Raw genomic sequence first — 67,567 nt, 5'->3', positions numbered from 1 at the left:
CATGTGAAATGATGTTTCTTGGACATTTTATATTTGCAGGGTACATGGTAATTATTAGAAAGATGTCAGCTCCTGAATACTAGAAATATCAACTAGCAAACACAATTAAGGGCGTAGATAAATGTAACATTTTTACTTAACCCTTCCTGATCAAGGATGATCAATTCTACAAATAACACGAACACAAGGAGTCAGGTTGGAATGAAGAACTGCTACTTTAAGTCAGTCAGAGCAAAAATCATCTATGTGATGTGGCACATAAATGATAGTTTCACAAGTCAATTAACCACGACCTATTACCCATGCAATTTGATATACAGATATTTCCTGGGAGCAGGCAACAACCATCTTGCCAAATAACACACATGCTCAATCATTCTGTAGTAAATCAGGATATCTGTAGACAAAAAACTCAAATGCACATGCAGTTATGCACTTAAGACAGCAAGGGTTTATCGCCAAAGGAAGGAACAAAAAAAAAAGTAGGAGAGATTTACTACCAATATAGGGTTCAAACCTGACAAACTAAAGAAGCAGAAAAGATTTAAAATAGTAGAATTGTTTGAAAGAACCCCGTAATTCTGCCCATAGTAAGCAGGCCACAGGCGCAATTAAGAATCAAGAGGGGTTGTGCTGGTACCAAAACACCAATTTGATAGACCTTATACTCAATCTCTCAGGCTCCCAGTTGCGGTAAACTTTTCCAGCTTGGTCCCTGGTACCTAAAAAAAATGTTTGGTAAGCATCTACATGCATTGATATGTTAATCTGTTAATGACAAAATGGTGCAACACCTTCATAGTCTAAAAAATGTTTTTTACAAAATAAAATCATTTTACTTGGCTAACTAAAAACTATGACCATCATAGTTCTAAATATAATTGCACATGTCACTGTAACTATCAGTTTTCTCCAATTAAAAACTGTGCTATACAGTGGACATGCAATACAGCATGCTTACAACTTGCATGAAAAGAAAACTATTTATATGAGATCCACTCAGAAATGTAAGATATCAGGGATCAAACAAGACAACATTCTCCTAACCACATAATTAACTATGGAAAACAAGTAATATCTAGTATTTTATCTTCTTACTCAATATAATTTACTAACAGCTGATCTATCTTTGTTCCCTCTGTCAATCTAGATTGGATCAACCCAGTATTTCTATAAACTGATAAACGCAATAATTAGAATGATTCAACTTACATAATCTTTGATGTGAATCTTTATTTAGTTGGTAAGCGTATATCCTAATGAAGGTTAGGCTTGAAATTCTTCACACCATGACTGCTCAGTATATGTCATATATGACTTCCCCTTTCATTTATTTTTGTTGGTAATTATACCTCCTAGTTATGTTCCAGGGTTACGATTTCTGCAAACACTAACTAACCAAGGAAGTAAAACAAAAAAAAGGACATGCAATTCTATTTTATCAACAGCCATGAACATAAGATAGGAACAAGCTCATAAGTTAAACCAATACGCTCTTGCCATTCAGGTCTTATGAGAACTATGGATCATACTTTACCCTTTTACACAGGTAGATAATATCAATGTTATAATGACTTCAACAATGCACTTATAACAAAAATAATATATCACAAAGCAGCTACTGACAAATTGAGATAGCTTTCTATTTAAAGAAACAAGCTGACCTAGTGAACAGCAGATCCATAGAAGACAGCCTCTGCAGGACCAGTCATGTAAATATGATTGTCATCCTCCCTCCATTCGATTTCCAATGGTCCACCAGGCAAATCAACTACACATTTCTGTATCCCAACAAAATGTGGCCAACTACAGATAAGGATATAAGGTACAATAGAGATGAAATTGACAGTGCAAAGTACAAACAGTTGAAAGGACAAACCCGTTCAGCTCGACCCTCGAGGACAGCTGCAACAACTACTGCACAAGCACCGGTTCCACAAGCAAGCGTCGCACCTACAGTCAAAATCAAATATTGTATACCTCAGAATATAAAAGGAGATACCACTGAATCACATACATACACTACAGTTATTTACAGAATGCACTAATGTTGTGGTGCTAATGACACAGCAACACCTATGATGCTATGACTATATGACATGCAACATTCCTAACAGACAAAGATATATGCATGAAAAAAAAAGGAACATGCTGAAATTAAACCACAGTGCATATATCCTATAAAAATCAAGATTAAGGGAACATCAGTTACCAGCACCACGCTCCCAGACTCTCATTTTGAGGTGTGAGCGAGACAGGACCTCTACAAATTCTGCAGAAGAAAATTAATTTAAGTAAACTCAAATGCAAGAATATGTATGAATAGAAGGCATACGGTTCTATAATAATTAAGAGTAACCTGTGTTGGTGCGGGCAGGAAACATTTCATGATGCTCAAATTTAGGCCCAATATCACTAAGCTTTAAATCATCAACATGCAAAACCTGTTTTTCCAGCCAAGACAACAATAAATTATTATATGGACAGCCTGGACCTGGATAGGCTAGGATATATACAGTTCAAACAACACAGGAACCTAATCACTAGCAGAAAAAAATATTTATGGTTGCTAGGGGGATCTTGTTGGCTATATCAGAACATATGGGCCAATAAACAGAGGCAATCACGTATTGAAGCATCTAGAGACATTTCTCAAGCTTGCATGAAGTATATAACATAGAAAGTGCAAACATTTATTGGAAGTGAAAGCAACAATATTAGCAAATCTTGTGGTAATGAACAAGTGGATCACAGAGCCAACTGGTAGGATCAGCAGTTAATTTAACTAAAAACTAAACAAAAGATAATAGGATTAAAACACGTTAAATTGATCTGGAGTTCTAGACTGTAGACCTTGGGCCTAAGCAAGCACTCCTGTATGGAAACATAAAAAATATTGAAATGTTTTAATAAGCCATGATATCCCCATAAATGAATAATTGCAAGATCCACATGAATCAATAGGCAACAATTTAACATATTTGTATAGGAAATATTTAGGCATATTAACGGTTTTGACAGAATGTAATTTAAAACTACGAGAATATGAACTTGCAAGTCAATTACCTTGAGCTCCTTTGTGCCAAATGTGACACAATGTGGATTGCCCATGCTAACACAGGTTACTTGCCATGTTGAGCCATCAACTGCCAAATCAGCTTGGACAACGGCTTCATTCTTGGTGGATGGCAGTTTTGTTGGAATATCTGGTCCAGAGAGAATGGGCTGGCCCATATCAACCTTTACCTGTGAACAAGATAAATGCAAGTGGATCTATCAATAAAATAATTTCATACTTTTTTGGGAATCACATTCAACAAGAATGAATCAGTCAATTAATGGCTTACGCTTGACAGGATAGGTGTATTATCAAGACTACTGGAGCTAAGAAAGCTCAGGCCAACATATTTCCTTTTAACACATCCAATAAAATTGCAAGAGCTAGAACAGTATGCTAGACTGAAACCATCAGTACGACATGCTTGCCATATGACTTAAGAAAGTTGTTATGGCATACTTACTGAAATATAAGTTGAAGTCATAAGAACAAAATGGCAACTAGAAGTACAGAAATGTAAACTGTATGACTTCATGAGGTTTTTCTGTATTTAAATGAATCTATGAACAATTGTGCGAGTCCTTCATAATGGTATAAAGTATCATGTTGCTAGTAAATTGCAAGAAGCATACAAGCCCAGGCAGGTTATACAGACCAAGAAACAAAAACCATATAATGGCAGATATATAAATAAAATCGATTGAGGGAGGTGAATGGCAAACTACAGTGGTTTATACCTTCAAATTCAAAAGGCATTATCATGCTTAAAAGTAAACAATAACTAAAAAACTAAAAGGCATTTACCTTGCCATCATTTTGTATTTCAGGAATGATTAGCCCAGCGCCAGTGTGAATTTTGAAGCTGAAATGCAAGAATGTAACTTCAGCTCCATTACAAAGAATGGTTCATCCATATCATAATTCTATTGGCGTTGGCAAAGAACAGGTTGCAATCCAATCATGAAGTACTTTAAGATTAATATCATGATAATAGAAGGTATTTTTTAAGCATTTTCAATGATAGTTTGAAGTTCACTATTCTTGTAATCCTACTAAAGGATATTGAGTAGTACATTACCTATGTGTTCCCTGTAGGTTTTCAAGCTCAGCTATAAACCGGGCAAAGCAACGGACTCCATTGCCACACATCTGAAATAAATAGAAATAATACATAAGGCATGTGAGAATAATTCAGCACTAACAAGCTGAATAGAGAAACATAGAGTATAATCAACCACTTTGACAAACAAATGGATGGTTTCTTATGCATAGTTCACAAAAACAAGCTCAAAGAAATTTTAGTCCATTTTTAATTTCCACTGGAGTATATATCTAATTGAAAATACATAGACTAAAGTTCTGCTTTAGATGTAGGGGTTGGTAACATGATAACAATTAGAATGTCACAAGATAACAAGGTTAAGACATGCAGAATAAAGATAATGAATAACATGTAGGGGTTGGTTAAAATGTAATAGAGTAAAAATACACACTTAAGACATACACATACAGATTAAAGATAATGAATAATCAACGAATTAGATCCCCAGCATTGTATAGAGTACCAGCAGATTTCACTTAAGTTCCCTATGACCTATTCTGAGTGTGGATTAAACTAGTACAAGGCCTAATCTACATGGAGAGCTATAAGCAGCTAGTACACACTTGCACAGTTAATTTTCAGGCTAAGTATCCCCGCCTAACAATTCAGGGACACAAGAAACTTTATGAGAAGTTGAGAACGTGCAAAGCTTTTGCGCTTTCTTTCCACTATCCTACCTAATGAGGATCATGCTAACATTAGATTAGTCCATATCATCCACATTGCATTTATGATTGACGAATCACTACGGATATCACAAAACACCAACACCCGAATACATTTCCTATCACGCACTGCAGAAATGCAATGGATTGCTCACCTCCGGCTCACTGCCGTCCGAGTTGAAGATCCTCATGGTGTAGTCCGCGCCATTGACCCCCGGCATGACGAAGATCACACCGTCGGCACCGACGCCGAAGTTCCTGTCGCACAGCTTCGCCGCCTCCTCCGGCGTCACCTTCGGCACGGCCGAATCCCTATTGTCCACCTGAAGAAAAAAAATCCAAGACTAAATCAAAAAAATACAGAAATCACCGCGTCTAAAGCAGCAGAGACTGCTCTAATTCGTGCAGACGAAGCGACTGATTACAAAGGGGATTAAAAAAATTGAAGGGAAGCAACAAATCGGTTCTAAGAAAAGTGAAATGGAAGCGCTAGTAAGGCGTCGCACCATGATGAAGTCGTTCCCGAGGCCCTGGTACTTGACGAAGTGGAGGGCGCGCTCCGACTCGCGGCGCTCGAGGAACGCGGCGGCGGCGGCCGACCTGGGGGTGGACACGGCCATCGCGGCGACGCCGCGGCGCGCGGTGGGGTTCCCGCGGAGCGTGAGGCGGCGCCGGGAGGGGGCGGGGGCGGGGGTGGCGGCGAGCTTCGCGGCGGCGGCGGCGGCGGTGGCGGCGGCGATGGTGGCGGTGGCGGCGGCGGTGGCGGACGACATGGCGGCGAGGGCGTGCGGGTGGGAGGTGGGATCAGGAGGCTCCTCTACCTTCAAAGTTACGTGCCTTTGTCACTGACATCTGGGGCCGATGAACCACGGGCCCACCTGTCAGTGGCATTGGCGGTGCCTTTGAAGGGGGTTCCGGTCGCTGTCCGGGCTAATGACGGGGAGGCTTTTCGGTCACTGCGGGGTGGGCCCCACCGCGTGCTGGGCCCTACTGTCATAGAGGGTGGGTTGACTGGTGCGGGGGATCCTCTGCGCGTTGGGCCTGGATGTTAATATGCTGACGTGGAGGGTTTTGGTGGAACGCGTTTGCCGATTTACCCTTTTCTGACGGTGTTTACGGCATTTCTTCACTTTCTCGTATTCTAATGCCGTGTTTTTACGGTGATCTAGGTGATTGTAGTGAGTTTTGTTTCGCTTTCCGCGCGCACGCTTCCCGAACTACTAAATAGTGTGTTTTTTAAAAAAAATTCTATAGGAAAGTTGCTTTAAAAAAATCATATTAATCTATTTTTGAAGTTTAAAATACTTAATAGTCAATTAATCATGTGCTAATAGCTCATCTCGTTTTGTGTATCTTCTCTATCTCCTCTCCTCAAACACAGCCTTGTTCTTTCTCTCAGTCCCATTGACCATTGTTTAGCTTATTTGCAAACGGAAAATAATTTATGAATAAACTGTTATATACGTGTTCTTAACGATCTAAAAGCACAATCTGAAAAATAATTTACGATAAAAAAAACCCAAAAATCAACTCTAAATTTAAGGTTGAAAATTTAAATTTTAGCTGATAAATATATGCATAAGAAAAAGATGAGGTTGTCTCTTATTGGACTGTGTAAGAGATCAGAATTCAAGATCAACGGAAATTATTTGCCTTCATCTTCACAATGTCAACGATCAAATACTTTCTAATCCTCGATGAGCGAGTATGGTTTTGTACGTATTGTCCTTTGATTGCATTCTTCCTAAGTCTTCATAGAAATGAATCTACAGTTTTTTTTTCTGATTGTATGAATGAATTTTAGTTGATTGCATTTGTGCGTTCACGAAAATAAATGTTGTTTGCCATTGTATTTTCGTATTGGCCATGAAACTCGCACCGAATCATATGAACGCCATAAAACTACCTCTCGACCACATGCGCACTATCGAGCTCAATTTTGGTGACAACCATCTTTTGTACGTCTACGATGACTTGGAAATCAGGAATTTTCGTGTCACTAGCTACGTAGTCCTACAAGACATCGACATAAACATATGCAGAATCGTATACGACCACCTTAGCGAAATGACGCTCACTCTCCAAAAGAGCGTCCACTTGCTCACTTCCCTCCGCTTCCATGACACCTTCTACATGTGGACGGTTGTCCATTTCATGTAAGCTGATGTAGTTGACGAACTATGGAGAAAAGAGATACATTATCGCAATATAATTGGAACCAAAAATTGTTGTCAATTTTTATTGATCCAATATGTAGAGCCGCAACACAACGAGTAGTGGAGGATCACTCCCGATGCACAATGCGTGATGATGGAGTAATTTTGCACGAGAGCCAAAAAGGGCTAAGGCATTGGACCCGAGACGTAATGGGTGGCCAATGCAAATGTAACAATCAATTTGTGGAGATCCGTATTTTTATATAAAAGATGGACTTGGTTTTACTATAAAATCAAATTTAATCTTTGTACGATTTAAAAACTAAGAGACAAATAAGCACAATTAGAGTATAACAGAACCGAATAGGTTATCCAATGGTTTCCTCTGTGCAACTATGCTAGTGAAGTCTAAATTAGTTCAATATAGTTTAGTTGCACATGTCTACTTGTCCATAAGTATCAACAAAAACAACCAAGACAATCTTAAAGGGCTAAGCTATAAAAATGCATATTTCAATTTCACCCCTACTCAAAACACATCAAGCTTATGGAAAATTTTACTTGCACAAAGATAAAAGAGTAAGTTATTTCTCTAGATATGTATGTTTGTTTAACAACAAAACACCATTTTATATAATGAAGCGAGCGTAGCTTAATTGGTTAGTTTTATTACGGTGAAACCTACTCATTAAAATATATGTTTGTATTTATAACTATATACCCGTCCGTCCAGGTACATAAGATTAATTGCCACCTATAAAATGGGCTTAGGTTAGATGTCGTGTTTGCCGTATTTAAGTGACTAAGATGGCCCAAATATCATTTCACGAAGTTTTTTTTTCTCTCTATGGCCGTGTTTAATTCACCCCAACTACCCCATACTTCTAACTTTCCATCACATCACATCACATCTAAAAACTTTCCTACACACATAAATTTCTAACTTTTTTTCTAAACTCTTAATTTTCTTCAAACTTTCAACTTTTTTCAGAAACTAAGCACACCCTATAAAAGCTACTATCTCTTAAAACAAACAAACGCCTGTCATCGGGCGGTTCGGACTTCTTCGGACTTCGGACACGAAACAGCTAAAATTCTCACAAAGACCCCCTAAACTATCTGCTATTCTCCTGAAACCACTTAATTTATCACAAACACCCCTCGTAGACCTTAAATTTAGAAAAACAAGCCCCTCCCCCCTTCCCCCAAATCACAAGCAGAGCAGAGTGCTCACGCAGTTTGGCACCGAAGCCACGCCACCACCAACTCCTCCCCCCAAATCCGCCATGGAAGACGGCCACGCTCCCGCCGGAGCCGAGCTCGCGGTGGCCCTCGACGAGGAGGAGGAGGAGGCCGCCCCGCTGGTATCCGGCGGACGCGGCGCCGCGGCGGCGGCGAGGGCGGCGACGTCCCAGACCCGCGACCTGCACCTGCTGAGCTCGGCCTTCCTCTTCGTCTTCCTCGCCTACCACGCCGCCCAGAACCTGCAGAGCACCGTCAACACGGTAGCCGAATCGATTCAATTCGACCGATCGATCGATCACGCAGACGCGGCCTCCATGGATTCAGATTAATCCGATCGGATTTGGTGTTTTGCATTGCTGGTGGGTGGGTGGCGTTGCAGGACGAGAACCTGGGGTCGGTGTCGCTGGGGCTCCTGTACACGTCGTTCACGGCGTTCTCGGTGGTGGGCTCGCCGGTGGTGCGGCGGATGGGGTCCAGGCGCGCGCTCGTGCTCGGCACCTCCGGCTACCTCCTCTTCATCGCCGCCAACCTCGTCCCCTCCTGGTAAAACCTAACCAACCTGCTCGATCCCTTCCTCCTCCTCCTCCCTATCACAGCGTAGATTAGCACTAGCGAATAGTGGAATGGATGAAACTTTGAATAATTCAGAAATTCAGACGAGTCTGACTGATTTCTTTTTCTGAATTCTGACGGTTCATCTGACTTGTTTAGCTAGAAGAAAATGGGGATTTGGGAGTGAGTTGAATAATGAAGGAATCCCGGGGGTGGTATTTGCAAAAATGATTTCGTCATTTTATTTTTGGGGTTAGATTAGCATTTGCTTGACAGCCGGCCAGGGCCTTACTATCGGAAGCGTTTAAATTAAAGATTTGTCTTGATTATCTACACTCGCAGTTGAGCCGTAGCCAATTTTGAATTTTAGAAACAATTTAGGTTATTTTATCGCTTTTGTCACTCAGTTTTGACTTGTGACCGGTAAGAGTAAAAGCATAAAATTCTCGTGTTAAAAATGTATTTTTCATAACATTGATCACGTGTCTTCATTTGTTTGAAAGATCCGATTGCCTGTCTATACTATAAGAATGTTGATAATGGCCATGTTTAGGTGTTTATTTGTTTTGGCAAAAAAAAATTGACGTATACGAACACACAATTGAAGTATTAAATGTAGACTAATAAGCCTAATTAATCTATCATTAGTTGTAGCATCACATTATCAAATTATGATGTAATTAGGCTCAAAAGATTCATCTCTCAATTTACATGCAAACTGTGTAATTGTTTTTTTCATCTATATTTAATGCTTCATGTGTCCAAACATTTGATCTGACGAAAAAGTTGGAAGTTTGAAAGGAACTAAACATAGCCAATGTCTCTTCAACTTATAAATCGTAGCCTCGAAACACCAAAAATACCTTTCCTAAAGTTTAGATGAATCAGTTCGGCGGATATTTCTCAACAACGCTAGATGGCCTATCTCCAAATTCATTGCAGTCCTTCCATATACCGATAACTTGTGAATTGTGATATCTTCTCTTTTTGAATCGATGAAATATAAGCGAATCACATATAGCGGCTTGTTTCTATGCATTAGGCAACGAAAAGAAGTAGAGTGACCGAGCTGAGCCTGAAACGCAACGATCTGATTCATCTGAAGTTCTGAACATGCATTGCCCACTGCCAACTGCCGACTGCCAAGTTGCCGACCAGAAGCTGCAGCATTTTGCACCAAGAAAGTAAGGATGAATCCGAGCTGAAACTTTTGGCTCAAACGGGCGACGAATCCGGAGCAAATTATCATCAGAGTAGGATAATCTCGTCGGCAGCTGATGGTTTAGTTTTTTTGTTGGAGAGGCAGATGGTTTAATTAGTAGTTCCATGATTTGATCAGATGCGTCACCTGACAAAGAAGATCCCCCAAATTGTATGATACTGCTTGAGCTGCAAATGGATGCGATTAACTATTTAGCTCCAACGGCAGCATTGGATTAGGATATGAACCAACGGCCAGCCACTGTCACTGCCATCCTTGAAAAAAAATCCAAGAGCATAACAACACAGGGGTTGCAGGCAGCTTCGCATGTGTTTGATTTGAGGATGAGGTAAGATGGGTTGGACTCATCCTTGTTTTTAGGATGGGATCATTTTAGAGTCTCAGGATCATTCTCGTTATTCTAAAAAGTTCTCTCTCTAATTGGATTGAAAATGTGTTCTAGCAAATTGCTAGTTTTAAAGTGTTTTTCAGCTGTAGCACGTTTTTACGATATCCCCTAGCAAATTACACAAACTTTGAGTGCCATGTAGCAAAATTTGTCTAAATTTTTAGTCTTTGAATCTTAGTCTACACTATACCTAAGCCAATAATCCAAAATCATGCATACTCATAATATTGTTTGAATCTCTTGAAAATAAAGATGAAGATAAAGATTAAGTGTTTCACATAAAACAAGATGGTAATAACGTGTGATTAATTAAGTTTTAATTATTTCAAACTTGAAAAAGGATTAATCTGATATTTTAGAACAACTTTCATATAGAAAGTTTTCGCACGAAACACACCGTTTAGCAGTTTGAAAAACGTGCAACCTTAATCTAAAATTTAATCCACCCTTTTCATGACTAACGAACGGAACCGCTTCATTTTACTTGTTTGGGAGAGTTCCCTAACTCCCATTACCAAACACAGCATAAGAGAATACAATCGGCAAGATAGGAAAAACGATTTACTCTCATTTAAATTACTTGTCTTTCTAACTTTACCTTGAATCAAACATCTCTACTTTCTACCATCGTTTTTTAAAAATTTGTGTAAACGAAGCTGAACTTCATCCACCATTTATGCCAAGCGATTGGGATCCTCTTCAGTCACTGTCCACTACACCGTGCCTTTGTCACTGATATGTGAACCTGATGTGTCGTCGGGCTTATTTATTAGTGACAAAGGCATGATGCAGTCGACTGATCTCTATCCTGATGCCAAGTGGTCCTTGTTAGTTGAAAAATTGGAAGTAACTAGAAAAAAAAAATCTTCCAAGGCCAGTAGGCCACTGACAAAATGACAAGAGGCGGGGACAGGAAGGAAACGCCAAAGCAGTTACCTGCAGGTGGGGACAAACCCCGCGGCTTCGAGCCACTGCCATGTGGGCCCCACCTCCGCCTCCGCGCCTCGTCGCCTCCGCTCCCCTCCCATCCCCTCGCTACCTCACTCTACCCGCTCTATAAAAGGCCTTCTAGAAGGAGCTTCCCGCCTCAAGCCGCGCGGATCGATCGCTTCTAGAAGCTTCCGCCTCCGCCGCGGGCCATGGACGCGCGAGGAGGCCACCACCGCGACGAGGAGGAGGAGGCGGCCGCGGCGCCGCTCCTCGCCGGCGCCGCGCCGTTGGGTTACTCGGGCCACCGCCGTAGCCACGCCGGCGACCTGCACGTCCTCTCCGCCGCGTTCCTCTTCGTCTTCTCCGCCTACTGCGCCGCGCAGAACCTCGAGAGCTCGGTCAACACCGTGAGTGTGCCATCTCGTCCCTCCTCGGTCCTCGTCCTCGTCCTCCTCGTCGTCGATCGGTCGAGCTGATCTCGATCGCCGCCTTTCCTGATCCGTGGATGATGCTGGCCGCAGGAGGGCGACCTGGGCACGGTGTCCATGGGGATTCTGTACACCTCCTTCACGCTCTTCTCGGTGGCCGCGTCGCCCGTGGTCACGTGGCTCGGCTCCAAGCGCGCGCTCGTCGTCGGCACCAGCGGCTACGTCATCTTCATCCTCGCCAACCTCGTCCCGACATGGTGCGTGCGGCCGTACGCTCGCCTTCGCCTACGGATCCCATGGTTTTGGGTTTTGACGCCTTCGTCTACGGATCCCATGGTTTTGATTTTTGACATGGTCCGCATGGTATCGCTGGTGCCTAATTGGGCGTGCTGGTTTGGATGCCTCACGCCTGTTTGATGAAATGCCTAGCTAGACCGTGTTGATATGATGCTCCTTTTGCTCAGACACGGGTACTACTGTTGTTAATCGATCATATGGTTTTAATTTGGCGGTGTAGTGTAGCTCGTCTCACCAGTCTACTGTAAGTGTTTGGTTGTGCACGGAATGCATTTTCATTTTCTGATAATTAAATGCTCTGTTACCCTTTTTGGTGTAGCTGAGAGCCCATACAGCAAATTAGTTAAAACAATCGACAAGTTTTTTTTACTATGCTACTACCTCAGTTTTTTAATTGATGACGTAGTTGACTTTTTGTCACACGTTTGATCATTTGTTTTATTCAAAAAATGTTATCTAATTATTTTTTTGTGAATTGTTTTATCACTCAAAGTATTTTAAGCATTATTTATATCTTATACATTTGCATAAAATTTTTGAATAAGATGAATGAATAAACATGTGTTCAAAAGTCAACGGCGTCATCTATTAAAAAACGTAGGGAGTATTTACCAGCAACAATGTTTCATTTTCTTCTTTAATATATAGCACTCTCATACAAATATGGATGGCCGATGGATTCTGGCCCTAGTTGATGTGCTTTCTATTATACTATGAAATATTTCAGCTGTGCAAAATACTATTAGAAATGAATCCTTTATGTTTAACATATGCTGAGATTCTATATATGGATGTTAATTTGTGCAACAAATTGTCAGGTACACAAAATACTATTAGAAATGAATCCTTTATGTTTAACATATTCTGAGATTCTATATACGGATTTTAATTTGTGCAACAAATTATCAGGTACACAATGGTGCCAGCCTCCCTGTATCTGGGTTTTACTGCATCGATCATCTGGGTTGGGCAGGTATTTACTTGACAGTGTGCTTGATAAGTCTTCTCTGGTATCCAGTAATCCAGCTCACATAATATATCTCACACTGCAGGGTACATATCTCACGTCTGCTGCCCTCAGTCATGCAAGAGACAATAATTTGCCTGAAGGCCAAACTTTGGGGAACTTCAATGGAGAGTTCTGGGGAATGTTTGCTAGCACACAGGTATGGTTGTACAAAGCTATTCTCCACCAAAACTTGCCAAGACATATTTTAGTATCTGTTCTTCATAACTCAAGTGTAGCATCTATTTCTTTCTGCACATGTGGGCTCTACAGATACAAGGTGTCTTTGACTATTTACATTTGAATTATGCAGGTCATTGGAAATTTGATCTCTCTTGCACTACTGAGAGATGGAAAGGTTAGCATCTTAATTTTGATCTTCTCATGTCTTATCAGAATATCCTGGACTGTCATTTGTTATATATTGTGTACCGCTAACTAGTAACTAAAGTGAACTTCATGATACGTACTTTTAGCATCATGATTTGTTGCAGTAAGAGAAAATATAGTTCTGATGTTAACTGGAGAGTCCCATTGTTTCTTTTATTCTATCCTGGAAACTTCTGTTGTACCTCTATACCCAATTCAAAATATGTGTTCTGCTAGGTTTACAAAATTGTATCAAAATGCATCGATATATTAGTTGTAACAAAATAATGATTGCAAACAAAAATATTGCAGCACACTACAAGAGAACTATAGAATAATTGCAATGAGCACTACTGAAAATAAATCTTAATCTTTATCTTTTAGATGTACATTTTAAAATAAATATCTAAAATATTAGCTGTCCTACTCTAATTTTCCATGGACTTAACTATTATAAGATGCCCTGACTCCTGAGGTTAGCAATACTCAAAAGTCTAAACCCCCAAAAGTATTTGTTCAAACTGTTCATCAATATACTAGTTAAAAGTCTGTATGACTTTTGTTAAATTTTGAAACCTTTTATGTTCTTAATAAAAATCATGCTTGATCATGTGATTCCTTGTTACTCCAGGATGGAGGAAGTGTCACGGGGAAAAGTCTGCTGTTTGTTGTGTTTCTTGGCTGCATGATTGTCGGCATTATATTAATGTGTTTACTTTCCAAAAGGGACGAGAAAGGAAATAATGCTCCAACACATTCCTCATTTGGGGCTATGATGAAGTATATTGTTGCCCCTCTCAAGGACCGAAGGATGATTCTTATCATCCCTCTTATTGCATATTCAGGATTACAACAGGCATTTGTATGGTAAGTACTTTGTAGCGCATATTGCCTTTCGACATTTGTTGCTGTTTGATTTCTTATTATGTGCTCTGTAAGATAATGCTGTGTAATTTTTAGGGCTGTATTCACGAAAAATATTGTAACACCTGTGCTTGGCATCTCTGGCGTTGGCGGAGCCATGGCAATATATGGTGCAGCCGATGTTGTTGTAAGTTTAAATCACTAAAGTTGTTAGCATAGCCTGATGCCATTTCACTATGAACTCTCTATTATCCTTTCCCTAGGGTCCTACTGTTGCTATTGCTTTGTGAAAGTATGGCATATCTTGTTTCCCAGTTATCTATAACTAATCTATATCATGCTAAACTATTGAAAATGCCATAATTTATGTTTTAGCTGACTTTTGATGGTTACCTGACACTGCAGTGTTCATTGGTTGCTGGACGTTTGACCTCTGGGCTTCATTCAGCTACATCTATCGTTTCGGTTGGAGCTATTCTTCAGGCTGTAGTCCTGTTCTGGTTACTTCTTTTTTACAGGTTTGGTTTCGTTAATCGTCACTGTGCTGTTACACCTTTCTTCTGCAGTTATGCTTGCCACTGGTATCACAGTGAGCTCATCTTTCTATTGCCTACAGTCCAATGGGTGGACTGCTTGGTGCAGCAGTTCCACTGTTTATAGGTGCCTTATGGGGTGTTGGTGATGGTGTCTTGAATACACAGTTAAGTGCATTACTTGGGCTGCTGTTCGAGGATGTCAAGGTAATATCGTTTTAGTTTTCTTTAGCTTTTCATCCGCACGGTAGCGTTCTTCCTATCGATGACGGAAAAATATAATATATGGCATTTCATTTGCTGATACTTAAATGGACACTGAAATGATTATTTTGGAAAAATGTCAAATGCAGGAGGCAGCTTTTGCACAGTTGAAGGTTTGGCAATCGGGTGCCATCGCAGTGATCTTCTTCCTGAGCCCAAATATTACGCTACAAGCCATGCTTATCTTGATGGCCACTGCGCTCATCATCTCTTTCGGCGCATTCTTGTTACTTACACTTGTTGTGGAGAAGCCATCGACCGTCAGATCGTGAGGAAATCCGAAATCCTTTTGTCCAACAGAAACCAATTCCAAAGTGGGGCCAATTTCACCACATATCTTGATCAGTGTTACCAACAACCAAAGCAGCACATACTGTATGCACGAGCGATACGAAACCAAAAGGAAATGAAGTATCTGTCAGTTGATGTGCAACACAACACCACCCTGGCTCCATTTGTTTCAGCGATTTTTGCTGAATTGAAGTGATTGCATTCAAAATTGGAGTGACGGCCTTGTAGCAAAATCTGTTTTCCTCCAGTTGTTTCTGTTCCGTGGTTGTTTCTACCAAATGTAACATCAGTCAAATATATATGTTTATAATAGCTGCTCTTTTGTTCTGAAAAAGGATGAGTGTTATTTCGACGTGGTTTGATGAAAAAAAGAAGAAGAAGGTTACTCCTTCGGTCATTAATATATGAAGGGCCTCATCTTTTTCTTATGCTTATGCTTATCAGTCAAAATTTGAATTTTCAACCTTAAATTTGGAGTTGATTTTGAGATATTTTTCATCGAAGTTTATTTTTCTGCCTTTGCTTTTAAATCGCTAAGAACACGTATATAAAAGTTTTATTCATAAATTACTTTTCATTTGCAAATATGTCGAAACGATGCTCCGGAAGTGCACATTTGATTAAATCTGTTTGAAAACAAGAAATTCCAAACCAAATATAAGCCAGAAAACAACATGACCAAATATCGTTGTCGATATAGTCGCTGTACACTTCCCAATCATTTAATAAAATCTATGCTGCTCAACTTTCAACGAAGTCAATCTAGTTGGTCGTATTTTCCCAAATTATCGGCGTCACTAAGGTGCTGTTTGAATCTTCTGAAAAAGATTAAGTGTTTCATGCAAAACGAGGTGGTAATAACGTGTGATTAATTGAGTTTTAATTATTATAAACTTAAAAAATGAATTAATCTGATATTTTAGAACAACTTTCATATAGAATGTTTTCGCAAGAAACGCACCGTTTAGCAGTTTGAAAAACGTGCTACGAGTATCCAAGTTTATCCAACTTTTGTTGGAGAAAAAAATAGCGCAGGTGGTGTTTGAATCTTCTAAAGATGAAGATGAAGATAAAGATTAAGTGTTTCACACAAAACCAAGGTGGTAATAATGTATGATTAATTGAGTTTTAATTATTACAAACTTGAAAAATAATCTGATATTTTAGAACAACTTTTATATAGAAAATTTTCACACGAAACGCACCGTTTAGTAGTTTAAAATGTCACGAATATTCAAAAATTTATCCACTCTTTGTAGTGGAAACGAACGGGACCCACACACTCCATCGGTCTACCCCACATCCTCCTGCACCACAAGAAAAACAACGCAAATCGCAAATCAATTCTTGATTTTGATTTGCTCTTGGCTCTCTTGCTCGTGTTTCACATCAAAATCTATACTCCTTTAAAAATATGGTGGTGGCACTACCACCTCAACATTCTTTTACACTTTTTTATAAATTAGCCCTTAAAATTTTATTACTACCTCCGTCACATTTTAAATGCAGTTGATGGTTTATGTGTTCAATGTTTGATCATCCGTCTTATTTGAAAAATTTATAAAAAAACTAAAAAATTAGTCACACATAAAATACTATTAATATTTTATCATTTAATAACAACAAAAATACTAATCATAAGAAAATTTCAAATAAGACGGACGGTTAAACGTTGGATATGAAAATATGTAAAACTGCAGTCTTTTTTTTTTTTGGAACGGATGTAGTAATATTATAGAATATTTTAATATTTCTTTTAAACAAGTGAATACCATATACTCCGTATTCAAATAACATATTTGAAAAATAGAAGAAGTGAAGAAGAAAAAAAAATCTTCGAAGGCCACTGACGAAGTGACAAGAAGAGGCGGGGACAGGAAGGAAACGCCATGTGGGCCCCACATGCAGGTAGGTACAAACCGCCATGTGGGCCCCACCTCGCCGCCTCCGCTCCACTCTCCTCGCCGTCGCCGGTCCTCGTCTCCTCCTCTATCTATATAAAAAAAAAAAACCTTCTAGAAGAAGCTTCCCGCCTCAACCCTCAAGCCGCGCGGATCGATCGCTTCTAGAAGCTTCCGCCTCCGCCGCCGCGGGCCATGGACGCGCGAGGAGGCCACCACCGCGACGACGAAGGCGATGAGGAGGCGGCCGCGGCCGGCGCCGGCGCCGACGGGGGTGCCACGGCGCCGCTCCTCGCCGGCGTCGCGCCGTTGGGTTACTCGGGCCACCGCCGGAGCCACGCGGGCGACCTGCACGTCCTCTCCGCCGCGTTCCTCTTCATCTTCTCCGCCTACTGCGCCGCGCAGAACCTCCAGAGCTCGGTCAACACCGTGAGTGTGCATCTCTCGTCGTCCTCGTCGTCGTCGGCGATCGGTCTCGAGCTGATCTCGATCGCCGCCTTTCCTGATCCGTGGGTGATGCTGGCTGCAGGAGGGCGACCTGGGCACGGTGTCCATGGGGATCCTGTACACCTCCTTCACGCTCTTCGCGGTGACCGCGTCGCCCGTGGTCACGTGGCTCGGCTCCAAGCGCGCGCTCGTCGTCGGCACCAGCGGCTACGTCATCTTCATCCTCGCCAACCTCGTCCCGACATGGTGCGTGCGCTCGCCTATGAATCGCATGGTTTTGAGTTTTCACATGGACCGTACCGCGCATGGTAGCGCTGGTGCCTAATTGGGCGTGCTGGTTTGGATGCCTCACGCCTGTTTGATGAAATGCCTAGCTAGCTAGACCGTGTTGATATGATGCTCCTTTCGCTCAGACACTGGTATTACTGATCTTAATCGATCATATATAGTCTTAATTTGGCGGTGTAGTGTGTAGCTCATGTTTGATTCGGGATGCGGTCTCACCAGTTTATTTTGAGTGTTTGGTTGTGGACGGAGGGCATTTCCATTTTCTGGTAATCAAATGCTGTGTTACCCTTTTTTGGTGTAGCTGAGAGTGAAATCTGAAGTAGCACATGTAGTGAATTACTCCTAGTTAAAACTATCGACAAGTTTTCTACTAGACTATTTACCAGCAACATGTTTCATTTTCTTTTATATATAGCACTCTCAAAAGATATGGATGGCCGATGGATTTTGGCCCTAGTTGATGTGCTTTCTAATATACTACTAAATGATTCAGCTGTGCAAAATATTATTAAAAATGAATACATTATATTTAAGGTATGCTGAGATTCTATATATGGATGTTAATTTGCACAACAAATTGTCAGGTACACAATGGTGCCAGCCTCCCTGTATCTGGGTTTTTCTGCATCGATCATCTGGGTTGGGCAGGTATTTACTTGCCAGTGAGCTTGTGAAGTCTTCTGTTGCATCCAGTAATCCAGCTCACATAATATATCTCACACTGCAGGGTACATATCTCACGTCTGCTGCCCTCAGTCATGCAAGAGACAATAATTTGCCTGAAGGCCAAACTTTGGGGAACTTCAATGGAGAGTTCTGGGGAATGTTTGCTAGCACACAGGTATGGTCGACTGGTCGTACTCGTACAAAGCTATTCTCCACCAAAACTTGCCAAGACATATTTTAGTATTCGTTCTTCATACCACAAGCGCAGCATCTGCTAGTATTTCTTTCTGCACATGTGGGCTCTACAGATACAAGGTGTCTATGACTTAATACAACATTCGAATTATTTAGGTCATCGGAAATCTGATCTCTCTTGCACTACTGAGAGATGGAAAGGTTAGCATCTTAATTTTGATCTTCTCATGTCTTATTAGAATATCCTAGACTGTCATTTGTTATGTATTGTGATTTGTGTACTGCTAACTAGTAACTAAAGTGAGCTTCATGAGATGTACTTTTAGCATCATGATTTGTTGTAGTAAGAGAAAATATAGTTTTCATATTAACCGGAGAGTCCCATTGTTTCTTTTATTCTATCCTGGAAACTTCTGTTATACCTCTATACCCAATTCAAAATTCTGCTAGGTTTACATTATGCCAAAATTGTCTCAAAATGCATCAGTATATTAGTTGTAACAAAATAATGATTGCAAACAAAAATATTGCAGCACACTACAAGACAACTATAGAAGAATCACAATGAGCACTACCGAAAATAAATCTTAATGTTTATCTTTTAGATGCACATTTTAAAATAAATATCTAAAATATTAGCAGTCCTACTCTAATTTCCCATGGACTTAACTATTATAAAATGTCCTGACTCCTGAGGTTAGCAATACTCAGAAGTCTAAACCCTCAAAAGTATTTGTTCAAGCTGTTGATCAATATACTAGTTAAGGTCTGTATGACTTTTGATAAATTTTGAAACCTTTTATGTTCTTAATAACAATCATGCTTGTCCATGTGATTCCTTGTTACTCCAGGATGGAGGAAGTGTCATGGGGAAAAATCTGCTGTTTGTTGTGTTTCTTGGCTGCATGATTGTCGGCATTGTATTAATGTGTTTACTTTCCAAAAGGGATGAGAAAGGAAATACTGCTCCAACACATTCCTCATTTGGGGCCATGATGAAGTATATTGTTGCCCCTCTCAAGGACCGAAGGATGATTCTTATCATCCCTCTTATAGCATATTCAGGATTACAAGCGGCATTTGTATGGTAAGCACTTAGTAGCACAAATTGCTTTTGGACATTTTTTTGCTGTTTGATTTCTTAATATTTTTTCTGTGAGATAATGCTTTGTAATTTTTAGGGCTGTATTCACTAAAAATATTGTAACACCTGTTCTTGGCGTCTCTGGAGTTGGCGGAGCCATGGCAATATATGGTGCAGCCGATGCTGTTGTAAGTTTAAATCACTAAAGTTGTTAGCACTATCCTGGTGGCATTTCAGTCTGAACTCTAGATTATCGTTTCCCTAGGGTCCTACTGTTGCTATTGCTTTGTGAAAGTATGGCATATCTTGTTTCCCAGCTATCTATAACTAATCTATATCATGCTAAACTATTGAAAATGCCATAATTTATGTTTTAGCTGACTTTTGATGGTTGTCTGACACTGCAGTGTGCATTGGTTGCTGGACGTTTGACCTCTGGGCTTCATTCAGCTACATCTATCGTTTCGGTTGGAGCTATTCTTCATGCTGTAGTCCTGTTCTGGTTACTTCTTTTTTACAGGTTTGGCTTCATGAATCATCATTGTGCTGTTGTACCATTCTTCTGCAGTTATGCTTGCCATTGGTATCACAATGAGCTCATCTTTCTACTGCCTACAGTCCAATGGGTGGATTGCTTGGTGCGGCAGTTCCACTGTTTATAGGTGCTTTATGGGGTGTTGGTGATGGTGTCTTACATACACAGTTAAGCGCATTACTTGGGCTGCTGTTCGAGGATGTCAAGGTAGTCTCATTTTAGTTTTCTTCAGCTTTTCATCTGCATAGTAGCATTCTTCCTATCGATGACGGAAAAATATAATGAATCACATTTCAATTGCTGATGCTTAAATGGATACTGAAATATTTATTTTGGAAAAATGTCAAATGCAGGAGGCAGCTTTTGCACAGTGGAGGGTTTGGCAATCGGGTGCCATCGCAGTCATCTTCTTCCTGAGCCCAAATATCACGCTACAAGCCATGCTTATCTTGATGGCCATTGCGCTCATCATCTCTTTCGGCTCATTCTTGTTACTTACACTTGTTGTGGAGAAGCCATCGACCACCAGATCGTGAGGAAATCCTTTTGTCCAACAGAAACCAATTCCAAAGTGGTGCCAATTTCACCGCACATCTTCTTCATCAGTGTTACCAACAACCTAAGCAGCACATACTGTATGCACGAGCGATACGAAACCAAAAGGAAATGAAGTATCTGTCAGTTGATGTACAACACAACACCCCTCTGTCTGCCATTTGTTTCAGCGATTTTTTTGCTGAATTGAAGTGATTGCATTCAAAATTGGGAAGTCGGCCTTGTAGCAAATCTTGTTTGGTACCGTTGTTTCTGTTCCGTGGTTGTTTGTACCAATCTAACAGCAATCAAATATATATGTTTGTAATAGCTGCTTTTTTTTTCTGAAAAAGGATGGGTGCTATTTTGACGTGGTTTCATGACAAAAAAAAAAGTTACTCCCTTCGGTACGTGCACATTTGATTAAATCTGTTTGAAAACAAAGAAATTCCAAACTAAATATAAGCCAGCAAACAACATGACCAATGATCGTTGTCAGTATAGCCGCTGTACACTTCCCAATCATTTAATAGAATCTCAGCTCAACCTTCAACGAAGTCAAACTAGTCGGTGGTATTTTCCCAATTTATCGGCATCAATAACACAAAATGCATAAAAGCGTATATAACACGTCTTTTTCTATACGTCTCATCAATGCATCAGTTTGACAACACACTACATGCCATGACTACACCGTTTATCATAATGTCACTCCACAAACGGTTTGTGGAAAAAAAATCCGGTTGGGAGAAATTAGAATGTGAACCACAATCTGCTTATCCACACGCAACGAACAATTCATACACGGAAATTTCACAGCAGAGCATCCCTTCGCTCTCAAATAAATGATGTCTAAAAAGGAACATATCATGTGCAATGCGCACACCAACTAGCAAATATCACAGAAAATTTTAAAAAAAATTGGACATATATTTTCAATAGTATTACACCTACGTGTGAAATCTTATCTTCAAATTCATTGTATTTTAGTTGTAACAAAAAAAAGACAAAATTCTGACTGATTTTTACCCTTAACACTGTTAGATTTTTCACCTTTTTGCTGCGGCTAAAATATAATAAATTTGAATATGAGACTTTGCATATATGTGTAGTACTATTAGGAGTAAATGTTCTTTTTTTTTAGAATTTTCTGTGACATTTGCTAGTTGGTGTGCACGGAAAGCCTGTGTGTAGGATATGTTCCCTTCCAAAAAAAATAGAATACATACTATTAAACCTTAAAATCGCAAAACCACTAATAATAATGACTAAAATATTACTATTTAACATGTTAAGAAAATACAAGTAAACGATGAAACAATTTCGTACGGCTATATTTTTCAATGAACATATATTTAAAATTCTACCAGAAGACGTGTGCTAGACAACTAGTTTGGTGACTAAGGGCATATTTGATAGAACTGCAACTTATAAATTTAACTCTTATAACTCCAAGAGTTATGTCTATAGTGGAGTAATGAACATCCTAAGCAAAGCTTCACCTCAATAGTTCGTATTGTGGGACTACTTTAGCTCGCTCCACTCCTATTATGGATGGAGTTGAAACTGTTTGGCTAGGCCCGATGGAGCTGGAGCTGGAGCTTTGCCAACGATCCTATGGGTTTGTTTGAAACTCCATATCGGACTAGCATATTAGCAGCACGGGAAACTCATTGACATATGATTAATTAAGTATAACTATTATAACTTTGAAAAATATATTTGTTTGATTTCTTTTTTAAAAAAACTTTATATAGAAAATTTTTACACAAAAATACATCGTTCAACAACAAGAAAGTTTAAATTTAAAGTTTAGAACTCAGTCTATAAAAGAAAAGAACAAGAATAATAGTGTATTGTATGATTGTATCTAGTCCGATCTTGATTGAAGAGTTTTTGTTAGTTATAGCTTCTCTTGTAATTTCTAGCTCCCTAAATAGTAGTACTAGTCTAGATTCTCACTCATATTTTAATATATAACACCGTTAACTTTTGTTACAATCTTTGACTATTTGTCTTATTAAAAAATTATGTAAATCTTAATAATACAAGTACTGATTAAACTTTCTTTATTGATAAATCAAGCCAAAATAAAAAAAATATTTATTTAAATTATTTTTGAATAAAACGAATGGTCAAACATAATGTAAAAAATATAATAACTAAAAAATGGAGGTATTAATTACAAAACTAAAAACATGTAGTCATATATTGAAATTGATATTCCAAATTCTTACCGAGTAGTAGTAGCTTACTCTGTCTAACTCAAAATCCTTACATATCCATCAAATTCCGACCTATTCCCTTCGTCTAAAAAACTCAACCTATGTTTAGCTAGGTTATTTTTTTTCTTTTTTACGGAGGGAGTACTATCGAATAGGAGTAGTATCTATCCAGGCCCAGGCAGGCAAGCACAATTGCACAAACGACACCGAGCAACAATAATTCACACTAAATGCCTGGCCCACACACTCCACCGGTCTACCCACATCCTCCTGCACCACAGGAGATTAACAACGCAAATCAATTCTTGATTTTGATTCGCTCTCGGCTCTCTCGCTCGTGTTTCACATCAAAATCTTTTGCACTACCACCTCACCATTCTTTTAGTAGTATACTTTGTACAAATTAGCCCTTGGCATTTTCTTAATGTTGTAAATATTCCTATATTTATTTTTAATAAACAAGCGAATACCATATAATACCATATATTTAAATAAGTAAACAAGTCGTACTAACATATTGATAAAAGTATGATATATTATAATATATTTAATTTTATTCATTACAAAGCATGTGTATTTTACCGATGGCATATCTCAAACTTTAAAAAATTATAATGGCATGGTTCCAATTTACCCATGTATATTTTATTAACCCTCAGGATTTATCTTAAAAATATAACAACTCCTTCACCAACATTCTTTTCACAACCAATCACAAACCGTCTACCATTTATTTTTCCCACTTACCTCTACTACTCATCCAATCACAACCCTTCAGCACTAACTTCTACCTATTGTTTTAATAACCGTGTTTAATTTTAAAACTTCTTACATTCCACGATAAAAGGAGTATAATTTAGAAGGACAGAAAGTATATTTTAAAACAGAGGGAGTATTATCTATCCAGCCCAGGCAGGCAACAACAAACGTCACAGAGCAACAATAATTCATAGGACTAAATGCCTGGCCCACACACTCCACCGGTCTACCCCACATCCTTCTGCACCACATGAGATTAACAAGGCAAATCAATTCTTGATTTTGATTCGCTCTCGGCTCTCTCGCTCGTGTTTCACATCAAAATCTTTCGCACTTCCACCTCACCATTCTTTTAGTAGTACGCTTTGTACAAATTAGCCCTTGGCATTTTCTCAATGTTGTGAAATATTCCTATATTTATTTTTAATAAACAAGTGAATACCATATATTTAAATAAATAAGTAAACAAGTCATACTAACATGTTAATTAAAATATGATATATTATAACATATTTAATTTCATTCATTACTACAAAGCATGGGTGTTTTTATTACTAGTTAACTAAATATAATTCGCCACTTCTCAATTCTCATTAAGCTCAGCTCAGCTACTAATCGATGAGCTCGGGACCATCACTTCGCTGGTAGCTCAGCTGATTCGATCGATCAGCCATGGCGGGGGAGAGGAGGTGGAGCACGGCGGCGGCGGCGGCTGGATGGCTGCGAGTGGCCGCCGTTGTGGTGGCCGCCGCCTCTGCCGCCTCGTCGGCGGCCGGCGAGGGGGGCGGCCGGCAGACGGTCCCGGCGATGTACGTGTTCGGCGACTCGCTGGTGGACGTCGGCAACAACGACTTCCTGCCGCCGCCGGCGCCGAGGCCGCCGGAGCCACCCTGCGGCATCGACCTCCCGCCCGAGGCCGCCGCCGCCGACGGCGGCGGCGGTGGCCGCTTCACCAACGGCTTCAACCTCGCCGACGTCATCGGTAAACATCAGCTGAGGAAGCTTTTTTTTTTTTTTTGCTTATATTCTATATTCGAGAAAGAAAAAGAAAATCATTTATTTTTCAAGAGCCCCAAAAAATATAAATCAAAGATCTATATATATTTTTAAAAAGAGGAATAATTTTTTTATGTGTATGGATCTCTTATTATTTGATTATTACCGACGAAAGAAAGAAAGAAAAATCAAATTATTACGCATGTGCATATATATTGATTTGCAGCGCAGCATGTGGGGTTCAAGAAGAGCCCGCCGGCGTACCTCTCCCTGACGACGCCGGGAAGAGACGGCGAACTCCGGCGAGGCCTCGTCGGCGCCAACTACGCCTCCAGCGGATCCGGCATCCTCGACTTCATTGTAAGTAATAGCGTTCACAGAATAAGAACGGCTGGAATTTCTGTTTTGCTTTTAGCAGAACAAATTAATTCAGCTAGATTTATGCAATTTTTGAAGATTTTGAATCATATAAAGGGTGTTGGCCATACCATACTGAAATTTGAAACCCAATCCAAAATTTGATGCTTAGTGATGCATGACCTACTCCCTTCTCTCTCTCTCTCTCTCTCTCTCTCTCTTATCTTGGGATGTAAACATGAAGTTGTATTTTATCTGAAGGATTACAATCATGAGCAATATATATTTAAAAAGTTTTCATAATTATTTTTAATGTCATATAAGAAACGAGGGGACATATCCCCTCGAGGAAGAAACACCCCTGAGCGATGGTCTTTCTTCGAATTCCATACCTGAACAATTCCATGATACTCTCTGTTTCAACCACAATCTTTTGGCATCCCCATTCGATTGCCAATTTCGCTCCATCACGGCAGGCCCAAACTTCAAAAAAAGTGCACCTGCAACGAACAGACACCATATCCTGTTCTTGCTGCAACGAATGAACCGGAGTCATCTCTCAGCACCATCCATCTGCCTTGAAATGCGTTGAGTTATGCACATGCTGATGAGTTGTGTACCATGCTTGCATCCGATTGCCCATTTGGAAGCAGAAATTGTATTGCACAGAACAAATCAGTGGATAAATCACAGATTGTTACAAAGTACAGCAACAAAATCTAAAGTCAGCTAGTCAGTCTAGCACAAATTGAACACTCTGTTCTACCTGCATTACATAATGAAGAACAGAGATATGGACTAGTGGCTATGGACTAATATTGATTAATTTCTTTTACTTTAGTAATGAAACAGAGGAAGGCATCGAAAAGTTCATTTTCTACGATGAAAAACAAACGGTCTAAAATTAAATTGTTTTCTTAATTTTTCTCTTGAGAAAAGACAATCAGTATTACTATCCCTATTCTATTCAGATACTTCGATTTTTTTTTTGAGTGAATTGTTCAGATAGTTTGATCAATTGCATGATATGACATGCAGGGGAACGGCACAATCAGCCTTGGAGAGCAGGTCAAGCTCTTCACCAAAACAAAGGACGCAATGGTCACCGCCGGCGAGGTCGACGGTGAGAGCATCGACAACTTGCTCTCCCAGTCCTTGTTCATTACCTGCACCGGCGGCAACGACTACAATGCCTTCACTGACGGCATCGTCCCCGTCAGCGACGCGCCGGCCTTCATTGCCCACATGGTTGTCACTTACATCAAGCATATCAAGGTGTATATGTACCTTCATAATTCCATTCCAAACAAAGGTTATATTTTTCTCATGACAAGGTTCTCTTAGACTTGTGAAAAGTACTATGTTCTTATCCGCGCCCCCCCCCCCCCCCCCCCCCGCCTCCCCCCCATTGAGGGCTCAATTGGAATAAATATTGTGGAAATTTTGGAGGAAACGAACCAATTCTTGTGAAAATCTTATAAAACTCTTTTATTCCAAAGAAGTCCTTATTGGCACATATTGGAAAATAAGAGCGGTTGCCTTCAATTACAAAGGATATAATCAAAACTTTAATTAGATAGTGTCTCAAAATTCTTTAGCAACTTCTGTTTAGAGTGACTATAGTCTCAAACAACTTACTGGATGTAGAGGTTGGATTAATTGATTTCCATTGTCGATAATTCAGTCTCAAACGACTTGCATTTAACATTGGAGGGGGAACATGTCAGTCTAACATATATGCATCTTATTTCTTTTTAAAAAGATGTTCATGTTGTGTTGCTCGTGATGCAGACACTGTACAATCTAGGGGCTCGGAGGCTGGGGATACTTGACGTGCTACCTCTAGGGTGTCTACCGATCTCCAGGGTCCCCATGGAAAATGGTTCATGCAGTGGCGCTGACAATTGGCAGGCACGGCTCTTCAACCGTCTCCTCCGGCGTGAGATGGCCGCTGCCGCCACAGCCTCCATGCCAGACTTGGTGTACTCCATCGGCAGCATTTACTACACCTTCTACGACATGATAAAGAATCCATCTTCGGCAGGTAAGTTACAAGTCGAAGATGTTTGTGAAATGGTAGTGAATGGAGAGTAAGATACTTCTGGTCTTCTTGTTTCTAAAAAATTATCCATCTCCTATACGCCATGGAGAATTGAGAATCTTCATGTCTTTCGATTCTCATACTCATAATTAGAAATTCATAGGAGACCCATCATTTTGCAATATAAACTACATAAAAGAAACTCTTAGATTATTTTTGAAACCAGGAGAGCATCTTAATATATATTCAGAAATATTTATCATTAGCCCGCCATTGAATTAACAAGTTTACATAGAAGTTTATTTTGGTTGATAGCGAAGGATAGACAAGTCACTTTATACTTCAATAAAAACACATTTCTTTCCTATAAAAAACTTCTACGAAGTTCCTGTGTTCCAGACAGAGCTTTCTCCTTCAGGATTCTTTCCTACAGTATTTCACTTCAAAAGAAAAAAAGAACACAGAGGTTTCACCTTATCTTTTTTTTTTTTGAACGAAAGGCAAAGCTTGCCTATTCATTGGATATAGAAGGGCAAATTTACAAGTAAGGAAAAAGAGTAATATTTACAGCACAATGGTCGAGGTCTACGATAACATCTCAGCTAGACGTTTGGCTCCTGCAATAGCCCAAGATTTTTGCCTCTTCCTTTATCTTCGCGATTAGGGCCACCGTGGTTAGCTCCTTTTCACCTTAATCTTTTTAATTATGTGTGGTTGGATGGATGGAACAGGGGTGAGGGAGGTGGCGAGGGCGTGCTGCGGAGACGGCAAGCTGAACGCGGAGGCCGACTGCTCGGCGACCACCCACCTGTGCCCGGACCGGGACAACTACATCTTCTGGGACAAGGTGCACGGCACCCAGGCCGCCTACCACAACTGCGTCCACGCCTTCTTCCACGGCTCGCCGCGCTACGCCGAGCCCATCAGCTTCACCCAGCTGGTCGCCTCGCCGGCCGTCGATCTGGGGCGGCCGTCCCCGGGCACAAACCGGACGGCCAGGATTTGATCACCCTATGGACTCATATTGGTATAAGCATTGTTCATTGGTAAACAATGAAAATCGCTGGGTTTCCTTTGGTTTTGGGAGTCAGGAGATGGAGATGTTGAATTGGGGTTGATGATGGTATATATGTGCATAATTGAAGTGTGGTGATACCTCACGGTACATCCTAAGGACCACAGATTCTCAGATGAGACATTGTACAAGTTTTTGTGTTTTTTTCCTGAATAATTCCTCCTATGCTATAGAACACTTGTTGTCATGCCTGGAAATTAAGCAGTGTCTAGTTGATCACTGCAGGAAGAAAGAAATGCTTGACTAGAGAAGAAGAAAAAAAACATATTGACCTATCTCAGCAGCACCTCTGAATTATGGACTACAAGATCTTGGATAAAGGCATTATACAAACAGCCTTTTTTTTTCTCTCCTGAATAATTGCTCCTATGCTATGGAGCACTTGTTGTTGTCATGCTTGGAAACTAAAGAAGTGTCTAGTGATCACTGCAGGAAAAGAAAAAAAGATAAAAAAAACTTGACAGGAGAAGAAATATGCTCCTGTTGTCCTGTCTCAGCAGCTTCTATGTTTCAGGTGACATTCAGTCATCTCTTCCTGAAAATGATGTGTGGAAACCTACACCTAATTGTTTATGTATCTAAAAGGTGATGGAGTTGGAAGTCTTACCTAGTACATGATAGTAGTGTTGTAGATCACCAAACATGCATGTAATCATCTTAGAGATAGCTGCTTAATTAGGTCTTTTACAGTGAGAAATTATCAATACAAGTTAATTTGACACATACAACACAGTGATGATTAATGGCAAATTCTGTGTAACCAACTAGGCAGCTATGAATCTGTATGCAAAAGACTGGACATTGTGTGCACATTTTCCATGGTCTTGTTTGATGATCTTATGATTACACCAAAGATTAACCAGCATTTGTAAGTACATCATTTCAGAAATTCAGATTAAAGAAATAGAATGTGAAGTAAAGTACTCCTTCCAAGGTGGAAGGCGTATTTGTAACCGAAGAAAAATGTGAAATCAAAATACGCCTTGAAAATGGTGATTTCTGTGTAACCCCTACGAATCATCACTCAGAAATTGCAGCTTGTGTGCACATTTTCCATGGTCTTGTTTGATAATCTTGTGATTACACCAAAGATTGCCGGCATTTGTAAGTAAATTATTCAGAATTTCAGATTACAGGAAAGGAATGTGAAGAAAAATACGCCTTCCAAGATAGAAGGCGTATTTGTGAGCGAAGAAAATGTGAATCGAAATACGCCTTGTAAAGTAGGAGGCGTATTTGTAAGCGCGGAGAGAGGAGAGCATATGCCGTTGATCTCGTCGACGAGAAGAGCGGCGCGGCGGCGGATTCGATCGCTAGTAGTCGTCGAGGCGGCGGCCGATGGCGAGGGCGCGGACGAAGCAGGCGGAGGCGCCGACGGCGAGGCCGGCGAACGCCGGGGGCACGATCATGTCGGCGCCGGACCGCACCGCCATCCTCGCCGGCACGCACACGAAGTCCCCCCCGCCGTCGAGCGGCACCCGCACCGCGCCCGCCGCGCACAACTCCCCACTTCCCCCGCCTCCTCCGCCGCCGGTAAGCGCCCACACGAACGCGGCCTCCGGCGCGAACGACGCCACGGACACGGCCAGCGCCAGCGCCCCCGCCCACGCCACCGCGTGCCGCACCGCCGCGCCGCCTTCCCCGCGGCACCACCACCGCTCCCGCGCCCCCGCCACCAGTGCCCCCACCAGCGGATGCATCGATCGGTGCGCCGCGCCGCTTCTTCTCCGGAGTGGCGGATCGAGGTGAAGTGGGTGCGATCTTGATCGCGCCGCGGCGTCGTTCGAGCGAGCGAGCGATGGATGGATCGATAAAAAATGGAGGGGAGAGGTTACGTGTGAGTAGAGTACGTGAGTGGGTGAGCTAAGCGGGGAATACGCAGTGCGGGCTGCTGCGTTTGTTATTCAAAGGCTTTTTTTTTCTCAGTTTTGTTCATCTTTTTTGGGTTTGGTCGATGGTGACATGGCGAAACATGGATGATTTAATACAAGGAGTCTAAAAATTGCAACTTCACGAATTTTGTAGTGTAAAAATTTATACACATATAATGTGGCTACCATCTGTCTGACTATATGTCTACTCTCTCCGTCCCTAAATATAAGAGATTTTGGTTGGATGTGACACATCCTAGTACAACGAATCTGGACAGTACAACGAATCTGGACTAGGATGTGTCACATCCAATCAAAATCCCTTATATTTAGGGACGGAGGGAGTACTAAATTACACAAAATTTGACTAAAAATTTGCGTAAACCTTCTACTCCCTTCGATTCCACTGTTTCCACATTATAAGCACATATGTGGATCTTTATAATGTGTTAAACAGAGGAAGTACTACTGATAATTTGATGGAGGAATCACAGTGCCAGTACTAACAAAAATGTACATTCTGTTCCTTAGGTTTATGCATAAATAAACACGTCCCTGGCTAAAAACTATGTGAACATTTGAAAATCATTGCCTAAAAGAAATCTGACTATTAATCGAGTCCACTAGCCGAGCAAACAAAGGTCGGTAATGGAAACACCGACCCCTGTATTCGGCTATTTAACACCAGCAATCCGCTATGAAAACAAAAATGAGACGCATGAGCTCGCGAATCAACAAAAATTCGATGCAGCAGCTATGGATTCAGATGCAAACACATCGCAATGGTTTAACAAAATTCTCATTCACATTCATGATTGATCGATCATAATGTTTCAAAAAAAACAACAGTTGTGCATGCCATACACTGCAACAGGGTAAACAAACATAAACCTGAAACAGATCAAGAAATCTGCCTACAAAAACATCATACTCTCGAGTCAGCCAAAACTCCACTCTGTGGGGGCATGCAAAACCGTATGCCTATATCCTCTTTTTTTGATCCATAAGTCACACCATCAGTAACAGCAGCTGCTGTGATGTATGGTATGGTTGGTATCCACCGCCTATGTGTCACTAAACCTGTGCCTAAACAAGAAGAAAATTATCCAGTCGCCCCATCACCACCGGGTGTATCTACTCTCACTTTCCAGTAAACACAACACTAACTACAGCTCCACCTGGCGAATCGCCACGTCATCAAACCAAGAGGGCCCCTGCTAGGGAGGCGTTACGCTCAGCTCGATGCCCCGTTGCCTCGCAGCTTCGGCGATGCTCTCTGTGCTGCTCCCACTGGCCTTACAGGAGTTCAAGTAAGAGTGCCATAGCTTGAAGGAGAACGGGTAGACTGAGGTTGCCTGCTGGTAGAATCTCTTCACGGTCTCTGCTGCCTGAAGTTTCTCAAGGAGACTGGCACCTTCTAACCATACTGATTCTGGTGCGACAGGAACAGCTCGGAAAATGGCGTTGATCAGAATGGAGCTGGCCCAGAATCGGGTGCCCATGGAAATAGAGTCATCACCTGTGCAATGCTTAACCATGAATTTACCAACCGCCAAGGCCAGACGGTAGTTTGCAGGAAGAACCTCCATCACTGATTCAACAAAATCGACCAGGTACTTAACTTCACCTATCGTTTCTGGAAGGAGAGATGGACCGTAGCACACCTCGAGGACAGAGTTTATCAGAGCAGGATTCGCGGAAGTTGGGCCTATAGTCTCATCTATCAACTGCTTAAGCCTGTGCTTCTTAACATTCTTCATAAACCTTCTTGACAGCAGATCCCTCACGGGCAAGTTCCGTTGATCTACAAGATAACCACTGATAAGACTGAAGGTTGCTTGAGTTTGAACATCTGTAGATGATGACGTTTTCTCCAGTGTGTGAATTGCAGCATGTTCCTTTATACAGTGCTCATAGCTCTCCCCATGTGCTAACTTCAATGCTTTGTCCATAGCAACTTTTGCTTCCTGTAGATTGTTCTTTATCGTCCTGTATAATGAGAGGTTTAATAGCCAAAAGATTTGATCCTCTGATGTAGATGTACCAGAACCAACTTCTTGTATAGAGGAAACTGATGACCGTACAGACTCTTCATTGCTGATCTCCATTGGTCTAGTAGCACCACCACTTTGAATATCACCATCTTTTCCATATTCTTCAAACCAGCGAGTCAGCAACTTCTCAGCTAGCTCGATATTATCTGCCAGAGCATGCTCAGCACATTGGTTCCACAGATACTGAATTCCTTGCACCTCTTTAGGCCAACCCAGGAGCAATTCATCAAATCCTTTCAGACCAGGACATGAACCGTACTTTCTATGTAGCCGAGCTGAGAAAACAAGAATATGAGGACACATTGGATACTCCTCCATATACTTCACCAGCAGATTAGCACAAGATTGGAAGGCTTCAAGAGTAGCTAGACAATTAATGTGGTTAACAGCGAGGAATTGTGAGAGCCTCAGGTAAGATGGATCCCCGTTTTTAACCGTTTCATTAATATCTACAGCAATCTTACCAGCAGCATAGTTCAATAGTACTAAAATCTGACTTCTGTTATCTACTGTAAGTTCAATAGGAGACCATACTAACGAATTAGGTAAATCCTTAAGAAATTCCAGTTGATCTATAATTTCCTCTGGAAGTTTCCTGTAAATTGAGACATATATGCAGGAAATCCAAAATATGCATCTGTCAGAAATGGTCAAGCAAGAAATGACATCAGCGAGCAACTTGTCACCAGAACAGTCGGGAGTTGCAGTCGGCAGAATCCCATAAATCCTGGAAATTGCTTTGTCCACATTTCCAGACATGCACAAGAAGTAAACCATCTGTAAGAAGATATCTAGGACAAAAGAACTTCTATCTTTCAATTCCATGTCTGTGACAGCTGTCATTTGGCAGAGCATGCTCAAAGCATCATTGTAAGCATCCAACCGATCATCAAAGCGCAACCTGCTGTTAATGTACATAAGCCATAGTTCATAGGAGCAAACATTGTGTTGAACCTAAAAGGAAGAAAAGTAGATGTTTTATCAAAGACCACATAATATTAGTATAAGATGATACAAACTAAAGCAAATATACATTGTGTCATAGCCTACATGGTCTAGAAATACAATAATGCTCATGCTACCAATGGTCCAATATTTTGGTCTGACAAGAAGTCCAACTAGTTTTTTTTTTCTCAGTTGACCATCTAGTTATGTCTTGTCCAATAAGTACAAAGTGAATACAAACTCATAAAAGCCTTTCACTGCTCAAACCTCCGTCACTGAGCATACTGCAGTTGAAGCGTGTCATAGCATGAAAGGGCTCATCAAGTGTTTATAAATGAACGAACTGAGTATGGAATCGAAACAGTGTAGGAAATTAAATGAAATTATGATATAGCCTTTTGCATTTCTAAGGTGAGCAGACCAACCACTCAGCACATAAAAGTAAAACAGGACATGCAGGCTAAACAAAAGAAAAAAGTATTAACAGTTCACGCATTTTACTATGAAACTTTCATAGTAGGGTGTGAACCGATCGGCAAAAGATTGATAAAATAGTCTACCGCATGGGAAAACATGTCATCTTTCCCTAGTCCTTCATCCTTTTGATAGTAAATATGAAGATAAAACACCCACAAGATAACTGTGCTTGGATCGGCCTCAATAGCACGTGCTAGATATAAAAGAGCCTGCAGGATGAATATTTTGAGATAAGCAGGTAGAAAATAAATGAAGCCCAATTAAAATGTGTTGAAAGTTGAAACTTGAAAGAGCTAGAACATCTCAAAACACTCAACGGGGAAGATCACCTTGAGCCTATCAGGTTTGTTGATTTTTCCAAAATACAGAATTAGTGCCCCTTCTAAGAATAGTTCAGCATCAACAGATCCCTGTACAATCTTATTCTACAGCACACAAAGTTAAATAACACTAGTCAAAATATAAGAAGAGAATAGGGCAAGAAACTAGATAGTATGAAACTAGCAGGAACTATGTCAAGTCATGAGTTTCAGCTACTAAGAAAACAGATGTGGCAAATAAGAACACTATCAATGGCAAATTTAATAATTTGTCCACTTTGGGTGCAAAATTCCATCTGTATCTATCTTCCTTTTTTGCAAGGAGAAGAATGAAAGGAGTGGACTAACACAAATTGAGCACCGAAAAGAGTTAGCCAGAGCCATCACAATATTAGGCAGGACAGCAAACTTGAAAGGATAAGTTCAGAGCGGAGAACCAGATACTGATAACTCCCACAATTCTGACGATAACTGTGATATGACGAATCCTACCCACCTTCCTACTATCCAGCATTCGAAGATTCAATAGTTGTCTGTCCCTATCAAAATTTGCACTCGAATCATCACCAGCCTGTAAGGATGGAGCATCTGATGGAAGCACCCTTTGAACAGATAAAGGAAAAGGAAAGGAAGCACAAAACCCCCTTTGCCAATACTGCCAAATGCTGCTAGCCAACACCGACTGGATCAAGTTCAGATCAGCCCTAATAAGATTTGAACCAACACGATAAGTTGGCACGGGCAGAATATGCTGAAACAGACCATAAGGAATCCACCCTGCATTAATTCCAGGCATTAATGTAGAAACTTCAGCAAACATAATATGAAAACCATACATGTATGCACCATAATCAATCATCAACAAGATTAATATTGTCTGAACATAAAACAAACCTGAAAATGAGGGCTTTGAATGCTTTGTGTGCTTTGACTTTCTCCAAGCATGATGCTCAACATGTTGCCATGGACATTCTTCATCATTGCATTTTCCTCGAAGCTCAAACATACAGAAAGGCCAGAAGGGATCAACCGCACCATTCACAATGTCCATATCCTTTCTAGTTGTTGAGTGCATCTTAGCATTATCCTTGGCAACATCTGGCAAACGAACCGTTGCTACAGAGGCTGCATTGCTGGTCTGACAGTCATTTTTGTAGTCTGAAGCTTTCTTGTGTAAATCAGGAAATAAACCCTTCATGTGTCTTGCAGCATTTTGTGGAGCTGAAGAAGGAATAATGGGATGAGTCACGCTCAATGGCATGCATAATTCTCCAAAAGAGGAAATATTTTCCTCATGATCATAGTTGCCAATTGAAGGCACATTGCTAGAATCAGCTCTCTTTTCATGTGCATCATTCCCAAGCTCCACCATACCTATGCAATAGACCTCATGTCATTAAACTGTAGAAAGACATGCCATACTTATCCACATTTTTAATTAACATGCAAGGATACACTCAACATGTCCTCCAGTTCTCATGCATATATGAAGATAAAGAACTACTCCGTATGTTCTAGGACTTAATGCCCACTCAATTTTATTTCAATCGACCAATTTTAGCCATGTTTTGGGTGTTTAGAAGAGCTTGGCCATAGTAATTAGTTATTGCAAAGATAGCAAGATGACTGATTAATTTAACAGATGAAAACATGCTAGATCTCCAGTATGATGGCAACTGGTAATATTTTGATGCATGACATGTACGTAGGCCATCACTAAGTTTAACGCAAAAGTCAATAATAGGAACACAATGGACTTGGGGAATACAGAAATGCGTATAACCTTCAATGTTTGTCATAACATTCTCATCAGCCTCCTGTAGCAGAGGTCCCACATATGCCTTCTCACGCTCAATCTCAGATACTTTTCCAAAGGAGAGTTCTTCAGTGGCTTCTCCAGAATTATTCAAATATGATTTCTTCCCAAATCTCTCCACCAACCTTGATCTCAAAGAAGCTTCCAAAAGCTCATAGTCCTGCACACTTTCACCAGAAATTTGTCTGTTTTCCACAGGATAAACATGTATAGTTTCTTCCATGTGATCTTCCAGATTTGAAATACAATCTGATCTTGCCCGCTTTGAGGGGGGTAGAAAATCATCCTCCATGTAATCTGAAGGTGTGCTGTTATCATTGAAATTGTGTGAGCGTGCCTCATGCTTATCAACTGGCTGCTGAGGGGACTCCTCTGGGTATGGACTGCCAGACCTGCCACCCTGATTTCCAGGCATCTGACCATCTGCATTAGCTTGAGAGTTGAGCACAGATGGCATTACAAGACCGTGTCCAGCATTCTGAATACTCAAAGGCTGTGCCAAAGAAGAATTTTCAGCGAAAAAACCATGGACTTGTGCAGAGCAAAGCTCTCTTTTTCTGCGAAGAATGGCACACCTTTCATTGGCCTCAATTAAAGCTCTTTGTGCTCTGCGATAAGCTCTTAGAGCTTCTCTTTCCTCTACTTCGCACTTCCTTCTATGCTCTTGAGCATCCTCCAGCTCCCTCTCTTGAAATTCCTCCATCTCAAGCAGAGAGAGCAATGATGTGTTCTGCCCTGTGATAACTATCTGATCACCACAGTTCTCGGCATTCTGCCAAAATAACAGAGGAAAAGGCCTTTAGTATCCAGATGGATTGGCATCACAACTCAAGATTAGAGTAAGTTTAGTAAAATTACAACTTTACTGCAAAAAATATCAAAACTGCAACTGTTGTGGTGCATTTCGTGAAACTGCAACTTTAAGACTAATTATCAAAAACCTAAACACCTGCTGCTCCATCCATTATCTGATGGGCAACTCAACGCAGCCACGTGCCAGCCTCATACGACTCATTACTGAAAGGAGGGAGATGTGTGGACTGACAGGTGGGTTCACCCTGTCAACTAACAGGGGAAGTGACAGTGATGTAGGTTCTGTAACTGTTCTTCTAATTGCTGTATTTTTTGTGAACTGCGGAACGGAAGTTCTAGGTTTTTATAATGTAATAAAACAGTTGAAATTATGTCAAATTTACCTTTAAGATTATGATATTCATTATATGCGGTAGAGATACAGACCCTGTTTATCTTTACGGGCAAAATAAATAAGAAATATATATACTGTTTTCTCGGATCAGGAAAATAGTGGAAACAAGCCAATTAGGGTTCCAATTTCATGGCAAGGAAGAGAATCTAGCGTGATCTCTCATACACTGAATTTGTAGGCTCGGTGCCAGTGTGTTGTCTAATGTAAGATTTAACAGTGGTGTTATTTCAGAAATAATGTAATTCGTAATTCCAACTTTCCCAGAAAAAAAAACAGGAACTATTGGTAAAAGAATTTGATACTGCAGGCAAATAGCATTATCTGCGCGTTCAGTTTGTACTACATTCTAAGAGTGTTTGTATAAGAAACTGCAATAGAACAAGCATGAAATGGACAGACGGCTGAACTAACCTCCACTCCAGGTCCCAACTGTGGTCTCAGGTTTGGCACTGTTGATGTATCAGCAGGCATTATATGTTGCCCATTCCAAGTAGAAAGCATGTTATCCTTCACTTGAATAGATGACATTTCTACATTGGCACCAGCTCGGACAGAAGTTATAGGCACCAGAGTGTTAGCATCTTCCGCCACAGATTGCTCATTAGCAGTTGGTGGTGCTGCATGCTTAACATGTTGTTTACCTGTAACATGGTTGTCAGCATCCGGTATAACTGTATGCTGCATTTTGGATAATGAAAGGCTCTTAATGGCACCAATATGATGCCCACCCGGTTCTGTTGTTACAGTATGCACTGCTTCATTAACATTGCAGTCCATGGTAATTCCATTTTCGATATGCTCTCTTCTTTCACAAGGTTGCACATTGCTTTTCCCCAGTGACTTGCCAGTAGGTACAGGTGGTATCTGATTAACAAGAACTTGGTTGTTGGAGCACTCCTGATTGGGCTTCAACCTTTTAATTGGTCTAATATCATGTCCAACAGGACCATTAAGGTGTGAGCATGCACCAATGCTTGAAGCTTCAAATCCTATCTTTTCCAAGGGTAACCTTGTCTGACCAGTGGGAAAACTTGAGTCCTTCAAAAGACTAGGTGACATTGGTCTTTTCACTTTCAATTCATTTTCCCTAGCAGCAATTTTGTGGCGTAAGCTTTCCAAATTATGAACCGCTGAACTTACTCCCACAACATTTCCATCCTTATGGATGGCCTTTTGGGGAGTGACTTGCCGAACAGGTGGATCTCTCCTAGCAAAGGTGGCACTCAATCCCCTGCCTACCCCTGAATTCCTATATGTTAGTGGAACAGCTGACCAATTTGCAGATCCAACCTTTGCAGCATGGATCTTCTGTTGAGGTGCTTCTTCCCTCATAATTCCAGTGTGCACATTAATCCCTGTTTTATATGTACCTTGTGAACTGTCTTTCCTGCCTCTCTTATCTTGCTTTGACATTCCAGAGTCGGACCCACTATCATCATCAGAGAAACTTATCACAAGGTTATCACTTGACACAGGCTTTTGCCAAGTAAGGTTTCGATTGGTGCCAGGTTTGAAAAGCCCTTGATTCACCCTCGTTGTCTTCTTATAACTTGGAGCAACTGTTTTGTGAGGAAAAGCACTTGAGAGACTCAGGCTATTACTGCCTAGCAAATCAAAATATAAGAGGCAAGAGAAAAGAACAAGTGTAAGAGACTTCCTATTTGAGAAAGGAACATCACGCAACAGCGGCATAAAGTGCGAAACAAAAGCATAAAAAAGGAAACAGTACTTGCTCTCACCTTTTCCAGGAAAATTTGCTGACAACACTTGAGTAGAAGCATCCGCATATTTGGAAACATTGGATGGAGCAGTGAACCGAGCCCGCAGAGGCTGCCGCCGCAATTGAATAACAAGGTAAGCCATTAATGTCGTTATGCTAAGCACGAATGAAGACAATAAACTAATAACTGCAAGGTTACATACATGACGTGAAACAGCGATAAATGCGTAGTTAGAATGTTAGATACATAAATACACACCCAAAATAAATTCAAAATACCCATACAACACCCATCCTGCCCGAATTTTACACGTCCACACGGCAAGAGCAACTAAAGGGAGTCTAAATCATAGAGCTTCCACTAAGCAGCCGAACTTAAAGGCAGCTCCAACCAGAACTACAGGGTCACATCACATCATGCTCACAATCCATATGCCCTAACCCTTCTCCTCCGGATAACCGCGAACAATTACAAGTAACAGCAATCACAATCTATTCGAGATCCCTATTTGTATCACAATACCCACCAATCAACGCATCCCCGCACCATCACCACCCACCCGGTCCTACCGCAAACCGAACGCGAATGCCGGAACGAACACCCCCCGCTCCTCCAAAATCCCAAGCTGAAACCCTAGTATACACCCTACGCGTGGTGAGTCAACCCCCCAAGCTGTTGCGGGCGCTACTGCTGCTGCTACCACCACAGCTACTACTACTACTGCTACCACTGCTTAGCCGGTCGGGTTCGGGACAACACAAAGCAAGGGGGTCGGGAGCCGTAAAGCCTCACCTCGTCGTCGTCGGCGCCGGAGGAGACCTCTCCCTCCTCCCGCACCCTGGCCACCGCCGCCGCCGCAGCCGACGAGGACCTGGAGGGCGCCGCGGCCGCAGGCGGAGGCGGAGGCGGGGGCGGGGGCGGAGGCGGAGGAGGAGGAGGCGGCGGATGAGGAGGAGGAGGGGGAGGCTGCGAGGGGGACGCGCTAGGGTTCGCGGCCGCCGCCGCCGCCGCGGAGGCCGCGGGTCGCGGGGCTGACATGGGTAGCGTGTGCGGGCGGGGTCGCGTCGCGTTGCCTTCGCGCTCGCGTCTTCTTCGCCTCCTCCTTTCCTTTTGTTGGAAGGAGTTCAGATCGGAGAGATAGAGGCTGACAGGTGGGGCCCACGAAGAGCGAGCGACGTGGCCAACGCGGATTTTTATTTCTGAGGCGGACGCGGAATCCAACGTGGATGTGAAAAAAAAAATCATTTTTTTGGGCAATTTGAAGTACTCCCTCCATCCCAAAATGTAGTGCGTGTTTAGTTTACGCCAAAATTAAAAGTTTAGTTAAAATTGGAACGATGAGATGGAAAAGTTATGAAGTTTATGTGTGTGAAAAGTTTTGATGTGATGAAAAAGTTAGAAGTTTGAAGAAATATTTTGGAACTATAAACACGGCGGTAGCTACTAGTGTAGGACGTGACAGCTACATTACTAGATAACGTCACATCCTGTACAAGGTAGTTACATTTTGAGACGGAGGAAGTAGTAGTTTCTAGCGGCTATAATTTCTCGTAGAATTAAAACTTCATTTAAACAGTCTAGTTTTTCATCCCAAATTCTAAAAAACTGTAGTAAAAACCAGAAGTTTGGAAAACCTACTTATCTAGCATATTCATTGCAGTAGAAGCTCCCCAACTTATCCAGATTTTATGATATCTTAAACTCCCAACTTATCTACATTTTAAGAAGTTGGCTTCAAACCAATTGCATTAAGCTCCCCCCAACAGGCTTGTCAATTTTTGTTCTCTCTAACAATCTAGATTTTCAACTAAATTATTTTCAACTAAATTCTATTACCAAAATCTCAAAATATAAAGGATTTTGACCATGTGTAGTTTAAAATATAAGAAAATTTTAACTATATAGTTACAATAGTTTTGGACTTGGGTCAATAATGGCAAGTTTAGGGAACTTCCGACAGCTGTACCAACAACAAAAGCTCCTCCCAACAGTATGGTTTTTTATCGATTCTAAAAAGCTGTAGTTATAGAATTAAAAAAATAAATAGAACTATAAGCTTTTCTAATTCTCAGAAGAGTTGTTTCTCGCAATCTTAACCTCTTTAAACAGGGTCACCATACCTTGGTTCTCACATTAGCTGCTTCGTGGTATCTTCAGCTCCTCTAAACAAGACCTAAGCACTTTTACTTTCATGCAGTGGTGACTGGTGAGTGCTGAAATGGATGTGTTTTGGCGAACTCCACAACACTACAATTGTGATGTGTGTACATGGAGAGCCATGCATCGCAATATCTCTCACAAGCTAGTGAATGAATAACTGGTAATTCACATGGACTGGCACAAGATTGAGTGGTATACAGATATAGAATTCAGGTGACACAAAAACTTGAGTTACACATAGTAGACGTTAAGTTCTTGGAAATGTTTCTCCCCCTCAACAATGAGTGACACAAAAAAAATAACTGGATGGATCATCCTACTGTGGTAAATAACAGAAAATGTAAATGTTCAATCATGTCTTCAGCTTCAAGTCTGGGTCTGAAGGTAGCGCCCTTCCGCGGTGGTTGAAGATCATGAAGTCCAGGTTAGCCGGGAATGAAACAATCCTGCAGTTGACATTAACACAGATTAGAGAGAAATGATGTAGTACAGAATAGCAGGGTATTATTGTGGATCAAGCCATCAACTATTGGATAAGAGCAGACAAAAAGCTCTGGTGCAGGCTCTCAAAGCTTCAAGATACTAAAGAAGATTATGCATTATGGGAGCGAATCAAAAGAGGTCTAGAAAAAAAAGGAAAAAAAGGAAGATCTAATTCCCATAAATCATCCACATTATTCCAAATTCAGGTGCTAATAAGTGAATTTCTGGTATGGTATGGTAGATTTGAAGGATTTGTGAATAAAAAGGAACACTCTAATGCCCTGAAAAGGAGGGAGATCAAGTACAAGATAAACAAACTTTGAGGATTAATTTATCACTAGAAGACATGGGACAATAACACCAAAAATATTTCACATATTTATTTGTACAGGTCCTCTGATTTGCATTGCACGAACATCAACAAATAGTTATTCAGTATATGTTATTCTATTCATTACCTATCAAGTGTTATGACTGCTCCAACTTTACACAATCACAAAATTAATAAGTTTCAGCAACATAATTCTGCCGCAATAATTTTGTTCTAATGCATATACCATGTAACTATGTTTGGAAGGTCCTGCATAATAAACAAATAAGATTTTTCTTGTTTCCAACTTATGGCCTACCAAGTATCACAGCTGCATCAAATGCACATGTGTTTAAATGATTGACGATAAAAAAAAATCAAGACTTGGTGTGATCCCAATTGACTTCTGAATCCAAAATCTCTGTTTGACTGAATTTTTACAGTTTCAGATATTTTACATTACTTACTACTGAGTATATCCTACCAAAGAACTAATGCACCGACAGTATTGTGTGCATGTTTTTTTTTTTCAATTTTCCATTGCAAAGTGTCTTTGTTACTTGCTTGTCAAACAATCAAACAAGCTCATGTTTGTTGGGAATTTCCATACCCTGATACACAACTGTCCTGGAACAACACCACAGTCGATTCTAATGATATTTTCAAAGATTATTGCTCAAAAAAAGATACAGAATCACAGCATCTGTAACTCCACTCCATAGTTTAGTTTCCACAATATGCAATTCAAAGTTAGAAAAGGGAACTACTTCGGAGTTTCTAAGACTGTCATCTTCAAAGCTAAATTATGGCTATCAGCCACCAGCGCATATTTACTCAACATAAGTAAAACAAATTAGCTCCAAACAGGTTTACCTATTCTCCTCAGAGTGAGGGAGCACTGAAAGGAACTTCGCTGGAACAGCAAGACCTGCCCACATGCATAAGGCCAACCCCAGGAGCAATTGCATCATTACCTGCATAATCAAAAGCATAAATTATGCAACACAAAGACACCCCAAGGCCTAATTTATCGAATTTAGAGCCAAGTTGCCAGTAAAACAGGCAGCTAGATCAGAACAACCAGGATCGAATTTGGAACCGGGTCACATGTAATTACGTAAACATACAGTGCAACTCATACACATCCAACCGCAATTTCAACCCATAACTTGCCAGCACCATTTTTGCGGAATTGGCATGCTTAAAGCAAATTCGGTGATAGTAACAAACAACTTTTCTCCTATCAAACAACCTAAATCACTCTTTTCTTTTTGTTTTTGTCATCTGGAAACTTTAGTTATACACAATTCATGGCCATCATCTACCCTACCCCCAAACTCACTGTCAAATCAAGCAACCCAAATACTACATGTTTTGACCACCACAGCTTTACGCAACAGAAAATCAACCATTCATACCCCGAAAAAAAAAAGAAAAGAAAGCATCGCGAAGGGATAAGGGGGAACACTTACATCCATAGGCGGACTCGAGAACTCCTCCTCCGTGATCTTCAGCACGGCGCGATCTGCAGCAAACGGGCACAAACAAAAAAAAAATCAAATCGTGCAACTTAGCCACCCACCAAACAGCAACCCTTCTCCATCCAATTCATCCCCCCAACTACTACTACTAATTACTATACAAGCCACAAATTTCGACGCGAACCAACCCTACCCGATCTACTGCCCCGATCCGATCAATCCACATCCTCAGTGGCCCGGATCCAAGCCCGCGGCGGGAATCACTCGAACCGCAGGGGGAGGGGGGGGGGGCGAATCAGTCAACATACACTGGATGGTGGCGTAGGCGGCGTGGGCGAGGAGGGCGCCGCCGAGGACGCCGAGCACGTGGCCGATCCCCATGCGGCGAGGTTAGCAAGACTGGAGGAGACGCCCGCGAGCTGCTGCCTGCCGCCACGGCCCGCTCTTCTCCGACTGCCGCCGTGCGCCGCCGCGTCCGGGTCCTCTCTCTCTTTCTCTCGCCCGCGATGCGACTCGATCTGCAGTTCGTCCCGTCCGGGGGATGTTGGATTCCTCTGCCGTGAAGAAGAAGGGCTACTGCGGTATCCCCTCGGATCCACCGTTGCTTGTGTCATCTAACGGTCCGGAACGTTTGGGGATCTTCGACTCGGAAAATATTGGGAATCCTATATAGTTAGGCATCCTCAAGGTGACCATAAGAGTGAGCCTTAAGACTTTTTTTCAGCTATATACATTGTGGACATGGACATAAGGCATTAAATGCTTAAAAACAGCTCTAAGCTTATAGTTGAACTTAAGAGATTAAAAAATAATATCTAATGGAGCCTATTAGCATATGGTTGCGAATTGGTGGTATGTTTCTTCTTTGATGGGACCCAGTGGGACTCGGCTTGTTTCTCATCTAAGGCCATAACCATTGTAGAGATAGATATAGCTAAAGCTATCTGCACATGGGCCCATCCCTATCGCTCATTCAACAACCCAACATTGAGGTTGCCCTTAGGGCATATGCTCGATGTATAATGTCCACGAGTACTTGGTAATAAGGTGAGACCCGTATTAGTTATGGTGTTTGCTACAATGTATATGGTAAGAGAAGGCATTAGCCTGGGTTCTACTTGTCCCACTTAATTGTATGACATGTGAGGGAGAAGAGAAAGTATTGTTATTTTATATTTTTATGGGTAGGCATTATGCATATTGAGAGCTTATCCTAAATACTACAGTATGGACTACTTTTATAGTGTATAAGGACTACTTTAGAGGCTTAAGACCCCCTCCTATTGCTACATTGTAGCTGCCCTTATATATATATATATATATATATATAGTTCATCCCCACTAAGTGTAGTTACTCTTATTTCTTTCTTATCTATTAAGCCACATCACCCTAATTATTTTTAGCATTTTAATGATGGATATATGGTTTAAATTTTCTCTTCTTTTTTTTTCTCATAATACCATGCAATCTTAATTTGTTTTGGTTTTAATAATCATGATATTGTATCTTATTTGTACATATTATGCACATCCTTTTATTATACTTGCTCTTACCAGTTTACCACATCTGACCTTTAGGCAAAGGTGTGATTTGAAACACTAACAGTGACCAAAAGTTGGATTAAAAATCCGGCAAAAAGAATGAAGTATATGAATATATGACTATATGACTACATCAATAATCAAGCCACAACAACGCAGTTCCTGTCACTAAGCCCTCCATTTCACTGTCTCTCATACATGACAAATCCAAGAACACTCTTTGAGTTTGGTGGATAAGGCCACCAACCAAGGCACAGAGAATTCAGAACTAGAAACAAACATTAACATTATTGCGTAATTACGTTACAAACTTACAGATGTAGTTTATTCTAACAATACGATCTTTCTTTGTTTTGTTTTACACCAACAACAGCACACATTCCCTCAGAGAAAGGCAACACCTCACACTGACAATTTCTGAAACAAAATGGACTCAAGCTGGGAACAGCGCAAATCGTTGTCTGAATTATGCTTCAGCCATGATGCAATCAATGGCTTGCTTGCAGATTCCAGTCATTGTTGCCTCTGGTCCATATACCTGCAATTCAGTGAATTAAGCTCGTCCGTTATGATCATGGGGATGGTCCAATGGTGTCCTATGTCTAATAAAGTTAATCTCTGACGAATTCTGATAAATAGTGTAGGAAATGGCTGAGCTAAGGTTTGCTGGAAGAACATAGTAAGTAGCCAGTAGGTCCATACCTCAATTGGAACACCAAGTTCTGCACCTAGTGTACGCATTTTGGCAAGGCCAGTTTGGTAGTTTGGACCACCTCTCCGAACGTAAATGTTCATCCGTGCAGCCTTCAATTTGGATTCCTGCCACCAGATTTGGAAGCCAGACAATAATAAGATGGATGAAGATTTTAATGGCAACAAGTGGGAGTGGTTGGGGACAGAACAACGATCCAATCGAAACTTGCCTTCTCTCTTAAAGCTCGAATGATGCCACTGAATGTAGCAGCGACATCAGTGAAGTTCGCTATGCCACCTCCAATGAGAAGAGCTCTCTTACGGCCATCAGGATCAGCAGTGGCACACTACAAAGATTCAAATATCATTTTGTCAGAGCGGAAACATAATGATCAGAACTGTCAGCCGAAAAGGTTCCTCTGGAGCCCTTACATCCAAAACCACTCTAGCATACTGCAGAACCTCCTCCTCGTTGGGAGCGCCGCTGTATTCTGCATAATTTCCAAGCTCTGACGCATATCCCAAATCTCCAACCTGGTAATATTGTCCAGTGTGTGAATGGCACTGATAAACTTCAAAACTTAACCTAAAAAAGATCTGGATAGAGTTAGACTTACAGTATCAGCATATATGACACTAGCACCACCACCTGCAACCATTGTCCAAATGCGCCCTTTCGGGTTCAGGACTGTGAATTTGAGCGATGAGCTTGTCTGAAAAATTACATCAACCTCAATTCAAGATTCAATATTTTGCATGCAGAGGCAGTGAAATTCAATTTGTATCCAAATTTAAGTGATATGTACTAACAGGCAGCAGACTTCAGAGGGGAAAGAAAGAAATATGAGGTTACCTTCTCATCCAGTTCATGGATAAAGCTTTCAGAGGGGCTGAGGACTCTTCCGAAAGGCAGAGGGAACTGAATGTTTCCCCACCTATGCCATGGAAGCTCTGGTTAGCATGACAAGCATGGTGAAAGGATTGAACTGGACACTATGTAAGCTAGAAAAAAAAAAGCCTGAATCATACTTCTTAAAGTTCTTAAAGGCAGCTGTGTCGTCCAATTCTCCTCTCATGTCTAGAGGATATGGTTCCCCATTCACCATGGTGAACGGATTCATCTCAAGGAATGAGAAATCCAAGTCTGCCAGAAGATCAATAGAATGAACTGAGTTACCTTGGAAAACAACAATTCCAGATTATTTTCATTTTTCAACTGTGAATTACCTTGGAAAACAGAATATACACCTCTGATGAAATCACCTATTTTTGTCCGAACCTGAAATTCAGACAGAAGACGTGAATGACATGAGCACAAGATGGCTAATGCAGACCAAAATAGGTATCATCAATACTAAGTTCTAACACTAGAGGAATTGAGTCCAGAATGGGAGAAAAGTCAACATGTTAAAAAAAAAAAAACAACGTGACATGGGGAAGGTGATACAATGTATAAGCGTACCTCTAACGGTAGGGTGGCAATCAATGGAGCACACGCATCAGGTGTCATTGCTTTCTCGGTGGGAAGAAAAACTGTCTTGACCTTATCCCAGTTCTCCTCGATCTCAATACCTCCACACTCCGAGAAGCTAATGGTGGAACCAAGCCTCTCTGATACAATAGAAAGATAGTACTCTTGATCATGTGGAACAAATGGCTCAACTATGAATGTTGTAATAGGAGCCTTGCAGCCACCCATCTCAACCTGCATAACAAGCATACCGGATAGCTTAGAATAGTTCTAACTAACAAGGTTTTAGAGGCAAAGCATGGGAAAATGTATAACTACCTCAACTCCCAACCGCTCTTTGACGAATTGGCGGACTTGAGCAAGATCTAGGTTGAGGGCCACAAGGCCACTCTTCCCACGTTTGCCAAACAGCATGTCGGGTTTCACAACCAACTTCATAGACGAGAGCCATGGCTCTTGGTTGACGAGCTCTGTGAAATCAGTTGATTCCGTGACCTAAGAAAAAGTACAGTTCAAATTAGTCATGGATTGCGGCACTATTAAACACAAACTACTGCAGAACAAAAGCTAATGCAGTCAAGAATATATCAAAACTAACTTCACTCTTTTTCACCCATAAGCGTAGCTAATCTAACACAGCTGAGTGTGCTTTTGAGTTCAAAGGAAATCAGAATAGATTGCTTGTTCCTATCTGGTATTTAGAAATATGACAACACTTAGCTTTTCATAGATGGTACTGAAATTCAACATGAGCCTACACCATCAGAACAAGATTATCCTAACCCAAACTAGAGATGTTGAATCTCAGATCCAAGATGAAGCTTTGGACCTCGGTAGCGCACATTAAACGTCTACCGTTATGGTTAAAAATCAAAAGAAAGGTAACCAAATATCAAAAGCAGAGCACTCCAAGTCAAAAGCTACCAACCAGCAGTGGAATTTCATTAGGAAAACCAGACACCGAAACCAAAACCTTGGTAAGGACAATAAAGCAATACCTCAGACAGAGTTTACACCATCATCGCAACAGATCTAAGACACACCTTGTGCATCACATGAGCCCATCCAACCCACAAACAAAAGCATCATACCATCATACCACTAATGAGATCCCATAGCACAAAGGATGCTACGATGATCGCAGGTTGCATCAAATATGCGAAAAGCTTAGCAGCAGTGGAAGTGTACGATTGCGGTAAACAATTCCCCATTCTCATTTTATCCAATTCAAATGTATTTCGCCCAATCACCCAAACAGATTTCGTTGCCAGGTACTAACCATTCTAACAAATCACATATACTTCCACATCAGCCGGCAGCTACAGCCACAGCTACAATCACCAGTTGACAACACGAAATTGAGCTCTCTTTGAGCAGAATTTCGCCTAATCGGAGCACACCTCCGAGTCCAAAACACCTCAGAACTCCAACCCTTACCCCCCCCCCCCCCCCCCCCCCCCGAAGATCCTACGAGACCAAACCGCGAGAGGTCGCCGAATCCACACGCTCCGATCCCCGAGCGCCGAGATCCACGCGGAATTCCACCAAACCACGAGCCGATCCAAGCGCGAGGAACAGAGAGGTAGATGGATGTGGTGTACCTGGGCGGAGAGGATGTGGAGGTCGATGGCGGCGAGGCGCTTGAGGTGCTCCCTGAGGAGGCGCTTGGAGTCGTACTCCCGGATCTTCTTCCGCGCCATGGCTCTCTGCCTCTCTCTCTCTCTCTCTCTCTCTCTCTCCCCCCACCTCCGCCGCTTCCAGAAGTTTCTAGAACCTCCTCCTTCGACCGAGCGATGTGTGTGCGGGTGCGGGCGGATCGGCTTGGGTCGCGTGCGCGCTGACGTATGTGGGTGGGTATATTTATAGGCGTTAGTGAGGCAGCGGCGGCGGCGGCAGCTGAGGTGGGTGGGGATGGGTTGGATGGATGGGGATCTGAATATCTGATTGCTCTGAATATCTGAAAGTCTCTGGTGAATCTCGAAATATTTGCTTGGTGATACTGAGCGTATACTTAAAATCTTGAAAGTGTATTGTGGGATTTATTTATATGTGAAAAATTATATTATCATAATTCTTTTTCATTTTCAGATAGTTATCCTTTTAACTTTTACTCTCTCCATCACATAATATAACAACATAAAAACTAGATAGAACATTACTGTATAATATATCTGCACATATTGTACTATTTAATATCTCATTCTACGTTGCTATATTTTGGGATGGGGGGAGTAACTCATATAAGTAGCGATGGGCTATGAGCAGATTGGGGATAAAATATTAGGTAGGATGACTTAGCTTTTTAAGGTAGTAGAGTAATTTCTATAGATATAATCACATATTGACAAGTAATAATAAAGTAGCATTATGTTGTTAGTTAGAGATTGTATCCATATACTAGTGTCAGGCAACATGTGAAAAACATCATAGTTACTTGCTGCTCTTCCACATCAAAGAAAAAAAAAAGTATATTACTACTCCTTCACTGTGTTCAGAAATGTAAGAGCATTTTGTACTTTGTGTTAATCGATTAATGTCTAAAATATTATATCTTGGGGAAAAACTTTTTTTCTTGTTTGGCCAAAAGAATACATAAACAATACAGATTCCTACAACTAGGTGGATTTCACTACATTCCACACTGCATTTTTTTTATTGGTTAAATCATGGGAGATCGAAGTCCGTCCATAAAAATTGGGGTTTTGGTGTACAATACAAAATGAAGCTTTTTTGTTTAAAAAAGCCAACTTAAACAATGTAAATGCTATGTATATTGATTAAATTTGCATATAATAGACCAAAGGTAGACCTATTTTTTTACTTGATGCTTGGCATTTTACAGTCCATTGCAGGGTATTTATCGTCAATACTTTTTACTCCATCCGCATCACAGCCGGCGGTACTCTATTCATATCAATAGAGATAGTGACAACTGACAAACATGCTCCTCTAGCTGAACAAGTAGTAATTTTGCACAACTAACATTAGTTAGAACTGTTCCATTAAAAAAATAATAGTTAAGGGCAGTCTCAACTCTCTATCTAGGATGATGTCTATGGCATTGACTACATTGTCATTTAGGACTTTTAGCTTATGTGACACTATATTAATTAAGAGAGAGAGTGAATAGATGAAGAAATTGGGTCTCATGCAAGACACAGCTTCAACACGAGAACCTATGCACTAGACACTATCAAGTTTTGCATTGGGAGAGAATAGTGAATTTATAATAGATGAAGAATAAATATAATCGGTAGAGAAGAGAGATGATGTATTTATTAATGGCCCATTTTAAGAAACCATGGGTTGTAGAGTGTAGTTTCTATTGTGATGTCTTATTGACATGACACTATAGACACTGTTTATGGACACTATGAATTAGGACTGCCCTAAGAGTTATGTCAAGAAAGCTCACTAGCCAACAGTGGTGGCGATCTACCTAAATTTGTACAGTACTAGTAGAAAGAAGAATTATGTGTTGATACCGTGACTCAGTTTTCCTTAAAAAATTACAAGAATCTTTAATGAACGCGAAGTAATCATTGAACATTTACGGGAGCCGAGGAAAACAAGCCTGTTATAGCTTAATTATATTTAAGAAGAAAGAGATAAACTTTTTTAAAAATAAAATAAGGAGACCCGAATACATGTTAAAATAAATTAGGGGCAATTACAAATTTACCACTATCTTGAATCGTTATTGCAAAACTACCACTAGAAAATTACAAAAATACCACTGAAACTATCATTCGAGTGACATCCTTGCAATATTGAAAAAACCGGTGGCAAATTTGCAAATGCGGCCTAAAATGTTACGCTCCAATCCAAACCAATTTATTTTAACATAAATTTATTTTAGTAATAATAATGTAGTTGAAATCTGCTAGCCTGTCATCTTTCTAAGCGGATGATGGTCGTTTTTAAGGAGGATCAGACACCGGTGCCTGCACAAATATTTGTGTCCGATAGGAGGTTGGGTATGTGTTGTAGGTTGGAACTAAAATTTCTCACCTTTGCGTTTAATACAAGCAGATAATACTTTTCCTGTCAAGATAGTCTCCATCACGATAGTTCAAATCTACGTGATCATTTCCGATCCCACTCAATCCTATATTTGGCAGAATGAGTTTATATTACCACACAGACTGGTGGGCAAATTGCCAGGATCATGAACCATATGTCTATTAAGAGAATAAAACCAAGCATCTCAATTCTGACCTCCCCAGATAACACAAACACGATATGAACATGATATGATAATATCAGAGTCTGTCCTGCAGAATCCCCACAACAGATCGCCCAAAACGAACTATTTTTTCTGTTTACATACTACTAACTAATATAACGGTTCTCAATCAACTCCGGTTCTCAATCAACTCCAAGTTAGTACATTCCAACATCAACATCACATCACATCTCACCGAAGCAAGGGAGGGATGTTCCTGAGAACAATTAACAATCACACGTAAAGGGCCAAACGGCCCTGCACAGACAAAATCCATTACATCCTACTACTACTCTCCGCCGTCAAAGACGGCGAACGGCAGCCATAGCTTTTGACCTGCTAATCTCTGAACATGTTAGACACGACGGGGTCGAGATGACATCGGGCATCACACCAGTCACTGGCATCAGGTTTTGATCCAGACACTCCATTCATCTACCTGCTGTGAATCACCAACAAAAGATAGCCTGCAGTTTTAGCGATCTTGGGGGTGGAGGAAAGTTATTTATTCATCTCGGTAAGAGTTAGCAGCTGGGGTGGAGGCAGGGTTCCTCTTGACGAACTGGCCAGCAGGGCGTGGACCCCTGTTGTGGACGTGCTCCCTGTGCACTGGAGCCCCTTCGGTTCGCTCATCGGTACCTGGGTTCTGCTGGAAGTCTGCTGTTTTGTTATAGGATCCAACTGGCTGGTATTCGAGATGAGTGCCACCCCTCCGCCTTTCTGCGTTTGTGACATGGCTTGGCTTCCCAACATCATAACCCCTTCCCCTGTTTGTGCCACCTCCTCTGTGGTACCTCCCACCATTGTGGTGGCCCTGTCGGCGTGGCGCATGACTAAGCTGCTGCTGCTGTTCTGCATTTTCATGGCTCTCGCTCTTCTGGTAATCGTCTACATGCCTCTTTTCTCCTTTAACTTCTTCACTGTGTGCATGATTTTCATCGTTCCAACCAATGTTTTCAGCAAGGTTGTTGTTGCTGCTGTCTTGTGGAGTAGCACTATCCACATGCCCATCCTTAGCATTATTGCCATGCGAATTTCCCTGGGACTGAGGGATGGTTTTAGGTTTCCAATGAGATCTAGATTGTGGTACTGTTCCACTGTGCTTCACATCAGATCTCAACATGTTTCTACGTTCATATGAGTTTGAATCAATGCCCGGTGCTGGCGGTGCTGCCATTTGATCCTTATTCTCATTCGAGTAGTTACTTCCCTCATTTCTCTGAGCCTTAACATGCTGACGCCTTTGCTTGTTAGCTGCACCATGTTCTTTGGCAACAGTGACTACTGATGAAACTGTTTCAGCTGGAACTGAACTGTTCCTGGCAGGAGCATCTGCTTGCTTGTCAGGTTCAGGTGGCTGATGCACAGTATGCTTCTGAAGTTCATGTGACTCTTGATAGTTGTCTGCTAGCTCAGTAGCTTTTGGTCCTACCAAAGTTGATTCATCTGTATTCCTTCTACGCCATGAAGGATGAGACTTTCCATGCCCCTTATTAGTTTTCTTGCCCTCCCATTTCTTGGCCTCAGGTGCAGTCTCAGGTTTAGCACCAGTAGACCTTTCAACTATTTCCTTGTCACGAATCTTGTTGTCCTCACAGGATTTTTCTGATGGTAAAATTTGCCTCAAATTCTGCTGCTGAAGCTCTTTGGACAGAGGCTTGGGTACATATCTCTCCATTTCAGCTCTTTTTGTTTTTGTAACATTCTCTCCATCGTTGGTGTTCAGCCCAGCTGGTTGAGTGGGAGCAACTACTCCTGTGCTCCTCATGGCATCGCCAGATTGCTCGCTGTGTCCTGATGGCTTAACTGGTGCCCATACAGCGCCCTCATTCCCATGTGGTCTCTCAATAGGCCGGATGGACTGCTGGTTCTTTCCTGATCTTTTTGCCTGCTGACGTTTTGGGTGGCTGTTTGAGGTACTACTATGAACTTCATCTGCCGGTTTGACACTCTCCTGCGGTTTGACACACTCCTGGTTCAAAGATCCAAATGAAATACCACCCACCATTATACTTCCCACAGTGACAACAGTACCTTCAGTAGGAACTATGGAACTACTGATGATAACACCAGCAGTTTGTGGTTTTGGCTCATTAGGGACTTTGACTGCATTCTGCTCATTGAGCGCTACTGGTGGATGCTTAGAAGTAACTGGAGCTTCGTCAACCTTTTTCTTATTTCTAGAGTGACGGGCACTCTTCTTGTTGTGGGCCAGGGTGTCATCATGTGATGTAACAACAGCAGTTGAAGTGTTTGAAAAGGCCTCAGCAATTTTCTTACCACTTTCCGTGCTTATCGCTCCACTGGACTTCTCACTAGGATTTTTTTCCTCTGACACAGCTTGCCTTCTTCTGTAGCCCTGCTTAGGCTTTGGAACATTAATGTCATGTGATTGTGCTACACCTTTCTGGGCTTCATGCTCTGAGTTCCTGGCCAACGTTGTAGTATTATGAATAGTAGGGTCTTTACCAACACCTAGAGTATGTGTTAGCACAGTAGGCTTGGGCTGTACAGAAAATTCAGTATGCTTAGGATCATTTGGTGGCTGAAGAGAATTGTGACCATCACATGCAACATCACAAGATTCAGCAGACAAATTAGCAGGTTTGGCAGTCTCTTCAAATCCAACCTTTTGCTTTTGTTGCACATCAGCAATATCTGGTGGTACATCATTTGAGCTCTTCTGATGTACTGATGAACGCCTATTCAGTTCTTCCAACTTCGCAAGAGCTTTTGCTCTTTGTTGTTTTGTCCGTTCCTCCTCCTCAGCTTGCAACTGTTTTGCACGTTGTGCAGCCAGCTCCCTCATTTTTGCACGCTGAATGGAAGAACCAATAAAAAAATAGTCAGTAAGAACATGGTTATGAATTCCTACCTTGCACTAGATATTACATTATTAGTTGCCTGTTTTCAACATTTCATCCATTGCATCCCTATAAATAATTCTACATTCTATTAAAAAACTCTACAGTCAAGGTAGCTTGCTAAATGCTGATCTAATTATGGCAAAAACATACAGCACAAGTAGGTAACTAACAACAACACTATAGGCGGTTTAAGGTAAAAAGTTCACATCCAAGGACAAGAAAAAAAACTTTAATACAAAGTTTTGCGACATGCATAGCTACAAGCCTTCAAGTCGCCAGAAATTGGTACATAACTTTGTATTGCGCTCTGTTCAGAAATATATGACATTATAGAAAGCATGCAGTCAAATTTCTTTAATTTTAATTATATATACACTATTTAGATGGCCGTGGGAAAACATCATTCATTAGATTAACATGAAAAAAATAAATTTCCATAGTGATATGATAATTTATATTTTTTAAAACTATAATGATCACAGTTTGATATTGGAGAACCATGCCAGCGTCCAGAATATCCTATATATTTAAATATATTATTTTATGTTTGTACTCACAAGGTTCAAATAAAATTTGAACCCAAAACAATGAAAAGATTAACCTAAGCATGTAACATGGCAAATTGGAAACAAACAGTAGAGCAGTAAATGTCCTAATTTAAAGCTATCAGATAATGATTCTATATTTCTATGTTTAAACTGCAAAATGAAGAATGGCCAGCATCTCAAATACATTGACAGTACAGGTTAATGAACTGGAAACTTGATGAAACAGTCAACTGAACAAAAAAATGCAACTCTTTTTCAATGGAATGTGTTACTATAAATAAAAGATAATCAAGGTAGTACGAAGTATTATAATCCTTTTAACAGATATATAAAGATACTACACTGGTTGGCAGTCAATCTTGAGAAAGCTTGTTAAAAACTACAGCAATAAATTGAAAACTGGAGTAGAATGATGGATGTATACTTTTGTGATGGTAAGAAATTGAAAACTAGGAAGGTACTAGATAAGCTCTTCAATATTGAAAAAATAAGTAAGAAATCTATAGCAATATACCTGAGATTCAAAATCTAGTGAAGATTGCATGTCATCAGTGACCATCACAGGTGCCAGTTTCAAAGCATCCTTAGGAGGTTGTTCATGTTGGCTATTCCTCGAACCAACAATTGGTGAAGAATCAGCTGCAGAATTTTCTCTCAGCCCCTCTCCTGCAAAATTATTAACTAACCTGTCTTTAGAAGAACCATGGTGACTGCTTCTTGAAGAATCACCTCTCCTATGTGTTCGATCACGAGTTGATTCGCCAAGCTTTCCAGCTGTGATGATTTCAGTTAATTCAGACTGTGAAGGTTCAAGAACAGGTTCATTTGGTAGTTTCTGCACCATAGGAGAAATATAAGAAACATAAGCAGGCAGACAGAAATGGTGGCAAAATTTGTAGTGGTGACAGCAGATGGACCATATTTTATCACCTGATCTTCCTTTGAACTTGTACTTTTTTGCATCTCCTTGGCTTGTTTGGATGGGAATGGTTCTGTAATATTACGTGCATCAACATTTCTAGCTTTGTTATTCAAACTCTCTATTTTCTCTATTAATGCCACATTCTTCTTAATGACAGGCTGCTGATCAGGAACAACTGAATTATCTTCCTTGAACTTCTTCCGGAGAGTACCATCATCAGCTTCCCGGGGGTGGGAATGTACATTTTCTGGAATAGACAAATGGCTTGTACCAGCTGGACCTCTATGGTCAGGTGCTGACTTCATAAGGATCCTATTCTTCTCATTAAAGGATTCTCTTATATCTGACCTCTTGTTCACATCAATCCTATTTCCATTTGGATGTGGAAGAAGTGGTGGTGCAGGTTGAGCATTCCTCTCGACTTCACGGGGACCTCTTAAGTTATCATGCAAAATCCTAGGCTGTCCTCGCTGGATAACATGTACTCTATCAGATTCGAAATGCTCATTGGGAGCTGTTTCATGTTTGCCAGGTCTGTTCTGAGGATGTCCAGGATGGAACTTCTCGTGCTGGTTGGGGAATTGATTTAATATTCCAGGTTGATGAGGACCTCCAACAAAAGGTGGATCTCTCACATTGGGATTGTTGAAATTTGCTCGCGGAGGACCATAATATCCGTCGTAAGACATTGGACCTTGGTAAACTGGTCTAACTGGAATGACAGGCTGGTTCATCATGTAGGAATTAGGAGGCACAGAAAGATACGCGTCTCCATTTTTAGGTTGATATCCACCGTGTCCTGGGCCCTGCCTTGCTGCTGCTTCTGAGCTGGGCTGGAACTGACCATAATAAGCGAATGGTTCAACAGGGAAACCACCACCAGGGGGGCCTAGTGGTCTGTATGGCCCACCTGGTGCTGCTCCTCTGTGCCACATTCCATCAGGAGGATGACCTGGAGGCGCATGCCATGAATCAAAATGTGGTGGGGCCACACAAAAGTTGCCAGGGTAAGGCTGTGGCTGCTGAGCTTCGTTTGGCAGACTTGTACCCGGGAAGGGAGCACCTCCATCATACACATGCTGATCTGTCTTTATGTTATCCGCAGACTGGCTATTGGAGGACAATATTTCTTCAGCAGGTCCTAGCACACAAAACATTACCAACCACACAGTAAGGCAATTGAAAGTTTCCAACAGCAATGAGCATTATCATCGATGAAAAAGCAATTTAATTAGTAATACCAGCTGTTATGCTCTTTCCTTGTTCATTTTGCGCTGTCTCTTTACCAGAACTAGAAGTCGGGCGGCCCTTAGAGCTATGACCTAGAAAAAAAGGATGTAAACTGTAAAGAGAACATTCGCACATCAACGCATTCGTAAAAATACTGCAATTAGCCAAAATAGTTCTGTTCTAATGGCAATAGCTTTTGTCTATGTTCCATATGCTCAATATAGTTAAGAATTTAACATGCTAAGTCAGAGAGCACAATGTTATAAATCCAAAAGAAAAATAACAAGAGACGTCTTACGATGCAGATTACCTCGTTGACTGTTTGACTCGGAGCCAAGTGTTGGGAAATCACCGGTACTTAGAGTAAACCCATGTCCATGTGATGAAGATCCCTGCATAGTTCAGATCAATAATATGAAAAACATGTTACATCCCAGCCAGTTATAATAGGTTTTGGTGTGGTTATTACCGATTTGTCAATAGTTCTTATTGATACTTTCATATTCTCTGAAGAATTGTCTGCAAACCGGGAAAGTTGTGAGCTTCCTGGTCTTGTCTCTGCACTTCGAGGACGATTTGTTGTTGTTTGTAAATGATTGGATGGAAGTGTGCCCGATGCTGTCGATGGTCGAGAACTTGAACCCCAAGCATTAGGTGAGTCAAGGGATTCACTACCAGCTGTGGAAGGTCTTGATCCTCCACCAGAAGACGGTCGGCCATTAAAGTGGCTGGGTGAATTGGAACTTCCATCATTCTTGGGAGAAAGGAGTGAAGAGGAATTCCATGCATTTGGGGTTGTAGATGTGGGTTTGCTACCCCATGTAAGGGTGCCCCTAAAATACATACCATAAACACATCACAATAGCAATCACAAGAAAGAATACATACCATAAACACATCACAATAGCAATCACAAGAAACATCGAGAACTCCAAATAAGCATATTGCATATCTAAAAATATTAAATCATAAGCAAGTGATAAGTATAACAAAGAGGGCTGCTTACTTTGGAACAATTTCCACATTGGGGTCAAGACCATGATTTTCCAACCTTCATGAGGAACTCGTGAATCAGTTCACATATAAACAAATCAATAAAGTCAAGTTATGGGTAGGCCAGATAGAAATCGAATACCTCTGACTTGGCAAATTAATAGGTTTTGGAATTTTTCCAAGAACGGTCATGCCAGATTTCCTTGCAGGGGCAGCCCATCTGCAAAATGTATCAAAGAATGAAGTTTATATAGAGTACCTCATCTGCTTAAATGCTGACGTAACCATGTACTCCCTCCGTTCAGCTATATAAGGTGAGTTTTCTTTTTGCACGTAGAACAATGATCCAGCAGAAAGGACTAAACTGCCCCCAATTAGTGCCTTAATTACATACATGCAACTTCATAACTCCTACCGCGAAAACTACTATGGCACGCATGCACATTCAATGCAATAACTATGAAGCCAAAACAACTGCATGCATTTCATCGCAAAGAGCCAGATCCTCACGTCAAAACAGAAACTAAATTGTCATTTGAAGTATTAAATGCTATGCTGCAGAACCAAGTTAGCAGGGGAAATGGAGCAAAAAAAAATATTACTCTGAAAATAGTGTGTGCCTTATATAGTTGAACATGCATACAAGTAAACCATGCCTTATATAGTTGAATGGAGGGAGTAACAATTAAAGGAACTACCTTGAGTACACAAGCATAAAAGGAATACTATTGAAAAAAAAATATAAAATATACAGTCTTGAACGGTAAACTGATGGCGCATAATCATCTACTATGCAAAGAAACCGCGGGAATACCCAAAGGCGCTTTAGAAAATGCCATCAACAAAGAAGCACATACACAAGAAATGATGATTTCATTTAAATCGCATGAATAATTGTGTCTGAGACCAAAAATCCAAACGACAGCAATATGCCAAATCGTGCTTGACGACATATATCACAACAAATCTTCCAACTTTACATAAAAGCCACTTGACCAAGGCGCAAAAGTGAAATCAGTAGACCTATAGAACTGGACAGTTGGATAGGCTTTGGAATTCCTCAGACATGCTTACTGCGAATGGACGAAACCTAACATGGTACGAAACCTCAGTTATCGCAAACTTCATGCATGCACGTGTACAACACACGTATGCCAACACTGAACACTGCACATTTCTAAATTGTCCACACTGAATAAATACTAAGTAGAGCACTCTGTTCATAGACGAATAGATAACTACAATCATTTTCTTAAATATCATTCTCATGCCACCACACTGGTAAAACCATCTTCTGAACATCTCGCAACCATTGCCTTGATGCACCGTTGCCCATTGCCCCCACAAACACTAGATCGGACCAATCCACCCAAAGAACACATGACCTATATTACACACCACCAGAAACTACTATCCACACAAATCAAACGAAACCAAAGCTTCATATACCAGCATAAGTGACACACCCTATCAAACCGGTGGTAAATAATCTAAAATTTTCCTATAATTTCAGGCTATTACACAAACATAACCAAACTCTCCGTTCGCAACAATGCACAGATTTCTACATGCCCAACCCATCCAACATCCCGCTCGCGACGATTAAAAATAAAAAATTAATTGAATCGCCCGACCGCACGAGGGCGGCGGCTCGGGGCGGGTGATGAGGGATCGCGAACCTCTTGTCCGTTGTGAGCAGGCTCGACGCCATAGCTCCTCCTCCTCCTCCTCGTCCTCCTCGCCTATAGGGAACTCGAATTCCGGGGGTACCGCCCAAATCGAGCGCAGCCAACCTCCGCGCCGCGCCCCCCCTTCACCGCCGAGCCAGGGGAGATCGGATCTCCAGCGACGCCGCGGCCCCCCTCCTCACCGCCGAGCAGCCGAGGGGGTGTACGAAACCCTAGGCCTCGTCCTGAGACTGGGCTCCCAACCTCGGATCAGCGCGCCTACAGGACCGGAGCGGCGGCGGCGGCGCCGAGGCGGAGGAGGAGCAACGGGCAGAGCCCCCCTCGGAGCCCCTGCCGGCCGGCGACCGGGAGCGGCGGCGGCGGCGGCGGCGGAGGTGGATGGCAGGTGGGCCCCACGCGTCAGAGGGGAGACGGCGACGGGATGAGAGAGAGAGAGAGCAGGGAAGAGAAGAGAAGATGGGAGGAGGCGTTCGTGAGAGCGATATAATAATAATAAAAGGGAGGGGGGACGCGTGGCGGGGCGTGACTGGGTGGGGCTCGTGGGCCCACCCTGTCAGGCCGCGACCGGACGCGTGGCGGGATTTGAGTGGAGGTGGTTTTCGGTGTTTGGTGTGGCTACGCGGCGTAGATGATCCTGATGTTTCGTGTCGTGCGAGCCAAGGATACATGCGTATATACAGCTAGCAACGGGCAACGGCAAAAAGAAAAAAGAAAGAAGAGAGGCAATTGCAAATTTACTACTCTCAAATATTTGACACCGTTAACTTTTTAGCATTACACATATTTAACAATTCGTCTTATTAAAAAAATTTGTGAAATATGTAAAATTATATGTGTACATGAAAGTATATTTAACAATGAATCAAATGATATGAAAAGAATAAATAATTACTTAAATTTTTTGAATAAGACGAATGGTTAAACACGTACTAAAAAGTCAACGGTGTCAAATATTTTGAAACGGAGGGAGTACTACTTTGAATCGTTATCATAAAATTGTCACTAGAAAATTACAAAAATGCCACTAGAACTGTCATTCGAGTGGCATCCTTGTAATATTGAAAAAACATGTGGCAAATTTACAAATGCCTCAAGAAAAGAGGCAATTGAACTCGATCTCCGGTTCGTATTTTCTTCTCGATTTTAAATCTTATTATTCTTGGCAATGCTATAAGGTCTTATAATTTGAAACGGAAGTAGTATTATATTTGTGGACCCGAAATTATTTTCAAGTAGTATTATATTTGTGGACCCAAAATTATTTTCGGAACTGATGTTTTTTTGTCACAAGAAAATTAGAGGATATAAACTTTTAAATTTTCACCCGTCGGATATGTGTTATGGATGATCCTGTTGGAATGACAGGCACTATCCCCCACTGTGGTACAACACATTTGTTGAGTTACAAGGCAATTATATTCAAATTATATCAAATTTATAATTACATTATATATATTTATGCATAAAAGTTTTTTTGGAGAGAATTTCTATATAAAGATATATGTAGCTAATCCCATTATTTTTAGCTCAAGCAAAACAAATTTGCCATAAATTTGACTCATCCAACATAAAACATACATGGGAATTAAGATAGGATTTTCCCGAGCAGCTGAACAAGGATGAGCCAAGATTGGATGAGAGAATTAGATTTGGGAAACGGTCTCCACTAGGCGTTCGAGCCAAAAAGAAAAACCGAATGCTCCTGCGTCCGTTGCCCTAGCAAACGAACTCCCTTTGCATCGTCCTGAAAAGCGATGTCATCATCGAGCCACAACTTCAAACCTACACATTTGCATGACCCTCATGTGGCATAAGTTCTAGCTTCCTCCTTGGCCTACTAATTATCTACATAGGGCCAATCGGCTGCAGCGTCGACATGTGAGCGCCAAATGACCAAGGGACTTGACCACCAAGCACATGGTTGTCGTAGCGGAGAGCTGAGATGCACTGGGATAGGAGAGAAAGATGACGAGTGTGGAGGTAGATGCAAAGGTGGCCGTTGATAGGAGAGAGGATAAGGAGATGAAGGGATATGGGACATGAGGATAGCAAGAAGTGAAGTGGGATCATCTAGAATTTAGACTATTTACCATTCAATTCGCGTGCTTCAACTTTTTTACCACCTAATTCGCATGTCCTCTATAATATATCATTAGAAGTGCTAATTAGTCTATTTGGTACCACTTTCTCTATTTTTAATGTGTTTCTCATTTCTTAATTCCATTTGTATATTTTTTCAAGATTTGTGGACGTTTTTGCCCCTGGGCCCACCTGTCAGAACCAAAGAGAGAGATTTCTCTCTGGATCGAAATCGACCGATCCCTCTCCAGGTAGCGCCCGAGACCGGCATCGGTGCCGTCGACCCCGAGCGCCGCCGCGCCGCCGCCGGACGCGACCAACCCCGCTGCCGGGCGCCGCCAACCCCGCCGCCGTGGCACTCGACGCCCCACCGGCCCCAACGCTCCGTCGTCACTGCTGCTCTCCTACGTCGACAAGCTCCCCACTAGGTCAGTCAGGATGATTTAGCATACAAAAACCCACCGAGGAGGTCCTTGACATCAGGTGTGGTGGGATGCTGACTTCAGAGTTGGCGACATGCTTCTTGCTGCCACCAAGATGCACCTTGAGCACCCGGAAGTTTGTTCCTCCTACAACAATCCTTCCTCTTTCCTGAATTCAGTTTCACAAAACTAATCAGTGTGAATCCATCATTTTCAGATATCTATCTGTTTCTGACGCTATGAACACAAATCAGAAATTCAGAATTCAGAGGAGGCGATGCATATGCAGGTATCCTGACTGACCCAGTGGGGAGCTTGTCGACGTAGGAGAGCAGCAGCGACGACGGGGCGTTGGAGCCGGTGGGGCGTCGAGTGCCACGGCGGCGGGGTTGGTCGCGTCCGGTGGCGGGGCGGCGGCACTCGGGGTCGACGGCGCCGATACCGGTCTCGGGCGCTGCCTGGATTGGGATCGATCGATTTTGATCTAGAGAGAAATCTCTCTTTGGTTCTGACAGGTGGGCCCAGGGGCAAAAACGTCCACAAATCTTGAAAAAAAATATACAAATGGAATTAAGAAATGAGAATCACAGTCAAAATAGAGAAAGTGGTACCAAATAGACTAATTAGCACTCCTAATGTAGAGGGTATGTGAATTGGGTGGTAAAAAAGTTGAGGCACGCGAATTGAATGGTAAATAGTCTAAATTCTCGGGATCATCTGCGCTGGTGCCTTGGGCATCTCCGGTGCACACTTTGTTTCTAGAGGGTCCAGACGCTTCCACGAGTGTGGAAAGTCTAAATCCGACCATCATAGTAAAGGAAGAAGTTGGGTCCAATCGTCGAAATAGAGAATAAAGGTGAATCAAGCCACTAATAGAATGATAAGTTGGACGGTACTCACAGTATGTTGTGGTTGGAGCTTAACGATTTTGTTGCAATATGATGAATAGCCAATATAATGGCTTCAGTAATGAATAGGCACTCTAATGGTAGTAAAACTAACACAAAATACGTACATTATAATAATTTTATATACTTTCTTTTTTTACAATAAATCTATCTACTAAATTATTATGGACAAAGCAACTCATTAGTTAATTGGCATGATCCATGCTATGCAATTAAAGAGAAACCTTTTCCTTTGGCCACCTAAAGAGAGTCATCTACAACTTGGGTAAAGGGACCCAGATATAATTGAATTTAGCTTGCTAATGACGTGGTTAAGCAATTGCTCCATCGTATCTAGACAGGAAGCTATAAAGGAACTTTGATGAGAAACACTCATCACCTGATGCACTTTCCTTTTCATGCATGCATCTAATTAAGCATCTTTTTACTACTAGCTTTCTTGTAAAGTTATAATCTGAAACTAGGCAACAAAAACCTTTGTCTGATCGTTTGGTTTTAATTTGCTCTAAACTGATCGCCAAAGCAAACCCCAAATCAATTAATTATACACATGATAGGAGAGAGCTCTTCACGGGAACCATCTCATCATTCACATATAGCAACCTGTGAAAATGGACAGTATGTGCTTTCTTAGACCTTTTGTAAGCAGGTACTGTTGCTACAATTAATCAAAATTGCTACAATTAATCAAGAGACCCAACCTGTTTTTTGCTTTTATGGAGGACACTTTATTGATTTGTGGGCTAGCCAACAAAGAAGTGAATGATGCCAAATTATCAAATTAAGGAACTTCTTTATAGGTAACAACATGTCAACATATCATGCCTGCAAACAGTGAGCCGCCAAAAAAGGTACAAGCACTAATTCATGTCTTCCATGGAGCAATTTTGCAAATGGCATGATTCTTTGCATTAAAGAAAGAACAAATTATCCCCTTAAAAAAAGAAAGAGCAAATTATTACCAATACAAAATAATTTTACAGAAATATTGGAAGTGAAAAGATTTGCCATTGCCGCAAATGAATCAATTTGGAAATTTATATGTAAAAGTTGAACCGAAGAGATCGACGAGCTAGGAATCAAATTTAGTTCAAGCCATCGAAATGAGGTTCGTGAGAAAAAATCAGATCGTTTGTTGCAATTGAAAAGGAGCAAGAGAAAGACAAATGCCCCATCGATTAACTAGGAGTTGATTATAAGCTAAATCAGCTTTATTAGCGATAAAAAAATAATTTATATAAGTAAAAGTTTTATATACCTATTTTAGTGACTTAAAAGCCAATATTAAAAAAAGCACATTAAAAATACCTGAAATCAGTTCTAAAGTTAAGTTTTTTCTTGACACATTCAATGTCAACCCTACCAAATTTTAATAGGACAACAAACTAAACATACTCTTACCAATATCACCGTACGAAATGTTGATAATTCTTTAAGTCTCCCCCTTAAAAAATCTACCAAAATTTGGCTTTAACCAAAACATATCCTAACACCACCAAAACTCACTAATGCCGAATGTGCCAAAATTTAACATTACCAAATTGAACATTCACTATTAGGCCAGAACTCACGATGTCACCTAGGTATTACCTATACATTTGTCAACAAATTTTTTTAAAAAAATTTAACAAATATAATTATAATATAATTGTGGTGTAATTACATTGTTACTTTAAAAAATCCCTCCATAATATTCTATAATTACATGTGTCGACAAATATACAACAAAACTGTTGTGGGGCTATGTCTCCTCGTGTAAGCCCAATTTCAGAGGGCCTGAGGCCCATTTGTTGGTGGGCCAAATTTTCTCTTGGGCTGGGCCTCTCTACTCCGGCCCATAAACATCCCATCGGCCATCTCTGCAACGCCTCCTCCCCGTGCGCCGCAGCTTGACGACGCCGCCGCCGCTGCCGCTCTCGTCCCCTCCCGCCCGCGCGCCGCCGCCGCCGCCGCCACCGTCAATCTCCCCCTCCCCACGGCGACCGCCGCGGCAGTCACAGGTACACCCCTCCCCGTCTGCGCCCTTTTCTGTTCTGCTCCTCCTCTTCCTCCGATGACGACGGACGAAGAGCTGGTAAGGCCTCAGGCTAGCGGGGCCAAGAACATGGGATTCGCCAAGTTCGATTCCATGTCGGAGCTGCACTGCAAGATTCCCACTGTCCTAGTTCGTTGGGGGCTTGGCTTGACGGTTAGGCTAACTTTCATTTTTCGGATCTTCAATCCCGACGGCCACATATGGTGCCGTTCTTTTGTTTTTGGATCGATCGTTGGTCTGGTGTGGTGTGGAGAAGAATGCCCGGCAGAGCGATTGGTTGTGGTAGAATTGGAATATTTTTGTGGGGTAACTCTGGTTTTTAAGTGTTAGGGGTTTGATCTTTTTTTTTTTTTGTTACATGTTTTCAGTGACTGGTTCAGAGACTGAAGAGTGGGTGGAAGGAGATGCCTTCGATTCAAAAGGCTTTGCCTCCAGAGCTTGCTGATAATGTGATCAGAGTAAGTATCAGTTCTGCGTTACGTCTTTTCCGATCGACGACATCAACACGACCTGTGCGTGGTGATGAGCAGTCAGTCCTGAATTTTAACATGCATGGTTAGATCGGTTATATAGTCAGTCCCAAACTTTCTTACATGTATGGTTATTGGTTTGAGCAGCTCTATAGTCAGTCCTGAATTTTCTTACATGTATCATCTATGGTTATTGGTTTGAGCATTTCTATAGTCAATCCCTAATTTCTACATGTATGGTTCTTTGGTTAGAACAGTTCTACAGTCAGTCTTGTAAATGTTTTACATGTATAGTTAGAGCAGCTCTATCAGTGAATCACCCTAAAACTTTACTTAAGCTTTTCCAAAACATGTCTGTCATGCCTGTGTAGCCTGATTTTTCGTTGTGTTTATTTATGAGATACCATTGCAATGAAATGAAATAATGTCAGATGAGGCAAAAATGTCATTTGCTGTTGAACATTGTTTTTTTTCATGTTGTAGCTGTACCGTGAATGCTTAAGGAGGGCCAGGTTCATTGGGCATCAGGTACACATATTTGGTTTTCACTTTTCCATCTTACTATCTTGTGTTGCGTGTACTCTTTCTGAACACATATCAACTCACAGTTCTCTACTGAGTAAGGGTGTGTTCGGATGAGCAGGTCGGGATCTGCTCATCCCAGCACGCAAAACGAAATGGCTCATTAGCGCATGATTAATTAATATGATTTTTAAAGCCACTTTCCTATAGAATTTTTTTTACAAAAAAACACACTGTTTAGTAGTTCAGAAGTGCGCGCGTGGAAAATGAGGGAATATAAGCTGGGAAATGGTAGTGCCGAATGAACCCTAAAAAGTCTAATTATCCCATCTTCAGATCATCCTTTAGACTTGTATTCCAAATGGAATTTTGGGATACTTTCCTTTGTTTTCTTTTCAGAAATCTGTCTAATTATCCCATTTTCACTTCATCCTTTAGACTTGTATTCCAAGTGGAATCTTGGGATACTTTCCTTTGTTTTCTTTTCAGAAATCTGTCTAATTATCCATTTTCAGCTCATCATCTAGACTTGTATTCCAAATGGAATCTTGGGATGCTTTCCTTTGTTTTCTTTTTAGAAATCTTATCTAATGAACTGATGCTTTTCTGGAAAAATCACATAGTAAGAAGGATTATTTTTTTTAGGCACTTCATATTGATCTCCATAAAATGTAGATGAAAAATATAACCGGTTAATCTTTTATAAAGTTTGCAAGATTCATGAGAGTCAGGTACACAGTGTGCAATAAAATCCAGCAAAACTAAGATTAAGAACTCTTTCCTTTTTCTTTTCCTGATTTTATGGGATATCTTTTATCAACTTGCACATGTTTTTTCCTGACTGAATTGTCATATCTTGTTACTCAGAAACACAATACGGGGCTTCTTGTTTCAATGGTCAGGGAGCAGTTTAAGAAAAACATGCATGAAACTGATCCAGAGAAGATACAGAAAATGAAGGATGAGTAAGTTACTTCTCTTTCCACACCATTGTTTGGATGATACTTCTTATCGTTTGGTACTTTATATTGTTTGTACATATCTTCTTATTGATTCTTGCTGTGCAGTGCGGCAAGGGGCCTTATCAATCACATTTTGTACGAATCTGAGAAGATGACAGGACGCAAATTCTCAAGTTAAGAAATTTGAAACTAGACAATCAGTGTGATGTATGAATAATAGTAAACAGTGACGTGATCTTGTGGTTGCTGAATTACTTTGTTTTTTTTGGCACAAGGTTCAACTAATCCTTTGATGGGTCATTGAGTTATTAAGGTGGTTGTTTTCTTTGGTTTCGTCTACTGTGGCTCTTGACTCTTGAGGTGTTTCACCCAAGCTTGCAATATGCTACTTGGGCATGCTTATACCTGGGTCATCTTGAAACCTGGAAATATGAATCTTCAGTGATTGATAATGCTTTCTTTCAGAAATCAGATCCATAACTTGTAGTCCTTTCTCCTGTGAATTATAGAATATTGAAACTTCACACAGCTAGTGTACTCCCTCCGTCCCTAAAAAAGCCAACCTAGGCATAGATCACGTCCAGTTTCGTTGTTCGAAATTATGCCCCATCCATATCTAGGTTGGTTTTTTTTTTTGGGACGGATGGAGTATGCTGATTGGTCAACTTGAGT

General features: G+C 41.2%; 10 protein-coding genes across 16 annotated transcripts; 4 read left to right on the top strand and 6 right to left on the bottom strand.

The window, feature by feature from the left end:
- Positions 1–349: 349 nt before the first annotated feature.
- LOC127757183 (diaminopimelate epimerase, chloroplastic) lies at positions 350–5,626 on the bottom strand. 2 transcript variants are annotated; one of them, XM_052282636.1, is made up of 10 exons: positions 5,332–5,626; positions 4,981–5,148; positions 4,137–4,207; positions 3,863–3,920; positions 3,067–3,246; positions 2,360–2,444; positions 2,213–2,272; positions 1,880–1,953; positions 1,665–1,781; positions 350–715 (listed from the first exon to the last, which is right to left on the bottom strand). In XM_052282636.1, exons 1-9 carry the CDS (start codon positions 5,596–5,598, stop codon positions 1,665–1,667), a joined length of 1,080 nt encoding a protein of 359 aa, XP_052138596.1. In that variant the 5' UTR covers positions 5,599–5,626; the 3' UTR covers positions 350–715. The 2 variants fall into 2 exon arrangements, with proteins under 2 accessions (XP_052138596.1, XP_052138595.1); XM_052282635.1 differs by having other exon boundaries at positions 350–722; positions 5,332–5,625.
- A 2,558-nt stretch (positions 5,627–8,184) lies between these two features.
- Positions 8,185–15,798, top strand: LOC127757043 (UNC93-like protein 3). 2 transcript variants are annotated; one of them, XM_052282460.1, is made up of 10 exons: positions 8,185–8,486; positions 8,606–8,769; positions 12,953–13,016; positions 13,096–13,209; positions 13,363–13,407; positions 14,050–14,285; positions 14,379–14,469; positions 14,688–14,800; positions 14,899–15,022; positions 15,169–15,798. In XM_052282460.1, the coding sequence occupies exons 1-10, from the start codon at positions 8,268–8,270 to the stop codon at positions 15,349–15,351; spliced, it is 1,353 nt and encodes a 450-aa protein (XP_052138420.1). In that variant the 5' UTR covers positions 8,185–8,267; the 3' UTR covers positions 15,352–15,798. The 2 variants fall into 2 exon arrangements, with proteins under 2 accessions (XP_052138420.1, XP_052138421.1); XM_052282461.1 differs by lacking the exons at positions 8,185–8,486; positions 8,606–8,769 and adding exons at positions 11,102–11,725; positions 11,840–12,003.
- A 1,577-nt stretch (positions 15,799–17,375) lies between these two features.
- Positions 17,376–21,356, top strand: LOC127757042 (UNC93-like protein 3). 2 transcript variants are annotated; one of them, XM_052282458.1, is made up of 10 exons: positions 17,379–17,700; positions 17,801–17,964; positions 18,591–18,654; positions 18,734–18,847; positions 19,024–19,068; positions 19,719–19,954; positions 20,049–20,139; positions 20,359–20,471; positions 20,570–20,693; positions 20,840–21,356. In XM_052282458.1, the coding sequence occupies exons 1-10, from the start codon at positions 17,467–17,469 to the stop codon at positions 21,020–21,022; spliced, it is 1,368 nt and encodes a 455-aa protein (XP_052138418.1). In that variant the 5' UTR covers positions 17,379–17,466; the 3' UTR covers positions 21,023–21,356. The 2 variants fall into 2 exon arrangements, with proteins under 2 accessions (XP_052138419.1, XP_052138418.1); XM_052282459.1 differs by lacking the exon at positions 19,024–19,068 and having other exon boundaries at positions 17,376–17,700.
- A 3,215-nt stretch (positions 21,357–24,571) lies between these two features.
- Positions 24,572–28,806, top strand: LOC127757586 (GDSL esterase/lipase LTL1-like). The gene is made up of 5 exons (XM_052283127.1): positions 24,572–24,986; positions 25,227–25,360; positions 26,396–26,632; positions 27,149–27,401; positions 28,130–28,806. Exons 1-5 carry the CDS (start codon positions 24,677–24,679, stop codon positions 28,402–28,404), a joined length of 1,209 nt encoding a protein of 402 aa, XP_052139087.1. The 5' UTR covers positions 24,572–24,676; the 3' UTR covers positions 28,405–28,806.
- A 691-nt stretch (positions 28,807–29,497) lies between these two features.
- On the bottom strand, positions 29,498–30,481 carry LOC127757587 (uncharacterized). Its single transcript, XM_052283129.1, has one exon. It carries the CDS (start codon positions 30,171–30,173, stop codon positions 29,787–29,789), a length of 387 nt encoding a protein of 128 aa, XP_052139089.1. The 5' UTR covers positions 30,174–30,481; the 3' UTR covers positions 29,498–29,786.
- A 649-nt stretch (positions 30,482–31,130) lies between these two features.
- On the bottom strand, positions 31,131–39,973 carry LOC127756821 (uncharacterized). 2 transcript variants are annotated; one of them, XM_052282197.1, is made up of 9 exons: positions 39,677–39,973; positions 38,903–38,993; positions 37,575–38,767; positions 35,924–36,728; positions 35,035–35,514; positions 34,637–34,917; positions 34,150–34,245; positions 33,904–34,029; positions 31,131–33,352 (listed from the first exon to the last, which is right to left on the bottom strand). In XM_052282197.1, exons 1-9 carry the CDS (start codon positions 39,920–39,922, stop codon positions 31,562–31,564), a joined length of 5,109 nt encoding a protein of 1,702 aa, XP_052138157.1. In that variant the 5' UTR covers positions 39,923–39,973; the 3' UTR covers positions 31,131–31,561. The 2 variants fall into 2 exon arrangements, with proteins under 2 accessions (XP_052138157.1, XP_052138158.1); XM_052282198.1 differs by having other exon boundaries at positions 37,575–38,722.
- A 1,246-nt stretch (positions 39,974–41,219) lies between these two features.
- On the bottom strand, positions 41,220–43,870 carry LOC127756562 (membrane magnesium transporter). The gene is made up of 4 exons (XM_052281917.1): positions 43,627–43,870; positions 43,310–43,362; positions 42,711–42,811; positions 41,220–41,490 (listed from the first exon to the last, which is right to left on the bottom strand). Exons 1-4 carry the CDS (start codon positions 43,697–43,699, stop codon positions 41,397–41,399), a joined length of 321 nt encoding a protein of 106 aa, XP_052137877.1. The 5' UTR covers positions 43,700–43,870; the 3' UTR covers positions 41,220–41,396.
- Positions 43,871–45,001: 1,131 nt separating this feature from the next.
- LOC127757906 (ATP-citrate synthase alpha chain protein 3) lies at positions 45,002–48,874 on the bottom strand. The gene is made up of 11 exons (XM_052283497.1): positions 48,626–48,874; positions 47,343–47,519; positions 47,016–47,258; positions 46,781–46,832; positions 46,583–46,697; positions 46,407–46,488; positions 46,171–46,266; positions 45,986–46,087; positions 45,784–45,900; positions 45,563–45,679; positions 45,002–45,398 (listed from the first exon to the last, which is right to left on the bottom strand). Exons 1-11 carry the CDS (start codon positions 48,722–48,724, stop codon positions 45,327–45,329), a joined length of 1,272 nt encoding a protein of 423 aa, XP_052139457.1. The 5' UTR covers positions 48,725–48,874; the 3' UTR covers positions 45,002–45,326.
- Positions 48,875–51,251: 2,377 nt separating this feature from the next.
- LOC127756672 (protein MODIFIER OF SNC1 1) lies at positions 51,252–59,934 on the bottom strand. Of its 3 annotated transcripts, none has more exons than XM_052282035.1 (10): positions 59,489–59,934; positions 57,952–58,029; positions 57,823–57,867; positions 57,286–57,649; positions 57,127–57,208; positions 56,828–56,908; positions 55,595–56,727; positions 55,179–55,499; positions 53,879–54,067; positions 51,252–53,755 (listed from the first exon to the last, which is right to left on the bottom strand). In XM_052282035.1, the coding sequence occupies exons 1-10, from the start codon at positions 59,518–59,520 to the stop codon at positions 51,755–51,757; spliced, it is 4,326 nt and encodes a 1,441-aa protein (XP_052137995.1). In that variant the 5' UTR covers positions 59,521–59,934; the 3' UTR covers positions 51,252–51,754. The 3 variants fall into 3 exon arrangements, with proteins under 3 accessions (XP_052137995.1, XP_052137994.1, XP_052137992.1); XM_052282034.1 differs by having other exon boundaries at positions 51,252–54,067; positions 55,179–55,269; positions 55,351–55,499; XM_052282032.1 differs by having other exon boundaries at positions 51,252–54,067; positions 59,489–59,933.
- A 4,851-nt stretch (positions 59,935–64,785) lies between these two features.
- Positions 64,786–67,220, top strand: LOC127756745 (uncharacterized). Its single transcript, XM_052282122.1, has 5 exons — positions 64,786–64,906; positions 65,310–65,399; positions 65,895–65,939; positions 66,801–66,898; positions 67,001–67,220. Exons 2-5 carry the CDS (start codon positions 65,346–65,348, stop codon positions 67,071–67,073), a joined length of 270 nt encoding a protein of 89 aa, XP_052138082.1. The 5' UTR covers positions 64,786–64,906; positions 65,310–65,345; the 3' UTR covers positions 67,074–67,220.
- Positions 67,221–67,567: the final 347 nt, after the last annotated feature.

The sequence above is a fragment of the Oryza glaberrima genome, chromosome 12 (assembly GCF_000147395.1).
Source record: "Oryza glaberrima chromosome 12, OglaRS2, whole genome shotgun sequence".
In the NCBI taxonomy this organism is placed as follows: domain Eukaryota; kingdom Viridiplantae; phylum Streptophyta; class Magnoliopsida; order Poales; family Poaceae; genus Oryza; species Oryza glaberrima.
The sequence above is the reverse complement of the archived record's forward strand: the minus strand, read 5'-3'. Positions and strand labels throughout refer to the sequence as shown.

Coding starts and splice junctions, on each gene's coding strand:
- LOC127757183 (XM_052282636.1), bottom strand. CDS start 5,598: ATGTCGTCCGCCACCGCCGCCGCCACCGCCACCATCGCCGCCGCCACC. Junction 4,208..4,980: donor CGGACGGCAGTGAGCCGGAG/GTGAGCAATCCA, acceptor TATTTATTTCAG/ATGTGTGGCAATGGAGTCCG. Junction 1,954..2,212: donor AGTCTGGGAGCGTGGTGCTG/GTAACTGATGTT, acceptor TTTTGACTGTAG/GTGCGACGCTTGCTTGTGGA.
- LOC127757043 (XM_052282460.1), top strand. CDS start 8,268: ATGGAAGACGGCCACGCTCCCGCCGGAGCCGAGCTCGCGGTGGCCCTC. Junction 13,408..14,049: donor CACTACTGAGAGATGGAAAG/GTTAGCATCTTA, acceptor TTGTTACTCCAG/GATGGAGGAAGTGTCACGGG. Junction 15,023..15,168: donor TGCTGTTCGAGGATGTCAAG/GTAATATCGTTT, acceptor TGTCAAATGCAG/GAGGCAGCTTTTGCACAGTT.
- LOC127757042 (XM_052282458.1), top strand. CDS start 17,467: ATGGACGCGCGAGGAGGCCACCACCGCGACGACGAAGGCGATGAGGAG. Junction 18,655..18,733: donor CGATCATCTGGGTTGGGCAG/GTATTTACTTGC, acceptor CTCACACTGCAG/GGTACATATCTCACGTCTGC. Junction 19,955..20,048: donor TTACAAGCGGCATTTGTATG/GTAAGCACTTAG, acceptor TGTAATTTTTAG/GGCTGTATTCACTAAAAATA.
- LOC127757586 (XM_052283127.1), top strand. CDS start 24,677: ATGGCGGGGGAGAGGAGGTGGAGCACGGCGGCGGCGGCGGCTGGATGG. Junction 24,987..25,226: donor CAACCTCGCCGACGTCATCG/GTAAACATCAGC, acceptor ATTGATTTGCAG/CGCAGCATGTGGGGTTCAAG. Junction 27,402..28,129: donor AAAGAATCCATCTTCGGCAG/GTAAGTTACAAG, acceptor TGGATGGAACAG/GGGTGAGGGAGGTGGCGAGG.
- LOC127757587 (XM_052283129.1), bottom strand. CDS start 30,173: ATGCATCCGCTGGTGGGGGCACTGGTGGCGGGGGCGCGGGAGCGGTGG.
- LOC127756821 (XM_052282197.1), bottom strand. CDS start 39,922: ATGTCAGCCCCGCGACCCGCGGCCTCCGCGGCGGCGGCGGCGGCCGCG. Junction 34,246..34,636: donor GAATGCTGGATAGTAGGAAG/GTGGGTAGGATT, acceptor TGTGTGCTGTAG/AATAAGATTGTACAGGGATC. Junction 33,353..33,903: donor ATGACATGTTTTCCCATGCG/GTAGACTATTTT, acceptor TCTTCCTTTTAG/GTTCAACACAATGTTTGCTC.
- LOC127756562 (XM_052281917.1), bottom strand. CDS start 43,699: ATGGGGATCGGCCACGTGCTCGGCGTCCTCGGCGGCGCCCTCCTCGCC. Junction 42,812..43,309: donor TCTCGAGTCCGCCTATGGAT/GTAAGTGTTCCC, acceptor TTGATTATGCAG/GTAATGATGCAATTGCTCCT. Junction 41,491..42,710: donor CCTCACTCTGAGGAGAATAG/GTAAACCTGTTT, acceptor TGTCAACTGCAG/GATTGTTTCATTCCCGGCTA.
- LOC127757906 (XM_052283497.1), bottom strand. CDS start 48,724: ATGGCGCGGAAGAAGATCCGGGAGTACGACTCCAAGCGCCTCCTCAGG. Junction 47,520..48,625: donor TCCACATCCTCTCCGCCCAG/GTACACCACATC, acceptor ACTTTTTCTTAG/GTCACGGAATCAACTGATTT. Junction 45,399..45,562: donor AACTTGGTGTTCCAATTGAG/GTATGGACCTAC, acceptor ACTGAATTGCAG/GTATATGGACCAGAGGCAAC.
- LOC127756672 (XM_052282032.1), bottom strand. CDS start 59,520: ATGGCGTCGAGCCTGCTCACAACGGACAAGAG. Junction 58,030..59,488: donor CTGCTCACAACGGACAAGAG/GTTCGCGATCCC, acceptor TACATTTTGCAG/ATGGGCTGCCCCTGCAAGGA. Junction 56,909..57,126: donor CGAGTCAAACAGTCAACGAG/GTAATCTGCATC, acceptor CTTTTTTTCTAG/GTCATAGCTCTAAGGGCCGC.
- LOC127756745 (XM_052282122.1), top strand. CDS start 65,346: ATGCCTTCGATTCAAAAGGCTTTGCCTCCAGAGCTTGCTGATAATGTG. Junction 65,940..66,800: donor CCAGGTTCATTGGGCATCAG/GTACACATATTT, acceptor CTTGTTACTCAG/AAACACAATACGGGGCTTCT. Junction 66,899..67,000: donor ATACAGAAAATGAAGGATGA/GTAAGTTACTTC, acceptor CTTGCTGTGCAG/TGCGGCAAGGGGCCTTATCA.